Source organism: Phaseolus vulgaris, chromosome 4 (genome assembly GCF_000499845.2).
Source record: "Phaseolus vulgaris cultivar G19833 chromosome 4, P. vulgaris v2.0, whole genome shotgun sequence".
In the NCBI taxonomy this organism is placed as follows: Eukaryota; Viridiplantae; Streptophyta; class Magnoliopsida; order Fabales; family Fabaceae; genus Phaseolus; species Phaseolus vulgaris.
Window position 1 is genome coordinate 12,932,152 of NC_023756.2, and position 72,089 is coordinate 13,004,240.

The following is a 72,089-nucleotide window of genomic DNA, read 5'->3' on the forward strand; positions in this document are numbered from 1 at the left end:
TGTAAGTCAAATTATAAATTTTTTCATGAGGAAAGAACTCTATTAATGAAATAGGATGGAGCACCAAATGAAAGTTCACGAGTAACTTTTTTTTTTTAATGTTTTTGTACTTAAGTCAATAAAGAAAATATAATATAATATAATATAATATCTTATAAAATATACTATAAATATATCAGAAAACTTTTTAATATATCTGTAAGAAAATATGAAGTCATATAATTGGTAATCAAAGCCAAACCAAAAAAAATATTCAAAAATTCAAATACCATTAAAATCCAATCTTATGTAGATTGACTTTTTTTTTATTCAAACATATATTAAATGTAAAAATAATAATGGGGCATTCCGAGAATTGAACTCGGGACCTCTCGCACCCTAAGCGAGAATCATACCACTAGACCAAATGCCCACATTTGATATCTTATTTACCAAGTATTTTGTCGTTTAAATTAAACGACTATAAGAAACCCTAAAACCGTTAAGAGTTACACCTTATTGTTTAAAACTTTTTTAAAAACCTTGATATTCTATCAATTTAAAAACTTTTAATTAAACCTTGATATTCTAGTTACAAATAGGACTGATCTTATATATTTAGTTTAATAAAACTTTAATTGCAAGAATAAATTAAAAAAAATTATTTAATTTGATATTTTTTATTTTTTCAAAATATTTTACATATTACTATTTATCTTTTTCATAATTATGCTTTACACAATTTATAAATTTAAATATTTCTATTTAAAAAATCGTTCTATTTAATTTTTTTATTTTGTTCTAACTACTTTATTATTTAATTTTGTAGTTAATAAATTAAAATTGTTTTATTTTTATTTTCTCATTTTGAATTTATCAAGTAAATTATTTTTCTTCTTCTTTAGTCTCTAATAATCTATTAATCAACTTAGAATAAAGAAGTAGACTAAAGAATTGAAGATATAAAAATAAAAAATAATGACTATAGCATTTTATTCATGCAAACCATAGGATATTTAAAAAACATTTAATAAAACAAAAACTTTTAACAAGCCTCATTTAAAACTTAATAATGTCATTTCTGAAATAACCTGATTGAATGACTAACTTAGCGGACCTTAACCCGGTCTTAATCGGTTCGGATCTTAACCCGCTCTTAATCGGTTCGGATCTTTACCCGCTCTTAATCGGTTCGGATCTTAACCCGCTCTTGATCGGTTCGGATCTTAACCCGGTTTAAACGGGTCGGACCTAAACTTATAGTGTGTGTGTGAGAGAGAGAGAGAGACTGTAATTCGGAAGCGCAGCAATGGCAAGAACCGCTCTCCTTCACTTGCTGCGATCACAGAGCTCCCGCCACGTGTGCAGAACCACTCCTTCAGGTTCTCTTCCTTCGCTATCACTGTTTCTGCTCTCTCTTTCACCACTCTTTTGCATTCTCAACGTTACCTTGCACACCAACCCCAAAAGTTTTTAACTTTTCACGATCTCTGTGTGGGTTCTTCATTTTTTTGTGGTATCCCTTGAACCGGGTTACATGGGCACCCTAAAGATCTTACTGTCAATCTAAAGATTCTATTTTTTTCTACCTTTTTTCGAATGAAAGAGAAACGTTGCTTCAAATTTTGTTATGTAAGATTTGTGAAACGTGCTGAATATCAATTTTTAGTTTACTTGTCCCGTTTACGGATCTGGAATTGTTTAGCACCTTAGTTGCTTGATTTGAGGCTTAAATTTAATGAAACTGGAACGAAACTTATCTCTAGTGGTTCTCAATTTTGGAAAGCAAAGTGATTCGGTGTGATAAGTACTGGTTCAGGGTGAAAATAGATGAAGAAAAATGAAGAATTGTGAATTAGGGTTTGTTTGGATGAACTTCTTCCTAACTAATTTCAGCAAAAGTTTAAAATCATAGTTTTGAAAGACTAATTAATTTGGGATAGCTTCTAGAAAGTAGTTTTTAGATAAGTGATTTTTAATTTTTGGAAAATTAATTTCATCTCTTTTCATTTTCTGCCAACAGAAAAGTTTGTGTATAAAAATTCCTATTCTCTATATTACAATTCTCTGGGATTAGAATGAAAGATAAATTTAGGTATTTGAACCTGCCTTCAATCTACTCTTACACAGGCCATCTTTTTCAAATGAGACGATGATCATCCTCTTCTTATGAATGACTATTTTATTTTCTACATTTGATATCCTGCTTGAGGCCGACCTACTGACGAATTGTTACTAACTAACATGGTTGTAAGGTTATTTGACACCTAGGATTTTATGAAACTGACTCAATTGAATCATTTGTTCTGGTTTGATTTATTTCCAAGCCATGGTTGATCACGGTTTCAGTTCTTGCCAAATGCTAATACTCTGTTAGTAATGACAAAACCCATCAAACGACACAAAAGTAGGAGCCAGTGGCAGAAAAAAACTGCTTCATACATTAGTTCAAATCAGGACCCAGTAAATATCTTTAAACACCCAACCCATGTGGTTCCTTTCATGTAGTGCTGTCTTGAGAAAACATCCCTTATATAATTTTTAATATGATCTGAAATCCGTTGTTAATTTTTCATTTTAGTCTTGTAATGTGTGTCGCACCTCCCTCTTAAAATGATTCTCATATAGCAAAACTAAATTGGTTATGTTCTATAATTATAAGTAGCTCTTTGATGTTTCTGATTGCATCTAGTTAGAATCCCATGCCTATTAGAGTGTTTTCTTATTTATTGTTGTTGTAAAAGAAGATACCTATTAATATTTTTATTTGTGTATTCATTTGCTTCCATGGTTCAGTATACCAATGTTTTAGGTCCTCAACCTGTGGACGGCCCTTTAGACCCAATCCATCTTTTAAAACTTCCTCCCATCTTACTGCTTTCCAAAGAAGATGGGCATCACCAGCTCCAGCTACAGAGGAAGATGACAAGATTAGCATTGGACCTCATGGTGGAGGACAATCAGTGGAAGATGACAAGGAAACTGGAGTTGTTTACCATGGCCCCATCTCAAACACCATAAAGAAAGTGAAACTTTTGTCTCTCTCAACTTGCTGCCTCTCGGTGTCTCTCGGTCCGGTCATAACCTTCATGACATCCCCCGACATGAATGTCATCCTGAAAGGTGCCCTGGCGTCAACTGTAATATTCCTGAGTGCCTCTACAACTGGTGCCCTTCATTGGTTCGTTAGCCCATACATTCACAAACTCAGGTGGCAGCCAGGTTCCGACAGCTTCGAGGTGGAAATGCTGTCCTGGCTGGCATCTTCAATTCCCAGGACTATCAAGTTTTCCGATATTCGACCACCGGAAACCCAGAGGCCTTTTGTGACCTTTAAGGCCAATGGGAGCTTTTACTTTGTGGACGCAGAGCACTGTCACAATAAGGCGCTTCTGGCTAGACTCACCCCACAGAAAGGGACTCGTGATTCAGCTTTCAAAAACCTGTGATCTGAAACACACTGTTTTGAGCTTTCAGGTATTTTACTGATAGCATTAGAAGAGTAAGGTATGGCCCTGCATTAATTTCAGTCTGCATGGAATTTTGTTCTACACTCGAGATTCGATCTCTTGTTCAGATACCACAAACTGTTAAGTCTGCTGAATAAATTAGTAGCAGTAGTATTTTATGCAAATTCTGTAATTTTTGCAAGCTTTTGTCACAATTATTAATGACTTTCCTCTCTTTTTTCCTTTGATTCTACGTATGTGTACATGAATGGTCTTGTCTTGTTTTTTTCTCCATGAACACGGTCCACACAGAATCTCAAAGCTGGCATTCAAGGACTAATCTGCAGCTCATTGCTGACCAAACATCATTTTAAGCCACTAAACTGTCCTGTTTAATTCTATCTAATTTTGTCTCTACTTTTTTATATATATTCTGGATTAGATTTTGTTACCCATCTCTCTTATTTGGATGTGTTTTCGTAGTTAATTGATATTTATAGTGTTTGATAATTTGGAAGTAGAGAAGGGGTGGAAGAGACGAGTTGTTCCAATGGAAAAAAAAACGAAAAATTTAAAAAAATATTGGTGCCCATGGATTAAAGATACTTCTAAGGTTGATGGAAATGTCATTTGTAAGAAATTTCTCAGGCTTTTTCAGCGCATTAGAAATAAAAATATATACGACGATTATGTTTTAGTTTTATTAATACTGACTTCTTACGTACTTTTTGTTTATTTGGGCATCTATATAATACGATACGGATACGTGATACATAAAATATCTAAAATATAAGATATGAGAATACAAATTTATATATTATATAATTATAAATTATATAATTATAAATTATATAAATTGATAATAAATATTTATGTGGATAAGTATCTTTCAGAACAATGTTTTTTTATAATTGATTCACAAAAATTTGTTTCTTATTTTTATAATCATTATAATTTATACAATAAAGTTTGAATTTTTAGAAAATTAACGTATTTTTTTTAATTATTTTTTTAATTATGTTACAATTGTCAGAAATCTAACAAATATTTTTTGAATTGAACATTTCATAATATGTTTTACAAATATCATACTAGTTTCGGTATCCGATACTAGTATCAAATACCGACACGACATTTAAGAGGAGTGTCCGAATTTTATAGTTTATAACACTCTAAAAATATGGTTATTTTTAGCAAATAATTTTAGCAGAATTAAAATTTGTGTTAGCTCGAGAGGTTCGAATGAATTTTAAAAATACTTTTTAAAAAAAACCCAAACTAATTTAGCGTGGCATTGATAAAGATGATTATAAATTAGGTTCAAAAAAAATTGTAAAGCTATAAGGCGAGAACAATAGAAACGATAGTAAAACATTTAATTTTATACTATTGTAGCTTAATCTTCGCTATATTTGATTCTGCTTTATACTTCTCAATGGGTTCTACCAATTATAAATTATTACAAGTAGTCTTGTGTTTCTCAAATTCAACGTATTGAATCCTTCACTAAGTAACTGTCTTTATTTTTTAATGTCTTTGTCTAATCCTCAAAAATCTTCGCCTAATTTTTATAATTATCACACTAGATTAAACTTTTTCTAATACTTTTTTTCCTACTCTATTAAATTCTTACACGCACTCAAATATATTAATGTTTATAGTTTTAGCACTTATAATAATCCCATTTTAAATATATTTAGTATTCAAGATTGACGTAATAGTATTTGGTTGTTTACATAATATGTATTTTTTTCTATTTTTATTTGGTGTCTTAATTTTTATAAGGTAGAACTATTCTTTCTTATATTTTTATAAAAGTATACTTGCATATATTATTTAATATTAAAATGTTATAATAAAAATGTCAAAACCAAACATAATTTTGAAAAGGTATACTTTGTTAAATAAAATAAAATGTTATTAAATTTATAATTTTGCGTATCATCTTCAATAAGATATAACTAAAATACGTCAAGTTATTTTAATTTTTATTTGATAATTATTTTAGAAAATCTAGAAGATATAAGTGCATTTTTTTTCTTACTTTATAACAAATGTAGACATAAATAAAATAAAATGTGTAAAGTTCATGACATGTAAGATGAAATACTTGAAAGTTAATTTTTTTAATTATAAGGAATCAATTTGATTCACAAATCAATCAGATTTAAACATTAATCTTATCACAATAAATTCAATTTAAAAAAGATACTATTATTTGGAACAGATTCAACAAAAATAAGATTCTTTAGTCTTTTTCAGTGAAAATATTAAAATTATTGTTAAATATTAAATATTAGTTAAATGACTATCATTTTTTTTGAAAGAAAAAATGATAAAAAATATTTTGTTGACAGATCGTTTCAAATAACCCAAGTTTATTTTTGAAAAAGAAAACCAGGATCCAATGGCCAAAATCTGAAATCCTGATCTCAGAATTTTAATGTTGTTCTCCTTTTGTTATGAAAATAAATACTTTTATTATTGCTCTTCATTGGTAGTAGATACTAAAAGTAGATACAATTTATTTCCATATTATGGAAATAAATTAATTGACAATTATAATAGTGTAATTTTGTATGAAAAAATACAAGCATTTAAGGGATAAAGATCTAGATACAATTGATAATCAAAACACCTTTCCAACCTTTAATGTAAAAATATATTCCTAGAAAAAGTACACCCAAATTTCATTATTTTTCGTACGTCAAAAATATTAACTACCACAGCACACCTCAATAAAAACAATTATTTTTTAAAAAAAGCATCCTTAAAACAAATCCTTCTAAATTTGAAAAAAATGAAAGTTTAATTTGGTTATCCGTTGTTGAATATTTGCATGTAAAAGGAAAAGCAGACGATAAATAATAATGCAAGGCAGATAATATTTAAAACGACAGAAATGACAGATAACATTTAAAATGCTGAAAATAATTAGGAAACACGATTTAAAACACAAATATAAAAGTCCGATATTTAAAATGCAAACAAACCACGCAGCAAAGCCGTAAAACTTGCTGCGCTTACAAAAATGTAATCAGGGGTTCTCACAAAAACACAAAAAGACATAAAAAGACATAATAATAGTAAAAGAGCCGCCACCGTCGATCAAGAACCCAATTCTGGGAACAAAAGTTCGGAGATGATGGCGGAAACTTCAAACTAAGTACGAAAAACAATCTACCTAGCGATGACACAAGAGTACAAGCAAGAAACCAGCATTTATTATAACCATCCCCTGTTGAACCGCCCAGCACGATTCACTTCTTCTTCTGTGCGGCCTTGGTAACCTTGGCTCCAGTGGGATCCTTCTTCTCCACGCTCTTGATGACTCCCACAGCAACAGTTTGACGCATGTCCCTCACAGCAAAACGACCAAGAGGGGGATACTCAGAGAAAGTCTCCACCACCATGGGTTTGGTTGGAATCATCTTAACAAATCCAGCATCACCATTCTTCAAGAACTTAGGCTCCTTCTCGAGCTCTTTGCCAGATCGCCTGTCAATCTTGGTCATAAGTTCAGCAAACTTGACAGCAATGTGGGAGGTGTGGCAATCCAGAACAGGGGCATAGCCATTTCCAATCTGACCAGGGTGGTTCATGATGATAACCTGGGAGGTGAAGTTAGCAGCCTCCTTGGCAGGATCATCCTTGGAGTTTGAAGCAACATAACCACGCTTGAGATCCTTAACAGCAACATTCTTCACATTGAACCCCACGTTGTCACCGGGGAGAGCCTCTGTGAGAGCTTCATGATGCATCTCCACAGACTTAACTTCAGTTGTCAGTCCAGATGGTGCAAAAGTCACCACCATACCAGGCTTGATGACACCAGTCTCAACACGTCCCACAGGCACAGTTCCAATTCCTCCAATCTTGTAAACATCCTGAAGAGGAAGCCTGAGAGGCTTGTCAGATGGCCTCTTGGGCTCAGAGATCTGGTCAAGTGCATCAAGCAAGGTAGGTCCCTTGTACCAGTCGAGGTTTGTGGACCTCTCAATCATGTTGTCTCCCTCAAAACCAGAAATTGGTACGAAAGGAATTTTGTCAGGGTTGTATCCCACCTTCTTCAAGTAGGAAGAGACTTCCTTCACAATTTCATCATACCTAGCCTTGGAGTACTTGGGTGTAGTAGCATCCATCTGATACAGAGAAAGACAATTAAGATTTTTTAAAATAAATTAAACTTTAAAGAAATTGACCGAGGAGTAATTACTGAAAGGCTTAACATCCAAAACATAAATTACCTTGTTACAGCAACAAATCATCTGCTTCACACCAAGAGTGAAAGACAGAAGAGCATGTTCACGAGTCTGTCCATCCTTAGAAATACCAGCTTCAAAACCACCAGTGGTAGAATCAATGATGAGAACAGCACAGTCAGCTTGAGATGTTCCGGTAATCATATTCTTAATGAAATCCCTGTGTCCGGGAGCATCAATGACTGTGCAGTAGTACTTAGTGGTTTCAAACTTCCACAAGGCAATATCAATTGTAATTCCTCTTTCACGTTCAGCCTTGAGCTTGTCAAGCACCCAGGCATACTTGAATGACCTCTTGTTCATCTCAGCAGCTTCCTTTTCGAACCTCTCAATCACACGCTTGTCAATGCCTCCAAGCTTGTAGATCAGATGGCCAGTGGTGGTGGACTTCCCAGAGTCGACATGACCAATGACCACAATACTGATGTGAACCTTTTCCTTACCCATAACTGCGTTTGAGTATCTGCAAAAAGCAACAACTAAATGCATACATTAGCATCATCTTAAACCAAAAAATAGCCACATCACACAAAGGAGATGGGTTCGCATATACAACAAACCATGGATAATCATAAATAATATATTGGGTAATATCTAAAAACAAAGTTTACATTATGCATACCAATTAAAAGTAACGGCAATATATAAGAAGAAATCACACAACAAGCTTTATATTACAAGACATGTATAACCATTAAAACATTAAAATATCGGGTAATCTCCAAATTCCTTGCACACAAACTTCATATAAAGCAGGCATACAACTATAAGCAACGCAGACAACAAGCTATTAGTAGGTATAATTCATTAGAGCAAAGGGAACACAAAACAGATTACATACAGAAATAAAAATATTGACGCATTGACACGTCAAAATTAAGTTACTACGCCACATGCAAACAATGTATTCAAGACACCCACACATAAGTTACTACACCACAAAAACAAGGTATTCAAGACACCCACATGCAAACAAGGTATTCAAGTCACCCACACATATGTTACTACACCACATCCGAAAAAGGTATTCAAGACACCCACGCATTTATATGTCTATCTCGTAAAGTCAGCAACTTGAATCGATTAAAACCAAAAGGTTAAACCACACATTTATCATGTCATCTCGTAAAATCAGCGACTTGAATCGATTAAAATAAAAGGTTAAACCAAACAATTATCATGTCATCCCGTAAAATCCGCAACTTGAACCAATTAAAACCAGTGGGTTAAACCACACATTTATCATGCCATCTCAAAAAAAAAATGCGACTTGAATCGATTAAAACCAAAAGGTTATAGATCCATCCATCAGAATTGAGAAAAATCTTAAACAAAAAGCAAAAGTTTAACCAGATCTGGATCCATGGATTTGAATATAAAAAACACACAAATCCACAAAAATCAAATCAAATCTGAGTATTTCAAAGGTACAAAACCAAACGAAAAAAAAAATCATTTTTTGAAGACATCTTACCGATTATAACCAATAACTCAGACAAAAATTCGAAAAAAACATGAAATTCATGTGAAACAATTAAAATTCATCAACAAAACAGAGATATATTGAAGACATAAACAACATATAGAAAACCATATTCAGCAGGCAACACAATCCAATAGGATAAGCATGAATAGAAGAATTAAAACTAATGAAACGGCATAAGAAAACGTACCTAGAAGAAGCTGCGCTAAAACCCTAGCCGCAAGAGAAGAAAGGAGAATGATAGAGTGAAGAGAAGTGAGGAAACGAGGGTTAGAGGGTTTATTTATAGGCTACAAGTTTTTTCCTCTGTTGACGAAAATACCCTTATTATTTTAAGTAGTTCCATTTGGATCCTTTTTGCTTTCGCTTGCTGTGCGGGAGGCCCCGAGAGTGTCGTGATGAAGCCCTGGTTAGGGTTTAATTATGCGCCCACCAAAACGACGTAGTTTAGTGCAGTTTCCAAAACAAATCTTTTAAGTATGGTATAATAGATTAGTTTTACATCATATCATTTTTATATTTATGTATTATCTTTATTTTAATGTATTTTTCTTTAATTAATTAATTTTGCAAAAAAATAAATTTGCATCAAATATTAAAAATAATTTTGTCAAATATAATAATTTCATCGAGTTGGTAAAAGAACTTTAAAAAGTAATGTAATTTAATTTTTATTTTTTCTATTTAATTATAATAAAAAAAGTATTAAACAAATTTAAATTTATAACATAATAAATATAATTATATTAAAACAACTTTTTTATTCTCAATAATGATAAATCACTAATTTTGATTTGTTATTATTAATATAAAACTAAAAAAAGAAAAATATAATTTTGAATAAAAAAAATGTGTTTTTTCAATAAATTTGGTAACTATTTTACTTTTGTAAACTAATATATTCTCATTTTGTAGAAAGCAATTATTAATTTTAAATTTTAAATGTGTAGTCGTTGAAACTTTTTAATTTTTTTTCCTATCATTGTCTATCTTAAAAATTATAGTATTTCTTTTTTTATAAAAGTTTCCATGTCATAATTTTTTATTATTTAGTTTACTATTACTAAATATCATGCAATATATTATATTTTTATTTGTTTACAGTTATTAAATATCATGTAATATTTATATTTTTTTTTACAGTTACTAAATATCATGCAATATATTATATTTTTATTATTTTATGTAGTAGAGATTTAAGTAAAATTCTATAAATATCTCATTAATATAATTTATTTTTTTATAAAATTTGGTTTTTTTAATATGAATAGTTAAATTGCATGATTTTTAATTATAAATTTATAAAATTTAGATCTTATATAAGACTTGTGATTTGTCAATAATCTAAATAAACAACAAATTGTAGAAAAATTAATATTTAAAATTAAATAAAATATTATTATTCATATATATTATATTAAGAGTGTATATTTATAATTTATTTTAATAAATACAAATATATTATACTCATCTATCAATATGATTCCTTTTTATAAATAAATTTTAAGAATGATATTATAGTTTCCTTTTTATAAATAAATTTTAAGAATGATATTATAGTTTAGTTTCGTTTTGAAAACTATTTTTCCAAAACAATTACCAAACAACTTTCTGTTTTTTCTTCTTCCATTTTCATTGTGATTTTTTTAACTTTTTATTTATTTCACGTTGTAATTCAATTTTTATTTTTCTTAAGAAAATCAAATAAATCATAATACTTAACAATCTATTTTTTTTTTAATCTTGATAAGAATAAGAAAATAATAAATATTTTTTTAAAATTAAAAGAATTATAAATGATATATTTTATATAAATTGATTATTATTATTATTATAACTGAATTAATAAAGATATTCATTAACAATAATTTTATTTCCTTTGAATAATATGTTGAAAAATATCATAAATATCAATCTTTATTTTTATTTGGACTTCACTTTAAAAATAATTTAATGTTTTTTTCTTTAAAATATATATATATATATATATATATATAATTTATATTTAAAAGATACAAAAAAAAAAATATATATATATATATATCATTTAGATAAATATAAATACACATAATAATAGTAAAAATAAAAAATGCAGTTAAAAGACGCAAGAGTTTGTCCGTAATTTTTATTAGCAATCGTTAAGTGACAATAAATAAAATAAAATTTTAAAACTAAAAAAATACTTTGTTAATTGCTGAAATTACAAAATGACAAAATAAATTAATAAAATAAAATATTAATAAATATAAAATAGGAAATTCATATTTGTATAATAACAATTGAAAAAAAAAATAGTTTAAAAAAAGCAGTACCAATTTCTCCGCTCTCTCCAAATAACATGGTCCACATCTAATAAATTTTTAAAACTAAAGGTTCATACATATCAACATATTCAGAAAAAATGTTTGCATATATGTTTTATGTGTACTCTTTGTGAAAAGCATGAGAAATTTATTCAACATTTATTTTTTTGAATGTTCTAATGTTTTGCATATTTGGAGTTGGGTTTGAAAAAAATTTCTTACTCCTCATTTCTCCTAAAATCTAGGATCTTCTTTTTTTTATTAAGAGTGATGGTAGTCATTTGCTTAAATTGATTAAGCTTGTTGTGATAATTTTTTTATTTGGATAATATGGCGTATGCGGAATTATACTATAGATTTTAGGATAAGATTGATGTTTCTAAGGCTATTATAGTAATTAAAGATTTAGCTTGTCTAGTGAAAAATTTGTCTAAAGCTTCCATGAAAAATGATATGTTGTATTTCAACATGATTAAGTTTTTTGGTATTAATACTCGTACTGGTAAAGTTTTTCCTCCTCCTCCGGTTATATGGGAATTTTCTTCACTGGACTGGATTAAAATTAACACTTATTGGTGTTTTCCATGTGTTTCTTGAAGTTCATACTACTATGATTGTTGAGTTTTATGGAGTTATACATGTTATAGATGAAGCTCAAAAGATGAAACCATGATGATTCTGGCTTAATGTGATTATGTTTTTGTTTGTGCTGTGTTTTACTGCTAGGATCGTGACGATGAAATATTTGTCTTAATTACGATGAAAAAAATAGGTTTATTATTACTCATATTTTTCGTAAAGGGAATGTATGCTGATAAGTTGACTAATTTAAGATTTATTCATGAAGAATCCTTTTATTGATATACTAGACTTTCATCTGGTTTATTCTTATAATTCTTTATAATATGTATAATCTACTTATATTTTGGTTTAGAGTCTTCTATATTTTTGTATTTTTGTATTTTTTAATAATAATACTTTTTTCATGTGATGGCAGATGATTGTTGATGTCAAGTTGCATAACGAGATGAAAACTTTTATATAAAAAAATAAACAATTCTAATAAAAAATATTTTTTTATATATAGAAATAGATTATTATTATTATGACAAATAATTTTAATTAATCATCCTACATGTGGTTACTGAATATAATAAGATAAAATATTGGCTCAACATGGTTGCCACAAGGTAGCATATTTTTACGTGTAATACCTAAATGTGTTCTTTATTTATAATTAGCGAAAATATATGTGTCCGTAATTTTTATATAATATTATTAAATTGTACGTTTATAAACATTATATATTTTCCAATTAATATACTTATAAGATATTTAAAAATATTACCTATAGGATTTGGATATCGGTTTATTATCAACAGAAAATATTTTGTTTAATAAATCTTAATCATATATTAAGTAAATTACTTAATACTAAAAAAACATAGACGCTTTTTTTCATTGTTATTCATATTTTTTATTTTTTATTATTATATGTATATTTATGTTTATTTACATTAAATATAGATATATGTATTATATAAATATATGTATTCGTATCTTTTAAATATCAAATTATTTATATATATATATATTTTAAAGAAAATTATTAAATTATTTTTAAAGGAAAGATCAAATAAAAACAAAGATTGATATTTGAAATATCATTTGTTTTTGTATTATTCAAAGAAAATAAGATTCTTTATTAATTAAATTATAACAATAATCAAATTATATAAAACATATCATTCCCAATTCTTTTAATTTTAAAAATTTTATTTATTATTTCTTTATTTGCATATTCTTATTATTGCTAAGGATTATGATTTATTTGATTTTTATAAAAAAAATAAAAATTGAATTGCAACGTGAAATAAATAAAAAGTAACAAAAAGACATGAGGAAAGTGAAAAGACAAAACAAAAAGTTGTTTGGTGAACCCCAAATTTTCAGTACGATAAACAAGAAAAACTAAATAATTTATATATATTTATATAATTTTGTTTTGGAAAAACAATTTTCAAAACCAAACCAAACTATAATATCATTATTAAAATTTATTTATAAAAAGGAATCATTTTTATATGTGGATTAAAATAAATTATAAATTTATACTCTTAATATAAATATGTGAATAATAATATTTTATTTGATTTTAAATATTAGTTTACTTATAATTTGTCGTTTATTCAGATTATTGAGATCTAAATACCATATAGAATCAAAATTTTCTAAATTTTAAGTAAAAATAATGCAATTTAACTTTTCATATTAATAAAATCAAATTTTAAATTTACTAATTTTATAAAAAAAATTACATTAGTGAGATATTTATGAAATTTTACTGAAATCTCTACTATATACAAATAATAAAAATATAATATATTGTATGACATTTGTAACTGTAAACTAAATAATAAGAAATGAAAATTATAATTTTTTAAGAGAGATGAAAATATAAAAAAATTTTAAGAACAACGTCTACACATTTAAAATTTTAAATTGGCAAGTGCTTTCTACCAAATAGCAGTATTAGTTTAAAAAAAATAGTTACCAAAATTATTGAAAAAAACACAATTTTTTTTCCTATTCAAAATTCATTATTTATATTCTTTTTTTTAGTTTTAGTTTTATATTCCGTCTAGACTAGAGTATTCAGAAGAGCATACCTTTACTCTCAAACCTTTTTTTATAAACATTTCTTCAACAATCATCATAGATGAAAATATAATCTCAACATCCAGAATAATATCATTCAACAATAATCTCTTTTATCATCTACATGTTAGTACCAACATTCTTAACCGCTTTTACTTGCATTTAATAATATACTATAGCTAATTCGATTATTATTGCATTTAATTAATTATATTTTTCCTATAAACTTACCAAAAAATTTGGGTTGACCTTGTAGCGAACTTTTGGACCTATGTCTGCCCCAGATCGAGCTAGACATAACTGAGTCAACCGAACTGACCATACCTGAACATTGGACCAATACAACAATAAACCAAAATTAATGACTTAGTAGTTTTGAGAATGAAAAATTATTTTAATATAATTATGTTTATTTTGTCATTGAACTTATTTAATATATTTTTTATTGTAATTAAATAAAAGAGAATGAAAATTGTATTGCATGATATTTTTAAAATTTTTTATATTACATGACATTTGTAAATTTAACTATTAAGTTGGTTATGTTTTTTACAATATATCAATAATTTATAAATTACAAGTGTTAATAAAAGTAAGATGAGTAATTAATTGTATCAACAAACAATAATTTATTTTTCAAACTTAATATTAATTATATTAATAAGAGTATAATTGGTAACAAAATGTGTAGAACAGAAATAGATATATAATTGTATAAAATTATAAATATATAGTGATTCAATATAAAACTATATAATTACTTATATAATAAATTTTAAAACTGCAAACTATTACGAAATGGACTTTAAGCCTAACTCAACCCCATAAAACCGGTTCATAGGGTTGAGGTTTGCCCTCACGCTGAGAGTGATAGATAGAAGCTCCTCGTGCGTGGGACTATATATTATGGGTGGGTGACACGATAGGCCCAACACAAACACTCGCTAGGATAGGTTCGAAATGACTCTGATACCATATTAAGAAGTGGACTTTAAGCCTAACTCAACCCCATAAAACCGGCTCAATGAGGTGAGGTTTGCACCCACTTATATACTATGAAAAGCTCTAATCTCTAGTCGATGTGGGATCTCCAACACAAACTTTTACAAATTTTAAATATTTGTTTGTATTATAAAACTATAATAAATTTAAAAAATTCATAAATCTATAATAAATAATTTATATGATAAATTTAAAACTATATAAATTATACAAATATAAAATTATAAAACTAAATTACATAATAAAACCTATGAAATTATGTAATAATAGTTATAAAATAATATAAGAATGTAAAATTATGTAAAGTTCTATACAATTATAATTGATTATATAAGGTATCATAAAATTATATAAACCATTTAAAAGTGTGTAAGTTATGTAAATTATAGAACTATGTAAAATTATACTATTGATATAATAAAATTATAAATTATACAACTTGTATGATTAATTTAAATAACAAATTTAAAAGTATTATAAATTTGTAAAATTTATAAAATCTGACTTTAAATTATCTAATAAATTTTATTTCAAGAAAGTATTTCAGTTTTAGATTTTTTTTTTAAATAGTAAACTTGCAACACAAAAATAAAAAGATTGGGTGGGTAAAGCTTCGATAAACCTTAGGGTATTATCCCATTCTTGTTGGTCGTCAACTTTAAAAGATAATTAATTTAAGTATTTTCAATACTTTTGCATCCTTTTGAACTTCTACCAATCCTTTTGCTTGAAGTATTTGCAACCTTCTTGTTAATTTTTTTTGGGCAACTATTTTCTAAAAGAGGTTAATACTTTAACAAAGAGGGTAATAGTTTTATTAAAATTTTACATTCATTTTTTATATTTTAATTTTATTGTTTTTTAATATTAAATTTTGATTTGGCTTGAATGGAATGTTGAACTTTGTAAGATTATCAAGATTAAGATCAAGGTTTAAAAAAATTGTAGCAGCAAACAATGTAAAAACATAATGCATATGGTAATGTTCTTCGAGATCTTTCCATTTCAAGTTTAGAATAACTTTTATGTTCATCAAACGCCTTATGCAAGGGTTGTATATTGGAAGTTGTAGAATCTATCACCATATGAATTGAATCTGTGTCTTCCATGACAAATAAGTTGAAAAAAATAATACAAATTACCAAACTTCCAACTTATATAATATCTAATAGATCAAATCAACAGTGGGCATAAAAGTCATAAAAGCTTTGCCCACAAATTGGGTTTAGGATTCACTAAATTTAACATCTTATTTAAAAAGTATTATTCACCAAATTATTCATTATTAATTTTTTGACAATATCTTTGGCGGCTTGATTCACACTAAGATTTCCAAAAACACTACTAAATACATAAATTTGACATGAAAACATAATAACTTGCCAAAAATAATTCAGGATCCAAAAATTTCATATAAAAGAAAAAAAAAACTAAAAAATCTTTCATTGCTTTGTTAGGTGTGTACTTTTGGAGTGGAATGTCAAGGAAATCGCTCAAATTAAACCAAAATTGAGAGAGAATTGAATGGTAAATAAAAACTCAAATCTGCCTTGAATAAACATTTTCATACAAAAATATATAAAAAAAAAAGAAAGCAATAGAAACAAAGATGTTCAAATCCTATAATCGTGAATGAAATGAAACTTTGAAGCTTCTTTTATAAAACTCTGAATTTGTATTAATTATCCCGTTCATTTACATCTCAAACCTCAAGAGCCATTAAAACATTTCACCGATTTTATTCCCAAACGTTGGCTTCCACATCATAATCTCCACTTAAGCGACGTGGCTTCGACGACTACTGCCAGTGAAGAACCTTCCAAAACTTCAAAACGACACCGAGAACCATTGAAACATTTCACCGATTTTATCCCCAAACGGTTGACTTTTGCATCGTAATCTCCACCTAAGCAATGGGGCTTCGACGTCTATTGCCAATGAAGAACCTTCTAGAACTTCTAAACGACATAGTATTTGAAACAACCTTTTATTAAATAGTATTACTTTTAAATAATAAAAATTAAAAAGTAACTAAATATGAACAAAAACGGACATAACTTGCTCATATCCCTTTTCTCATATCCTTTTTCTTTCTTTCGTACTTGCAACCATTTGTTTTGGTAGTTCCTCTCTCTTTGGGTATTGTTGATTCTCTTTAACTTTAGGTGTTCTCTAACTAGGGATACTTTTGAACTCTTTGGTGAGTGATACGACCCAAATCCATAAAGAGATGACCATGAATGTCAACCTTGAAGGGTCATCTCAACAAGCAAAAGAAGAGGTCGTCAATAAGAGGAATGGTCAAGGACCACAACACTTGAAGTTCTTCTTAATAGTGTTCTTAATATTAAGGCCCAAGCCCAACACATGTTTTCATCATCCATCATGCCTCAGAAGATTACTTAGAGCAAGGGCACAAGCATTAATAGATGAGCTTCAATTGATATATATTTTTGTAATTTATTTAGAATAGATTTAAATAGAACATAAAATGGAGGTGTGGATAGGAGTTTAGGGCTTATGAGAAGAAGTAGCAAAGTTACCGTTTCCATGTGAAATCACACCTTCCATGTGACTAGTTTTGGGCAGCATTTTCAAATGGTTTCCATTTGAATTTCCCACATATTTCCTTCATGAAAATCGAACCTATATCACTATAAATAGGGATGCTTGGTTCATGTAAAGACACATTGAAATTGAAGTAAAGTTACTATACTCAAATTGAGTGAGAATTTGTGAGACTTGTTTCTCCTTTCCTAGTCTTATCTTGTGAGTCTTTGGGAGCTCTCAAGTGGTGGCAACCTTCACTCATCTTGGAATCTATTCACCTTCCAAGTGGCGTGTTCCTCTTCCCTTGCTTCAACCACATAAGTTTCCCTATCATTCATCTTATAATTCCATTTCCATTCCATATCAAATTCAAAACATGTCTTGCTCATTTGTTATTGTTTTCAATCAGTATAATAATATTAGTTTTTGAATCTAATCGGTTGATTTGTGTTGTATTTTGAATTCAATCGGTTCAATCTCTTTGTTTGATGTTTTTAATCGATTAAATTGTTCTTGTTCTTGTGTTCATGTTTCCGCACAATGTTTAGCATTCACTCATCACCTATACTTGTGTTCTTCCTTTGATATTTGGAAATTAACCTCCACATCTACTTAACACTTGTTAAGTTAATGTCTAGTGGGAATTTTCCTTAGATTTCTCACCTTAATTGCTTAAGAATTCATATCCTAATTCTAAAAAGTGTCACCTAATGAATCAACCTAAAATCAACTCACATTAGTGAGTATTTGTGGTTTCAATTTGATTGCTTTCATGTCGAACTCACGGTGCCTCCTTGCGTCCTGAATCTATCATTGACTTTCTCTCCTCTTAGTTGCCTTATAAAATGAGACACGTTTATGCTTCAAACGCTTTGGGAAGTGCGAGGAGGATGAAGCAATGTAGTTGTTGTTGTACAATGGTGATTGAAGAGGGACCGAGACAGGTGAGAATATGAGAAGAACATGGAGCGTGAAGGTAAAAGGTTCAAGATGTGTCAAAATTTATGAGCATTTTTTTATTTGGAGTTGAAATATAAAAAGGAAAAGGAAGTGGGTGTAAGATACCCTCCTTTCATTATGCAATTATTTTTTCAAAATAAATTATCTCTTTCAATTCAAAACGATTGCTCCATTTTTATTTTATTTTTATAAAAGTTTTCATGTTAGACATCACTATGCAACTTGACATCTCAGCTAGGCTGACACCTCAGGTAACAACAATCATCTACCATCACATGAAAAAAGTATTATCAAAAAAAGAAAAAGAAATAAAATACAAAAATATGGGGGATTAGACCAAAACCAACATGTTAACAAAAACGGTACATAGATAGACTATACCTATTCATAAAGAATTATAAGAACAGACTAGATGGAAGTCTATTATACCAATGAAATGATTCTCTATGAATGAACCCTAAATTAGCCAACTTATCAGCACATGCATTCCCCTCACGAAAAATATGAGTAACCCTAAATCTGATTGTCCCACAGTAATTAAGACAAGTATTCCATCGACTACGAAACATCCACGAAACATTAGTCCTAACAGTAAACGTAACACAAACCATTATGTAATTTTAAATTTATTTATCTCTCGTAAAACAGACCCTCCCTCTCATTATGCAATTAATTTTTAAAATAAATTATCTATTTCAATTCAAAACGTTTGTTCCATTTATTTTAAATATTTTTAAAAAAATAAGAAATAACACAATGCCCAAAATACTAAAATAAAATCAAGTATTAATCTAAATATAAAATAGAAAAAAAAATTAAAAACAATTAAGTGGAGAATCCATAAAAAAAAATGGATGGCCATTGTACAATGTTTTTCATGCTGTTGCATAATATTAGGCATTCATTGATTGATAAGTCCTTAACATATGGTTACTGAATATAATAAGGTAAAATATTAGCTCAACATACAAAGTAACATATTTTTACGTATAATACCTAAATATATGTGTTCTTTATTTATAATTAGCGGAAATATATGTGTCCATAATTTTTATATAATATTATTAAATTGTACGTTTATAAACATTATATATTTTCAATTAATATATTTATAAGATATTTTAAAATATTACCTATTGGATTTGGATAATATTTTGTTTAATAAATCTTAATCATATATTAAGTTCGTTACTTAGTAGCAGAAATACAGACACTCTCATGTTTGTATATTCATATTTTTTATTTTTGTTATTATTATATGTATATTTATATTTATTTAAATGAAATATAAATATAAATATAAATATACGTGTATTAGTATCTTTTAAATATTAAATTATTTATATATATATTTTAAAAAATATTAAATTATTTTTTAAAGAAAAGAACAAATAAAAATAAAGATTGATATTTGTAATGTTTTTCTGCGTATTATTCAAAGGAAATAAAATTATTGTTAATAAATATCTTGATTAATTAAATTATAACAATAATTCAATTATATAAAACATATAATTCGTAATTCTTTTAATTTTAAAAAATTACAAAATTTTATTTATTATTCTTTTATTTGCATATTATTATTAGATTGCTAAGGATTAATATTTATTTGATTTTTATAAGAAAAACAAAAATTGAATTATAACGTGAAATAAATAAAAAGTAAAAAAAAAGATATAATGAAAGTAAAATAAGAAAAAACAGAAAGTTATTTGGTGAGTCACAATTCAGTAGGAAAAACAAAAAAGCTATATAATTTATATATATAATTTTGTTTTGAAAAAACAGTTTCCAAAACCAAATTAAATATAATATCATTCTTAAAATTTATTTATAAACAATAATCATTTTTATATGTGGATATAATATATTTGTATTTTTTTAAAATAAATTATAAATCTATAGTCTTAATATAAATATGTGAATAGTAATATTTTATGTGATTTTAAATATTAGTTTACCTACCATTTGTCATTTATTCAGATTATTGACAGATGCTAAGTACAATGTAGGATCCAAATTTTATAAGTTTTAAGTAAAAAACTTGCAATTCAACTATTTATATTAATAAAATCAAATTTTAAATTTACTAATTTTATAAAAAAATAAATTACATTGATGAGATATTTATGAAATTTTACTTAAATCTCTATTATATACAAATAATCAAAATATAATATATTTAATGACATTTAGTAACTTTAAACCAAATAATAGGAAATGCTTAATATGAAATTTTTTATAAAATATAAAATAATAAGAAGAGATAAAAACTATAATTTTTAAGAAAGATGAAGATATTTTTCTGGTTAATAAACATACTCCATATTTAAAATTTAAAATTGAAAAGTGTTTTCCACCAAATAATATTATATTAATTTACAAAAAAAAAACCAAAATTATTGAAAAAAACACAATTATTTTTTCCTATTCAAAATTCATTATTTATATTTTTCTTTTTTATTTTAGTTTTATATTCAATCTGGAATATTAAAAAAACCGTACATTTACTCGGGTCTCAAACCTTTTTTGTAAACAACAATTTTTATCAATGAGAATATAATCTCAACAACATCCATAATATAATCTTCAACAACAATAATATCATTCAAGAATAATCTGTTTTACCATGTACCTGTTACTTTCGGATACCAACATTTTTAACCGCTTTTACTTAATTAAATAATATACTATAACTAATTCAATTATTTTTCCATTTAATTAATTATAATTTTCACCTAAACTTACCAAAACAACCTTGACTTACCTTGTAACGAACTTTTAGACCTATGTCCGGTCTCGAGCTAGACATAACCGAACTGACCATACCTAAACGCTTGGACCGAGGTCCCGAACACTCTTGACCAGTACAACAACAAATCAAAATTAGTGATTTAATAGTCTTAAGAATGAAAAAATTGTTTTAATATAATTATGTTTATTTTGTTATAAACTTGAATTTATTTAATACATCTTTTATTGTAATTAAATAAAAGAGATAAAAACTATATTGCATGACATTTTTAAAATTCTTTTTACCATATTGCATGACATTTGTAAATTGCAAGACATTTATAAATTTAACTATTATGTTAACTATGCTTTTCACAATATATCATGCACTTAGATAATTTATAAATTACATTTCTATTAATAAAAGTATAATGAGTAATTATAAAATAACAAAATAATAAAATAAAATAGGAAAAAATTTGTGTAGACCAAATAACAGAATTTCCCTTTCAATCTTTTTTAAATTAATAAAAAATATCTTTTAGTAAATATTTATTTATGTAGGTTGATTATAAATATTTAAATGTAACTACTACATTATAAAATAATTTAAAATAAAATAGAAATATAATTTCTTATAAAAAAATATTCTTAAAAATATTTATAAAATAATTTAATATTTTTTTATAGATAATTTTTTTACTGTAAATAGTTAATTGAATTTTTAAAAATAGTTACGAAATACAAAGGGTAAAATAATAAAATAAATTATATCAATAAGAGTATAATTAGTAACAAAATATGTAGAACAGAAATAGATATATAATTTGTTTGTATTATAAAACTATAATAAAATTTAAAAAATTACATAAATCTATAATAAATAATTTATATGATAAATTTAAAACTATATAAATTATACAAATATAAAATCATAAAACTAATAAAACCTATGAAATTATATAATAATAGTTATAAAATAATATAAGAATGTAAAATTATGTAAAGTTTTATACAATTATAAATTGATTATATAAAGTATCATAAAATTATATAAACCATTTAAAAAGTAGGTAAGTTATGTAAATTATAGAATTATGTAAAATTATACTATTGATGTAATAAAATTATAAATTATACAACTTGTATGATTAATTTAAATAACAAATTTAAAAGTATTATAAATTTGTAAAATTTATAAAATCTGATTTTAAATTATCTAATAAATTTGATTTCAAACTAAAGTATTTCAGTTTTAGTTTTTTTTTTTTTAAATAGTAAACTTGCAACAGAGAAATAAAAAGATTTGGGTAAAGGATGATAAACCTTAAACCCTAAATTAGCTTACTGTCCCATTCTTTTTGGTCGTCGTCTTGGTGCTCACTGCTAAGACTGCAGCCTCCGCGGTATGAGTTCTCTCATTCTCCCCTCTTTGCAGTTTCCATTCCTAACAAAATTATCTTGTTGAATCCCTAACCAAGTGTATACTTGAGTTTCATTGATACTTTTCTCTTGGTCAACTTTAAAAGAGAATTAATTTCAGTCTTTTCAATACTTTTGCATCCTTTTGAACTTCTGATAATCCTTTTGCTTGAAGTATTTGCAAGCAACCTTCTGCTAATTTTTTGTGGGCAACTATTTTCTAAAAGAGGTTAATACTTTAACAAAAAAATATCATTGAAGAGTTACATTGAATCCTTTAACCTGGACAAGTGGTTCTCCTTTGTGGTGATTACTGAAATATTTTCCTTATCTGTTTTATGAAGTGTTTTCCAATCACCTTTAGACATTTAAATATATAATTTTTAGTCCAAATAGATGTTTGATATGAAAATACTTGGCATGACTATAACAAATCTATCTTCTGTCTTTTTTTATATAGATAAAGTCTTTTTGTGCTTTGAGACTGATTTGCATCTCTTATTGAAATTTTGTAAAACTTTGTGTGTCTAGAATCTCTGTTGATATTGCTACTGAATGGGAAAGTTGGGTAAGAAAGCCAGGAAGTTTGCAAAAAAGAATTTGCAGTCAGTTTTGAGGAACAAAAGGAAGTTAAATTCTAAGTTCAAAAGGAAAGCTTCAAAAAGTAAGGATTGTCTATCCTTACAAATATAATAATCTGTTTATTCTATGTCTATCCCTACATGTTGATTATTGATTAGCATTTTGATTTTTTATTATAATTTATTTAGTGTTTATATTGTCTGAGAATGCAATTTGCTTGTAAATCAAATTGATATTCATGCGTGAGTGTACTAATTTATGGGCAAGATGTCTCATCAGTTTGCATTTTTGTTGTTTTCTGCAAAATTTGACTGCCACAGGAGATAGTCATGATATTGAAGAAAACATAGAGAATGACGCAATAAATCCATCAAATGAAAGGTAAATAGTAACCTAGATATAATTATAGGTTGATTCTATTGACATATTCACTTTGTTTCTGTTTCTATTATACTTGTTTTTATATATTTTTTCTTTTATTTGGTAAATTTTGAACTATGTGGGTGTTTCCCACCAAAACATTATTTTTAAAGTAATTAAAAATTCTACGAGACACTGGGAGTTCTAATAAATGCAAATGATTGATGATGTGGTAATTTGATAACGAAATTACAATAATTAAGAACAAATAGGAAAATGCAGAAAAAAGAAAATGCTTGCACCAATTGAAATTCCTATGACTCCAAGAAAAGTGAAGTTGAAAAACACACATCTTTCCCTTCTCTCCCCCTGAATTACCTATATAACAGAATTGCTCTTTTTCTTTTAAGGAACTTTCTTTCTTATTTCTTATTTACGAATAAGCCTTTTTCCTAAGTGGAGAATCTAGCCATATAAGATCACTTGGTTTTATTGGGCCCTATTCGTAACTACCTGAATCGGGCACCTATCATAATTCATGGGGTTTTAATATGATCAAATTGTTTGGCTGGCTCTAACTATTCATAACTAACTAACTATTCATTTGTTGTTAACAGAAACGTAGTTGAAGAATTTCAAGACACTTCTCTTGATGCTATATTCAGTGAAGATGACAGTGAGGTTCTCGGAGATGATTCAGACAGTGATGGATTTCTTTCAGAGGTTTAGATTATAATTTATTGTTAAAACACTTCTCAGTCTTAATTTTGCATTTGCCTTAACTATTGTATATTTCATGTATTGATTTCTTGAGTTTGTGACCAGGACTCAAGCTTTTCATATGATAATGGAAGTGACAGTGAAAGTGAATGCTATATTGGGAGTTAGGATATTTCTACCTTTCAGTTCAAACCAAGTGCAATTTTCCCTTTTTATATGTTTTGATTAAACCTAACAAAGTTTTTTTTGTTGTCCAGACAACAAATCTGCTAGTTCCTTATCAGAGCAAAACAAAGATTTTTGTGCTGAACTTCTAAAGAAAACAAAAAAGTTGAACAAATTGAGAGAAAAGGTGATTTTCTTGTGTCTGATGGTTTTATAGTGGAATTTTCCATTTAAAATTTATTCTGTTAATTGGTGAATGGTTAATTGTTCCATAATTTCATATGGACGTACACCATTTTATTTGATTTGTACTTCTTTTGAACAATTATGTTATGCTAGCATCATTTTTCCTTTAGCAAAAAAATTATTGGATACAGGAGAGTACAAATAAAACTAGGATAAGAATACACTGAGACAGAAAAAGGTTAAACAACACATAACACGTCTAACAATATTTCAAGCTGTCAATATAACATTCCATGAAATATCCTGTGTTTGAACCCTGAAAGATTTTCTGTTCTGTTCTACTTGAGACTTACCCAGTTTTATACAGTAGTTGAAACATTTGCTGATCGTTTTTCCCCCTTCACATAAAACTTGTTATTGGAAAAAAAGGACCACACCTTAGTGAAGACAGACAATATGCTAAACAATCAGTGAACAAGTCCAACAATATTACAAAGTGTTGTCAATATAACTGTAACATGAAGCATTTTGTGTTTTAAGTTGAATCTTGAAACACTTGCTGTTCTACCCGAGTCTTATCTAGTTTAGTAGGGTAGTTTATACAAGTCATACATTCTTCTTACAGTGGACTTGTTAGCTCTGAAAGAACTAAAACATTTGATAGTCAAAGGAAAGAGAGGGTTTAATTGATATTATTTTCCATGAACTGGGAGTTGTATGTCTGGTTGTTGAATTTCATGTATATTGTTATTTTTCGTTTTTTATCATTTTTGCTTCTAAATAATGAATTATTTGCTTCTGTTTTTTGCCATTCACGTTTCTTGTTTTAATAACTGATTTAGCTTTTTGAAATATACAGGACCCGGGGTTTTCAAAATTTCTAGAAAGTTATGATATGAAGATTGAACAAACCCAAGACGAGGAGATTGTGAGTAGATTTATGTCTTATTTTGTAGTGACAAGAAAGTTAGCTGGAATATGTTCTGAAAACTGAAATTCAATTTTGTGGTTGAATTTGCTTGTGTGACAATTGCGGTGTAGACTATTAGATTTGCCAAATAGTTAGTTTTTCCTTCTAGGCATAGTGAGGTCTTACAAAAACATGCACTTATTGATGGACCGTGTTACATTTGAATGTGATAGTGTTACCTGAGATTTCAGCCTCATTTCTATTTCATAGTCTTTGTGGAGATATTAGAAATCTTTATGGGAGTATGATAATAAACATGGTCTTAGGAGGAGGGATATGTGGTGTTTTAATTTGATTTTATTGTTATTTGAATTTCTTAGACATGATATTATTATTAGTTATTTATTGTCTTTTGTTATTTTTGAATTACAAATATATTTTTGGATTTAAAAAAAATTATATATATCTATATTGTATTTTTTTATTATGTGTATGTATTTATTTTATTTTTATCCGCAATGCTTCTGCCATAACCTGTCATGGCTTTTGATATTGTTTCATAAAAGATTTTTGGGTCTCCGATATTTTCTGTTATCTGATATCGATAACATTGCCATGAGAACATGAATGGTTCACCTTCTCTTGTGGTTTTCTATCTTCCATGTGACAATTTGGCCACTTAATTAAAAAAATAATACTAATTACAAAGAAAAGTGAAAATTATATTGACCCATTCTAGATCGTATCACTATCTATCACCTAGAGTCCTAGGGTAGACTTTTTATGTCTTCACTTTTATCCCTGAAGTAAGAACACACATTAATCTTTTGAGAGATCATCATTTCTCAAGCATCCTTACCCATATTTTCTTTCTCAAGAACAAAATAGTAGAGTGCTACTATTTCGCTGGATATATTGTTATTTCATGTTCTCTAACTTTGATCTTTTGACCCAATTAGCACTTCTATTAATGAAAAATTGATTGTTTTCCTATTTATGTGGTTTAGAGTTCGGATGATGGGAAAAGTTTAGATCTGGTGCAGCCACTGAATAACAATAATGCATTTTCTCACGTGGGTAAACTGTTGACAAGTGCATCTGTTGATTCATTGTGTAAACTGGTCAAAGAACAGTGTAGTGTTCCTGCCCTTACTTGTCTCATAAATGCTTATAGGGCAGCATGCCACAATGATTCTGAAGCAACCAGTGTCAGTGGTTGTGTTTTTTCTGATGGCATTCAGAAGAGCAAAACTTTCTGCAAGATATTAATGTTCATGCTACAAGAGGCTGATGCTACATTTAGGAAGTTATTGGGAATATCAAGCTCAAGTTCAAGGAAGGAAGCCGTGTTGGACCTAAAGAATACAAAAAAGTGGTTGTCCCTGAGGCCACTTATTAAGTCATACTTAAGAAGTACTGTGTTTCTCCTGAACCAGGTCACCGACTCTGAATTATTGGCCTTCTCAATCTGTCGGCTCAGAACTTCAATCATTTTTCTCTTTGCATTTCCATCTTTACTGCGCAATCTTCTTAAGGTATTCTTAAATTTAGTACCTTGTTTGAAGAGGAATCTAATGCTTCCCTTTTTATACAAACTGTCTTGACGTTACTTTCTAGTAGTAGCAATATGTTCCATCCAAATTAGTTGGTGACTGGATGATCATGATTTGATTATTTTTTGATATTATATTTGTGCTTTGTGTTTAACATAAGCTTTTATATATGTACTTTCTTGACCTTTTGGCCAATATGTGTATAATGTCATTCTCACGACATGTGAAATCTTCCTTACCTTGCGCTTGAATCTATTACAGATTTCTGTTCATCTCTGGGCAACAGGTGATGGGTCTCTATCGTCCCATTCCTTTCTCATTATACAAGATATAGCTTCTATGTCTAGCTCTAACTGGTTTGACTTCTGCTTCGTCAAAACATACAAGGCTTTCATTAGTAACTCTCAATCTGTTGAGCGAAAGTTTGAACATATACGTTTTCTAAGGAATTCCTTCGTGGAGCTATGTTGTTTAGATATGCAAAAGTCATCAAACAAGGCAATGACTTGTATATTGCATCTGGGTAAGATATTGCAGAAAGGGTGGCAAACCAAAAAGAAGGTAAGCTTCTAAATTTTTTAATATTGATGGCCTCCTTTTATTAATATTAAGTTTAATGGACAGTCAATTGAAGAATTAGATTTATATGGAAGTATTATGTTACCACCACGCTGAGGTAAATTTTCTGACAATTATTTGGTATACAGGAGGTGGTTAAAACAATTTGCAGTTGGCAGTACATCAATTGCATTGATATGTGGGTTACTTTTATATCAGCTTGCGTGCAGGACTATGATCTTCAGCCATTGCTGTACATGATTGTACAGATTATAAATGGAGTTGCTCTCCTGTTTCCTGGGCCTAGATATTTACCACTGAGACTCAGATGTATCCAATGGCTTAATAATCTTTCTGGTTCTAGTGGGGTTTTCATCCCTGTTACATCATTGGTGCTGGATGTTTTAGAGTACAAAATTGCCAAGGATAGTGGGAAACCTGGCAAAGTGTTGCAACCTATGTCTACCGTAAAGGTCAGATGAATTTGACAGCACCCTCGCCCCCAACACAATAATTTATTTGGTTTAAAAAATTATACATATCTAATGGCCTCTTTTGTAGCACATATTTGGACCATCTACTTGATCATTGTAGTTGACAGTTTAAAATTACTGCAGCTTCCAAAGCATTGGTTAAAATCACGTGGCTTCCAAGAAGAGTGTATCTTATCCGCCAGTGAACTCCTTTCAGAGCACTTTGCACAATGGAGCTATCATATATCTTTTCCCGAGCTAGCGACAGCTCCACTTATACACCTAAAGAAGGTCTTTGAGAAAACTTCTATTGAGAGTTTCAGACGTGTTATCAAGCGTTTCATTGATCAGGTGAGTAAAGTTTTAGAATATTACATGCCATCTTGAATTTTGACATTTAATTGAATGTCTGTAAGACTAGTTGAATCTTGAACTCACTATCACATAGCAAACTGGCTATCATTGCTGTAAGTTCTGTTAAGAGTGTAGATCAACTTGTATGCTATGAAACTCGGCATGTCTCTTAAATGATGTGTCCCTGTGTTTGACATGTAAAGAATACTAGGTGGTTAATTATCCAATTCAAAAAACATTTTTTTGGGTCTCTGACAAAAAACATTTAATAAGGACAAATACAGTGATCTTCTACAAACTCAAACTTATTGTGTAAGTTTCTATTATGATTATAGAAATATGAAACCATTCTTATACAATCAGGAATATTTGGATTATATATGTATTATGGGGAATGTTTTTATTTATTCTCCTATCATATCTTCATATAATGTGGAAGTTTTTGAAGTTGCTAATTTGTCTTTAAGTGAATTTCGGCTAAAGTGTCTTTTTCAATGATGATAATCAAGAAGGGGATGAAATGTATTAAATGAATTATATCTTCTTTTTGCATTTTGGATTTTAGATAGATGGAATAAATTCATTTTTTGTATTTGGTGATAATATGTTTAGATTGTTATATTTGACTAACCTTGTTTATAGATGATTTTGAATATATAAATCTTGATTGTCAATTTAAATAATTCATAATGATATAATATATATATGCATGTGTGTGTTTTTGGAGATATGTGTCGTGATGTCTACATATTGTATGTCATTTCTTGGGAGCCTTTCCTTGCTTGATGTTTAAGCATTTTTGCCCTTCTCTTTGTCCTTTATTAAAACAGAATATCAATATAGCCGTCTCATCTCATCCATCTCTTTTTGCCTTTTCTGTTTCGGGTGGGTAAATTTAGGTGGAGATGAATATTGACTTTGTGCAAAAGAAAAGAGAAGAGGTGCCTTTCTCACCAAAAGATCATCAGTCCGTCGAATCATTCCTTCAGGTTATCTCACTTAAATTCATCTTTGAATTTTTCTTCCAGTTATATTTGTGTTACTAGATTAATCAAACATCTGATTTGGCAGGTTGAGAAACGAAATGGTAACACTCCATTTACACAATACTATAAAATCATCATGAGCAAGGCTGCTTCTAGGAATTCAATTTCAGATAGAAAGGTATGATTTACTTGAGCACATGCCTCTTCCAAGTTTCTTTTTATATGGTCTCCGTCTCTAATTTGAGTCCTTACACTCTTGGGATGCCTCATCCTTTATTATTGCTGTATGAGGGATATGCCACTCTTCTTTCTTGAGGGATACCTCATCCTCTTGCAAGTTTTATCATCATCCCTAGCAGTATATATCTCTTTTCTTAAGGGATATATATCGCATACGTCGTTCTTTGTAGTGTTGCAATCAATTATGATATTTGATCTACGCTTAAACCTTGGTCAGTTACTCGCTTAAATTGTGAATTTGCTTATTAGTCGCTTGGTAATTAACTTGGTTGAAATTGTTGGAAAAATTAATCTAAATTTCCAAATATTAATGCAAATGCTTTCCTAGAGGTTGTGAATGTATTTTGATTTTGGGAGATCTCAACTACAATAATGAGAGGGCAAGTGGAGAAGGGGCAAGCCACAGTCCTTGCGATTGCCAGGGAGAATCTGGACACCCTATTTTGGGAAATGGCAAAAACTGTGAATGTGTGCTGGAAAAAGAGGTATCTGAGCGTAAAGATTGTTGGATGGTGGCTATATAGGTGGAGCAGGACCAACACACTCGGATTCAAAGTTGAATATTTCGGCTAAGGAAACTGTGAAATGCTTTAATGAGACCTCATACACAAACATGCAGTCAGATAATTACTCTTCTGAATTATTTACATATTATATTTACGAGATAAATATAAGTTCTACTACCTAAGCACACGAGTTTAAACACTGTACGTAAACCCAACAAAAGTAGTACATGGACTTGAGCTAAAACGCAGCTATTCCAAATTTCTTGTAGTTTTCGACAATGTTATGTCTTTGATTACTTTGTCATTGTCAAAGTCACCATAAAATAAGCTTACATGAGTAATGTTACATTTATCAATGATACGAATCCAATTCTAAATTCCCTACGAAGAGAAGATACATTTGAATCTTTTAAATTTCAATCATCTAAGTGTTGTGTTTCTAACATTAACCATGGTTTGTGTGGCAGTCTCCAGGCAAGGGAAAGAAGAAAATGCTACATCCAAAAGGCAGCATTGACCCTGTGTCTACTGACTCTTGAAAGCATCTTCATGAGGTTGAAGTAACCAGATTTCACTTCCCTGTTGTCTGATACATGTACTTCAAGTACATAATTAGAGATTATGCTGTCAAATGTAATTTCATTCATTGGACCCAACCAGTGTTATTTCTTAAATTTTGGTTCTAGATTTTGGGGTGTTGAGTTCCGAAGCTTCAAAGAATGTAATACAAAAATGAGGTTAAAAGATGACATAGTTGTATGCTACTGTGAGCATAATAAGCTCACAGTTTACTGACAAAATTAGCAAGGGATGAGTCTATGTCTCAATTCTCAGGAATTTTTGGTTGGTAATGTAACTTTTCGAATTTGGTAATTGGTTATATTATAAAAGTGTTTATGAATCTAACATTCATGAGTCAATTTTTAGTTATGTTTATAACAACCTGCGAAAGAAGCAACACACTCTGATTTTGGGGTGTTCGTTTTAACAGTTTTTTTTAAAAACATTTTTATAGGCAAATAAATATATAAGACTAAAATGAGTTTTTTCATATTATAATTGCACACTACCTTACAATCTCCCATTGAAATTATTGACAATTTAATTCAGAGTCAATTTGAAGTTCAGTTGTTGGTTTAAGTGGAAGTAGAAATGTAATCAATTCACAAATCTAGTCATGATTGACAAAAGAAAAATTATAATTGCTGGACATAAATATTACAGTTCATAATTAGGATCAAATGCAAGTAAAAGGGAGAATGAAAATGAAAAGGATGGTGGATCCAATTAAAATATTAAACTATTTTTTCGAAATATATAGGAAACATAAATTACACCCTTTTTCTTTAACTACTTTTGAACTGGGTGTAACTGAAATTTAAGATATTAGGTAATGTAAGAGCAACTTAAAAAAGGAGTGGAATTTTCTTAAAAAGTAATGTCCAGAATAATTTGAGAAATTGATTGGATGATCAAACTTTTTGGAAGACTAAAAAATGTAACTTTGGATGACTAAATGAAGTTTTCAAATTTCAATTTCAAATTTTGTTATAAATGTTAGTACCCAATTTTGTTTGGTAAAAAAAATCCAAGTATTTTGACATATTGATTTCTTTTGATATATAGGTAATATTTGTGTGGTATTTACCTTCTTTTAGTTTATAACATACGAGGGTGATTAAAAAATAACAATAAAAGGTATAATTTATTGATCCATCAGTTCTCTAGCTTTATTCAAAATGTTTCTCTCTGTTTTTAAAATAAAAAATATGATAATGGTACCTAATGAATTTTGCATTGTTTTTAAGCCCTTAACTGATTCTCTCAATTCAAAAGAAAAGAGAAGGGTTCGAATTGATGCAAGAAAGTCACATGAACTTTCATAAAACAATAATGTTATTGTTTTTCACGATTTTCTCATATGAAGATAAATTGATTGTTTTTTATAATAATTATTTAAAATTTCGAAAAAACATTACTAATTAATTAAAAACGTAAAACTTTTGCTTTATAATTTATGTTTTTTTTTATCACTCATCTTATTATATACCTTCCTCTTTTTCTCCATACTGTAAGAAGTTCCGTGAAGAAAAGACCAAAAAAAAACGTTTACAACATTAGGACATTATTTAGGGTGTTTCTTCCTGCACTCTATCATTTTTCTTCCTGCACCCATTCTGGAATGAGTTCTCTGACTTACAAATTTGTGATTGTGAAATTCTTTTTTCTCTTTCATATTACTATTGATAGTTTCTTCCTGCACCCCCATAATTTTGTAAATTCCGAAACTGACCCCCACAATTTCGGGATCTGGGAGTGTGCTACGGATTTATCAATCCAGAAGTGAATCATGTTGCATTCTGGATGAGGGAGTGTTCCGGAAGCAAAGTTTGCATAAATTATTGATTTTTGAATTGCTGAATTTGGAAGCCTAATTTCTATTACGGATTGGTGGATCTGGAATCATTTTTTTCAATTATGGATTTCTGAATCTGGAATGCATATTTTGAATTACGGATTGACGAATCCAGAATGATTTTTTCAATTATGGATGTTTTGCATTTTTTTATTTTAGATTAACACTATCATTCATGTATTGTCTGAAGCATCAATCCAGGAGATTACCGGATGCGCCAATCCGAAAATTTACCGGATTTCATAATCCGGAATAAAAAAAAAATAAATGTACAATTTATATAGGGACACTTTTGTGTTTGCACAACCTTGTGGGGGTGCAGGAAGAAAAATGTATGGGTGCAGGAAGAAACTGCCATTACTATTTTAGAATTCATTTTTGGAACCCAATTTTCAGAAGCCTACACAACCCATAAGCATCTAAAATAGTTTAACACAACCTATTTCTTACCTCCAACCACCACCAACTAAGCTTCGAAAACACACGAGCACCTCCACCGTAGCTTTGCCAAGCTCAACGTTTGGTGCACTGACCGGAACGATTCCACCGGCAAGCCAACCTCTGCCATGTTTTCAAAAATAATACTTCCAAGGGTAATTTGGACATTTTAAAAAATGATGGGGTGCAGGAAGAAAAATAATGAGTTGCAGGAAGAAACACCCCATTATTTTTTAAGTTGCAAAAGTTTATTTTTGCATTTGAGGTATTTATAAGATACAAACATAAATGTTTTTATTTTTTTTGTCTTTCTAAAATTTAAATGTATTTTTTAGATTCATCCCTTTTTTTATTTTTATGATAAAAACGTAATTTTTACGTTTAGAAAAAGTGATTTTGATTATGTATATAATTAATGTTATCTTATCACAATTATACATAAATTTTCATCTGTTATTATTACTATTATTAACAAAAATCTAAAAATATATTAACAAAAGAAAATTAGAAAACAAAATTAATGTATTCAAATTTTTTTGTGATGCAAAATATATTTTAGTCTATTTTTAAAGAAAAAACTAATATTTCATTTAGGATGAGAGTCCGATGGAGTGCATGGATGTTTGACTATCTTATTCTTATCTTTAAAATAAAAATAAGATACATGAAATTTTTGTTTCATTCTCATTCCACGGACAACCGATATACCTGTATTAGCATCTTCTTAATGTTTTAAATATTAACTGAATATTTTTTTTATAAAAAATAAAAATTACAACAGAAAAATATGATATTATTAATAATTCAATGTCAAGAAGACTTATACCAAAAGAGTTTATTCGATTTAATACTTAAGATTAAGATGAGATATTCTCATATGAAAAGAAAATATTAAAAAGAAGTAGAAATAATCAAATATGTGTGTCCTAAAAACTATTTGATTTAATGAAATTAATGTTTGTATTTCTTCAAATACAATATATCATTAAATAAAATAACATAAATAAATATGTGTAATCAAAGTTGTAATAAAAAAAAATCCTAATAAACTTTATAAATATTAAACAAGTTAACAAAAAAAAGAATGAAATGTTGTATGAGAAAGGAAAGAATATTTTTTCAAATAAAATAAAACTAAAGACGAGAAAGAACTATTAAAATAAGTTGTTAACTTATCTAATAAATTATAAATAGTTTAAAACTGGAACAGACATGGAAAAAGAACAAATACAGGAGTAGACATAGAGAAATAGTACGAAAATTAAAATATATTCTTATATAAGAAAAATATATTTATGCCATAATAATGTAATAGTTTTTTAAAAGTAAATTATGACGGTATATTCTAAGATTTTTTTAACCTGCACTCGTATCTTCTGTTCTTTTTATAATAGTCTTCATTACAAGACAAGTAATTGTAATATTTTTTAAATTTAAGGTGTATATATATAGTCTAAAAATGGTGTTAATTTAATGATTTTAAAGTAAAAGATAAATTTGTATATAGCTTTTAAATAACTGATATCTTAAATAATTTCAATTTTTTTAAGGAGTCTAATATTATTTATTTTATTTTTTTATATTTGATAAAAAAAAGGATTTAATGGCCTTTTTTTCCTTTTATTGTGATAGGCTTGTTTTTAATTTGGTTTTAGTATTTTGATTGTTTTTTTTATTTGGTCTTATTTAAAAAAAACAATTAATATGAATTTTTTTATCAAATCTACGACAAAAATGTTATTATAATAATACATGATGTTTATTGTTATAACTTTTTATTAATAAATTAATTTTAACTGATGACATATTATTAATTTATGTTCCGTATCATTACAGTAACGTGGTTCATTGAAAATGAATTGTTTAAAAATTAATTATATTGACTTTTCCTTAAATAAAAATATTGAAATGAGATTGAAAACTTCTTAGGCTTGGCCATTTTGGTGTAACGGTAATTGTTGAACCCTCTGTGCATGGCGTGAAAGTCGAGGAATAAGCACATGATAAGCACGTGAAGTTGCCTCAAATTAACTTTTTCCCAGTGTTGTTTTTTCCTCAGATCACGTGATGCCATCAACATGTAAAAAAAAAAAAGTTTATGGTTGCAGAACAATAGTTTGGTCAAGATCAGAAAAAAAAAAAACACCTCAATTACGCTGTCAAGGAATTCTTTTTCCCTTTCTCGTGAAATAATTATCAAATGGTTAATTTGGTTGGAGATTTTTTTATTAGAAAGGTTTAGGTAAATTGGATTTTGAGAGTTCATCATTTCAAGTTCAAATAATATTTAAAGAGATAGTTTTGTCTTTTTACAAGGTCGGAATCAACGAGCAAGACCAATTGCGCTACTTGTTTCGTGTCTTAGAATCTTCTGTTTCTGTATGAACTTGGTTTTAGTTTTGGTCTGTACGTTTTCAGTTCCGGTCTTGTATGTTCTCGGTCTTGGTCGGTGTGCTCTTAATCTCGGAGTAAGGACCTATGATGATGTTCTAACATTAAGTCAGTGTCTTATCAAGATGTAATGACTTGTATTTATATTAGAAGTACTCAAACTTTACTTTATTTATCTATTTATATTAATATTTAAGAATTTATGAAAGGTGTAAGTATCCTTTAGTTATGTTTTCAAAATTATTTAAGCAAAATGTCATTACTAATTATGTTTGATTAATTATTTGAAATGATTTGTTAGGATGTTTTCGAAGTATATAACTATTTCGTCTCGTTTAATTAAATTGGATAAGTATCGATAACTTTAATCAGATTAAGTATAATATATTTTTATAAATGTATTTTTGGTTGGTCTCTACATAGAGCAATATGTAGAATGTTTACTTGAAAAAGACTTTTTAATGCTTAAATTAGTAAGAACACAAAAAATTGATAATATGTACGTCAAATATTAGTGTATGAGTGTATTGAATAAGATAAAAATTTAGGATTTGTTAGAGAGTTTGCATTTATAAGCCCTTTGAATAATGATTCTCAGGTTGGCCTTATGATGATCTTTATGCCTCATAAGTAGTTGCTTAATCATTATAGCTCATTAAATTGACCGTTCAATTCATGATTGACATTTATGGTAATTAGAACTCGGTTATAGAATACTGATAATCACTTCGAGTTAACTACATTCTCGACTTTATGACGAGTAGGTACACAAGCCTCCTAACTTAAAAGTTGAGGTGATACCTTGGTGGATTGATACCGATGTACGAACAAGCTACAAGCTGTTGAACTCGAAGTTAATACTCATGAGTCTAGTGATTACCGAGAGAGATGTTCCTCTTGACAAGTCGGTTAGGCTGTTCCCCTTATTTCGCTTTGAAATAACAGGGAAAAATAAAGGTAATTTTTATTGTGACAACGCATCATTACACTGGAGTTATTGTCACCTATCTTCAGTTTCCCCTTAATTACTTCCTTCCCAAATCATGCTCACGATTTTTACCTTTTACCTTTTGTCTTTCATATTCTCCTTCATGTTTCCTTTTTCCCTCACCACCATTTTCTTCTACGAAGGGTTTCATTCTTTTGTCTTGATTTTCTCCAGCTTCTTGCTTTTCCACATTAGGTCACAACCTCTTCACCTACGCCTTCTAATTCCCTTGTTCCTAATAACCTTGTTATTCCCCCTCAAGATATTGTTCCCATTGATAGTGAGTCCTCCTCAAGTCAAACTGTATCTAACCGTTCATTAGAGGGAGTTTCTTAACCCACCTTCGTCAGCCATTGTTATAAGAGAATCTGAGGGAAGAAAGTTAAAGCAAAAAAAGGCTCATAGTGAGACCTCTAGGAAACGTAAGTATAGGTTTTCCCCCATCTCAAACTGTAACTATGTTTGGGTTTTCGGTAAAGTGCATGCATACTCTTCCAATTTTACCTCCCTTCGCCTTGTTGAAGAGTTAGTCAATATTTATGACTTTTGCATTGATAAGATGAAAAAATATGCTAAGGTGGAGGCGTGTGATTAAGAAGATAGGGTTTATATGAGTCCTTCTTGTGATGGTTTGAGCTTCACATATGTGTAAGAGTATTTTTTCAAGGAACTGAGAGTCATATTCCCCCTAACCCCCTTTTTCTACTCCTCATTGTTCCTTACATTTTAAGGTATGATATGTTTAAGCTTATGGTATGAGTTAAGCATTATGAAACGTTTTAAGTTCTGACAATAGAAGAAATTTGACTTACCTGGTCAAAATTTTCTTTGGTTATTATCTTGTAGTTTAAATGTATGAATGAAGTAAAAGATGCTTGAAATGTAGTAGAGTGAAAGAAATAAAATTTATGAAAGAAGAAAGATTTAGGCTAAACCTTAAAAGAGAGGAGGACTGAAAACAAATAAAATTAAGTATTTTATAAAATACTCGAATGCTGCTCTAAGCGCATATCACTCCACGAATTCATTTAAATTTTAAACATAACAACTACTTTTCAAATTTCGCTAAACATATTCTTACTGGATCCTATTAGCATGAATGCCTCTACTAAGTATTCATATTAATATCACATGGTTAACTAATAGTATCCCAACATTGGTAATTACATGGAGACACTTTCTATTGGACGGAGAAGTGTTTGGCCATATATACAGTACAATACAATTAAAAAAATGAAATTAAAAATATTGTTTTATAGCAAGCAATTGCATAATGCACCTGAAATCAGAAGAGACCCTAAAATCCTACCAATAAGCATAAACTTATGAATCATGACATTAGTGACGAAGAAATTGTATATGATTGTGTTTTTTTATTAAGTTGTTTTTATCTCTTTAATGATAAATTTTTGTTTTGAATATTTAATAATATATTTAAATTAGATAATAATAAATTAAATATTACAGTTTAAGTTTTATTTATCTACACTAATTATATAATTAAATTGAAACCCATATTACCCTATCTAAAATATTGAAAAATATACTGAAAAACATATTGGTTATTAGATAAAAAAAATATAATAATAATATTAAAATCGAAATACACACAAATTTTTGTTTTCATCTCCTTAAATTAAAACTTGATAATTTATTAAATATTTAGTTTGCAAAAATGACTTATATCTGAAACAAAAATGATTGATATATGGAACAAATGAGATTTATTTAAGCTTTTTCTTAATGTAATGTAATGCAACATTGCGGGTTAAACACGCAACTAGATTAGCTTGGTGGTGATGCTTTAATAATTTCGACACTAACGAAATAATGATATGATTTGAGTTGAGTTTGGAGGGTCCATTTATTTTAATTTAATGATGAAGGAAACGACCAAACATACTAAAAACAATGGCTAAGAATAAAGAGAAAGTTTGAAGTGTGAAGAAGATTCTTTGAAGTAATTGGCTTAAATGTCTAAGGCACAAAGGATAAGGATTGATAAGGAAAGTAAGTAGTTGACTGCAAATGATGAGACTTTTTTGTTCCCAAAATAAAGCCATTCCTCAAATAAACTAATTCAAAATTCAGTGTTCAGAAGTAGAATCTCAAATTATTTTATAGGGTTGACGTTAAAAAACTAGCTGGAATTCGGTTTCCTACAAATTAAATTCCATCCTGTTTTCTAACTTTTTTTTTTGCAATTTTTTAAAATGAGAAGGAAAAAATAAAAAATAAAATTGATAATAGATAGTAATTTTAAAAAATAATTAAATTTTTTAAATTTATTTACTTTAATTTGACTTAAAAGAAGGAAAAAATAATTTAAATATATTTTTTGAAAAATATTAGTATAATTTTGATTTTTTGTTTTATAATGTAATTGGGAACAAATTTTTTATTATTATAATATTTTTTTTATAAAAACTGAATGATAGGTAGAAGAAAATATAAAATTTGGTAACATTATTTATAATTATTATTTAGCATATAAATTTGAAAAAAAGTTTTGAAAATGCAATATAAAATGTAAAATGAGTTAAAATATAAAGTAGAAATTATAAATTTATATTTTGGATTAAACTTTTAATAATGAAAGATTTAAAAAAAATATTTATAGATATAAAATATTATAGAAAGGATATTTATGTACATTCATTCAATGCATGCCTACTGTTTATATATAATAAAAAATCAAATTTGAGAGATATGCTGATTTAGTGGAGTTCTCCTTACTCGGCTAAACCGAAGGTTTCAAGAAGGTGATGCGTCAGACTTTGCATTTCAGTCTATTGATAGGTGTAAATAACTGTGATTTAAACAAAGATGTGGTGGATGGTCATCTAGTTGATGAATAGTTTTTATACCAAAATCAATTTCCTATTTTGTAGTTGCATCTTCACTTGTTGTGAATATGTTTTATCCTTGTTAGATCTTAGTTTTGTATACTTGGTTACATACCTGCATTGCTCGTGTTTGAACTTATATATTTTCTCGTATTTTCTGTTCTTGTTCGAACTTATTTGTATCCTTGGTCGCATTTTGTTCATGGCTGAACTTGTTTTGGTCGTTCTCATTCGTGTTTGAACTTATTCTTTTTGGGCTGTGCCCTAATCGTTTTGGGCTGTGCCCTAATCGTTTTGTGCATGCTAAGTTATACGAACCAAATTATAGTTTGTAATGAATTACTTTATTTTAGAACGTGCCTCGTCAAAACCTTACTCGGTAAATGTTCCTTAGGAAAATACCCGAGTTTGAGGAAAAAAAGTACATCATTCTTGCTCAAATGTAATAAATTTTTAAGTAGGTTACATTCCATATTATGAAGTGGACTTTAAGACTAACTCAACCCCATAAAACCGGCTCATAGGGTTGAGGTTTGCACCCACTTATACACAATGAAAGGCTCTAATCTCTAATCGATGTGGGATCTCCAACACCCCCCCTCACGCCGAGACTGCCAACTCGTGCGTGGGACTATATATTATGGGTGGTCCGATAGCGGCCCGATAGCGGGTGGCACGATAGGCCCAACACAAACACTCGCTAGGATAGGCTCGAAATGGCTTTGATACCATATTCTCAGAATCAACTTCCACTTAGCTCTTCGAACTTGTATGCCCCATTTTGTAGGGCATCTGTTATCCTGTAAGGGCCTTCCCAATTGGGTACAAGTTTTCCCTTCATTTTTTCCCTTCTTGCCTCGCTGACCTTCCTCCAAATAAGGTCTACCTTGCAGAATGATCGAGCTCTTACCCGTGTGTTATATCAGTGGGTTGTCTATTTTTTGTTGCTTCTTCCTTAACCTGGGCTTCTTCCTTTATCTCATTTATGAGGTCTAGGTCGACCTTCAAGTTATCAGAATTGTGCTCATCTTGAAAACTTTGCCTTCGCCACGAGATCTCGCCGAGCTCCACATGTATCATGGCATTTGCTCCGTATGTTAGGTGGAAAGATGTTTCACTCGTGGACGATTGCTGGGTATAGTGATATCCCCACAATATGCTGGGTATATCATCGGCCTACAAACCTTTAACCAAGCCAAAATTCTTTCTTAGCTTGTGCAAAATTACTTTATTGTCTCCGCCTGACCATTTGATGTGAGTTGATTTTAGGATTGCATATTTTAATTGGTTGCTCTTGTTTATGATTTGAGATTAGCAATTTAAGGTGAGAATCCTAAGAAGATTCCCACTGGACATGAACTTAACCAAGTGGTTAAGTAAGTGTGAAAGTTCACTTCCGAATGGCAAAAAGAAAAGACAATTATAAGGTGAAAAATGATGCAACGAAATTAGAGATATGGAACAACTAAAGAGAACCAACAATTTAAAGACAACATAAAGGAACATATAGGAAGGGGAATGGAAGGCGCAAAAAGGAATTGAAAAGGGGAAGAGATGAAAAGAACTTATGGGGAGAAAGGAACTCACGCCACTTGGAGTAGAGGGTCTCCAAGATGAGTGATGCAAGAGTCGCCACTTGAGATATTACCCACCCAAGATAAGATCCAGAGCCGTCACTTAAGATATTCATCAACTAGATGACCATCCACCACATCTTTGTTTAAATCACAGTTATTTACACCTATCAATGGACTGAAATGCAAAGCCTGACGCATCACCTTCTTGAAACCTTCGGTATAGCCGAGTAGGGAGGACTCAACCAAATCAACATTCATAGTCTTGGAGTCTTCCACCACTCCAAGTAGCATGACCACCATTTCCTCCACAAGCTTTCTTCATCCCTTCATCTAGTTCTCTTTTTCCTTATTTTTGCACCATTTTCATTCCACCTATGATCTCGTGTTCTTCTTTTATTTTTGGCTACCATATTGTCCATTCTTCTATTATGTTGTTCTAATTTCGCCCCTTATCATCATATTCACCATAAATTGTGTTTTTTCTCTTTGTCCTCTAGAAGAGAACCTTCAAACTTAACCGCTTGGTTAAGTTCATGTCCAATATCAATCTTCTTTGGGTTTCTCATCATATTATGCTTAAAACAAAAAGTCATAAACAAAGTGCAACCCATAAAATGTTCAATCCTAAAATCAACTCACATAAAAAAACCCCTCTTTAACCAGCCTGGCGAGCTGATACTTCAGAGTCAAGCACCTCTCGGTGTCATGGCCGTGAGCTTGATGAACCCACACCAAATGTCCTTTCTTGCCCCCAATGTGTGACCAGTCTTCTTTAGGAATTGTAGCTTGTTTGCAACATCTTCCTTGGTTAATAAGGACTTGAATGTTGTGTTGAACTAAGGTGGGGGCAAGTCATACTTAGGTCGTTTGTTCTCACTTCACTCCTTTTGGCGACATAAGGAACATAATTTCGTTTTGCTCGCCCTCCAAAGGATGTGCCAACAGTTTTCGAATGATGACTGCATATGCTATCCTTATGCTTATATCTTCCTTGTTTTTGTATCTTGTTGACCCTCTTCCTCCTGATCGCTTCCTCTGCCTCAATGTGAACCGTCACCCGTTCACGCACTTCTGCCATTGACTCAGCTCAGTTTCAGAGCAAGGAGTCGTTAAAGGGACTAGAACGAAGTTCTTTCACGAATGAATCCACCACCATCTCTTTGTTCGGATTGTGTAAGCGTACCAAGTCGCACAAAAATGGTTAAGGTACTCTTTGCAAGAATCTCCATCTCGCTAGCTCACGTCAAAAAGATCCACCAGCCTGGGGGGCTCAACCTTCTTGGCCGAGAATTGCTTCTTGAATACCCTGGAAAACTCTTGAAATGACGTAACACTCTTATCTGGAACTCCACTGAACCATTGGAGGGTCGTTCCTATGAGTGTTCCCACAAACATTTTGTAGCGCACCCGAGATAATCATATGGGTTTGGAAGGCTTTGAGGTGTCCCTCCGAGTCCTCCACTTCTAAGACAGGTGTGATTTTTGGTGTCATGAAATGGGGCGGAATTGGTTCCTTCATAATTGCTTGTGAAAACGGTTGAGGGTTATCTCTTGCTGACATGTCGGGAGAACGAGTCCGCGTGTTGCTTCTCACTTGCCTATGCATGGTGCTTCGTAACTCCTCATTTGCTTTATGTAGCTTTTCATTCATCCGAACTTTGTCCTCCATCATCCTTCTAGAGTGATCTACCTCTCCCTAAAGCCAATCTTGATTAGCTCAGGATTCATCAACGAGTGCCTTTCGTGTAGACAATCCCTCTCTAACGAAATTCTCGAGCTTGTCGTTTCAATTCCTTGTTGATACGTTGGAGGGCCTCCATAGTTTCTATGATTTGCTAGAGGGTGGACGCTCCATCCTCTTCCTGCGTCAGTGCGTCAGTTGGCGAACGTCACCCATGTTATAAGTGTTTATGTGGTTGACATGATTAAATTTACCTTTGATCGTCAAATATTTTCGCCAAACCTTTGATCGAATGCTTAAAAAATTTCTCTTTATACATTATAGCGATAAAGTTGACGAAATCATTAAAGTGTTTAGATTTTTTTTCTCTCCTTTGCGTTCTAAAAATTCCCCATTCATCGTGAAGGTCTGTTTTTTTTACAATGATAACCCCTTCGTGAGGTTACCCTATCCCTATTTTTGTGAAATCGTCGCAGATTCGTTCTGCTACTTCCCTAAAGGATAGCTACTTAGTCGTCTCTTTCTTCACACACCTAAATATTTAGAATAATAATTGTCTATAAAAAAACTCTAAAATGTAAACATTTTTTAGAAAGCGATTATACCTCATATCATATGTATTTCGGTATATTTACCGAAGTGATACATTTATATTATAGTATAATAATAAATCGGTTACAAAACCTAATTGACCGAACACTACAGAAAATATAACAATTCCAATAATAGATATATAATAATAGATATATGAACATAAAAAAATATCATGAATTAAAAACATTTTATTAACACATTATTAATATTTCTTAAATTATTTAACATTTTTATTATAATGATATGAAAAAATTAAAGTTAGAAAATGGTATAAAATAAGTAATGTAAATGACAGTTAAGATTAAGGATTAATTTAAAATTTGAAACGTTAATGTTAATTTAAAGAAGCGTGAATAAAATATTTGAATGTTTAAAACTTTGAATTTCATTTGAAAAGAAATTTTAAAAATTAAAATATTAGAATGAAAACTTCATCATTAATAAGTTAGAAATTTATGTACAAAATAATTTAACTACAATAATAATCTTACCTTCTTAAGAAATTTTCTAATTTTAAAGACATTCAGATGTATTGAAATTGATATAATATTAAATGATTTCATTTTTAAATATTTTCTTGGATAAGTAAATTTAAATTATTGAATTTAACTTTATAATGTATTTCAGTTATTATCAAATTGAATTATCAATATATAAAATTATTTAAATGTTAAACAAGTCATAGTTGATGATGATGGAAATCTTTTTCAATCAATATTTAAAAAAGTCAAAAGAAACTATTAACAAATATTAATTTGTGTTAATAATTAAAAGACAATCACTATAGACACCGAAACAAAAATCATGCATGAAATAATGAAATAATAGTACAACAAAAAAAAAACAACAAAAGCAATAAAAATGATTATAATAATTAAATAAAAATAAATGTTAATATCAATTAAAAAAAATCTTAGTCAACATCAATCGAAAAGTAATAATCTCAATAATGTTTTAGTCCTACTCACGACGACGACTCCCAACAAAAATTGAGTTGAGAAAAATATGAAAACATGAGTTTGAAAGTATGAAGAATTTCAAATTCTTACTTTTTGGGTAAAATTTGGAATTTTTTATTTGTTTTAAAGTATTTCAAATTTGTTGTAAAGTATTTCAAATTCAACATACAAATGAATTACTCTCTTAAAATTTTTCATCTAAACACACTATAATAAGTCTTCATAATGGTAACCAATTCCATAGTAATGACGATGTTTAATATGTGAAGGGTTGCATCATGATGATTGTGATTATGGTCAATCTCTAGTTTCAAAGTGTTGTGATTGTGGAGTGATTTGGAACATAGCATAAGAATTACTGACTTTATTATCAAAGTGTCAGACTTATAGATTACTTACAATTGCTTGTAAGTGTTGGCTAAAAATAGTGTTATAAGATTCGTTGCGACCAAATTATAGAAGAAATTAGTTAAACTGGATGCAAATGTGTGTCTTCTATCGTCCATAGTAGGTTGTGGTGTAAATGTCATGAATTGTTCAGTTGCGAATGAATGTCAGTAATGGTTCTCATATGACAAATTAAAATTGTTTGTAGTTGAGAATGTTGACTCTGGTGATGGATTTTGTTGTGTGCCTAGATCTTATAGTAATTGCTACAATGATAAAAGAATATATGGAACTGGGCATGTACCTTTCCATGTACTTACATGTAGAACAAAGGTGTTTGTAGAAGATGACCAAACAACATTAGTTTGTGATGGTTGTTTCATATGTTGATAAATGATAAAAGAATATATGGAACTGGGCATGTACCTTCGCATGCTTTGTTAGCCAATTTTCGTTTGGTCATCCCTACTTGTCAATTTTGTGGAGCTTACACAAGTTCTTTGCTAGGTTAAAGACCTCTTGAAACAAACCAAATTATAACTTCATTCTATCATATTAATGCCATTCAACTACTACAAAGTAAATTATGGCATTGCATGTAGTCCAAAGTTCGGTATCCTTGTATGCTTTGACCAGGGTGAATGTCTCTAAGTCTCTATATGGATTCCATATAAACTACAATAAATTGATATATGTTACATAATTTGATATTTTGTATAAAACCTAAAGACTTTGTGGAATTGAAATTAGTGATATTTTTTTTATATTACCTTATCACCTTGAATGTGATTAATCATAGACTTGTACCATTGTGAGAGACGCTTTTAAGTTTAAAACTCTCTCATTGCTCCATCTATACACTAAGGGTTAGAAAGTAGGTGCGTGACACCATGCCTATAATTGCAATAGTGATACACACCTACCCAATTTTTTTGCTTTAACATTTATAGCCTTGCAAATTTCCCTATACACCACATCTAAAAAATCATAACCTTAAACCTCAATTGCTACACAACAAGTTTGACATAAATTGGTAAAAAAAGGTAAATACATAAGATGAACTTTTTTTGCCTATTTTTTCAAGCATCAAAACTCCTCTAATCAAACATGCCCTACAATCAGGTGTAGTTGTTCTTTAGTGGGTTTGTCATTGAGTGGAAACATTTTCTCTAAACTACATTAGTTTCACTTGTGAGTCAATTAGTGAATGACCTTTAACTAGTGTGACATCCACATAAGTGTCGCATATTCCTTCCCAATCAAATATTGTGGGTCCAACTACTATTATTTCATCAACTCCTATACCTAGTTGAAGTGCAATGTTTTGTAGCGTAATGATACATTGCTAATTGGAAGGTGAAATGTAAGTTTCAGATCTCCACCTCTCAACGAAAACTACGATTAAGCCATGATCCAATTTTAAATACCTTAATTTTACATTTTGAGTAAATCCTGCTTAGTGCAATATTGAAATTATTAAAGTGTGTGGTTTTAACATTAAATAATAAATCTCCACGGCATAATGTTTAGGGTCCTCCAACAATGAACAAGTGATTTAACATTAAAAATTTCATTGTAAAAAAAGGCTATGACTAAAAGTAATGTCATCAACTTAGCATAATAACAACATAAATAACTTTTGTGTAAGTCAAAATAAGTTCGTAAGGGAGAAATAAGTACGAAAGTAGTTTTTCAATGAAGAATAATTTTGTTGATAATTTCATGAAGGATAGAATTTCTTGAAGTCATATTTATTGAGGGTGGAGGATGCATCTTGTGCGTGCCACTCTACCGAGGGCTCTAAGTTAATGTTTAGGAAATAATGGTGATGAGGTGGATGCATCTTGTGTGTTGATGGGGTAGATTCAATGTTGGTCATTGGTATATATTTCGTGAATTAAATAGGTCATTTAGTTCAGAGCAACCAAAAGTTAATTTAGTTTCTTTCTTTGTGCTTCATATGTGTAACTTGTTTTTGTTTTGTTTGGTTTCGTTTAGTTTGTCTGCTGTTTAACGTTAAAATCAGCAAACGCAACAGAATTGGGACCCAGTGAGCATGTGGATACTGTTATGTTCCGTTCCCGGTAGTTGAAGTTTCCTTCAACCCAAGATCTGGTCCCTCTTTCTTCTTCTCTTGTGGGCCTCATCGACTTCTTCTATTATTCTGCCACACCAAGTACCCTTGAGTTTTATTTGCAGGATTCTGGGATTCTCATGCAAAGGTCTTGGAATGTTTTTCACTTCATTGCCTCCTCTTTCTCTTGCATTTGTCCATTTTTGCTCCCTTTTTCTTGTCAAGTTTTTTGCCCTTCAAAACTGGTAGCTTTCTACTGGCCTTCTTACTTTCTTCTTTTGCTCTCTTTTACTTGTATTGGTTTATACTGTATATGGCTTTTTCATTCTCCATCTCTCCATTGCATACTAAATTTCCCTTCTTTTGGAGTTTTTCTCCTTCAAAATTGAAAATCGTGACATTTTCATGGTTTTTTCAAATTATCACATCTGGGTGTTTCTTCATTTTTCCACTGCAAAACAAAGTTGCATTTTTTGTTGTTTTTCATGAGAACAGAGCCTTTTCTATGATGGAGATTTAGAACCGTGTTCTTATCCATTCGTTCTCATCACATTAACAAATAAAAACTTGCTGAAATTTTCTATTTTTCTTTGTTGGATGGCGTTTTTGCTATTCAGTTTCAGTTTATGGTTCTTCTCAGTAATAACTGATTATTTTTGGTCAAACACGTTTGTCATAGATCTGTTTACAGCGTTTCTCTGTTAAAGTTTCCTTTTCCAAGTCTATGCATGAGTTATGTTTTCTTCAACGGTTTTCTTCAGAGTGCATTAATTGGAATATGTGGTTTGAGTGTTGACTTTAATTACTTTTAATAGAAGTTTGGTCATCTTTTTCTTCCCTTCTATGGATGATGTTTGTGTTGATACTGAGATCTAATTTGCCTTTCCTTTTCCGTCGAAGTAACAGGAATTGCAAATGGGGAAAAAAGGAAGTTGGTTTTCTGCAGTGAAGAAAGTTTTCAGTCCAGATTCCAAAAAAGATAAGGTTTACTTTAATTATTACGTTCATTGAACAAGGAAAAAGAACGACTATTACAAGCAACACCTTTTTTGACACATTTCTTAGATGCTCTCTATGCTATTCAACTGTTCATAGAAATTTAAATCTTTTGGTACAATTGCTTTTAAGGTTGAGCCAATAGTTGAATGAGTTTTGAGCACACAAAAAGTGGGAAATGGAGAGTTTCAGAAGACAAGTACAAAAATCTTTAAATTTCCAAGAATACTAGAGATTTCTCTAATTGGAAATTATGAAATCATGTAAAAGTTATCACATAAGAAGCGAGAGACTGTATATTTAAAAGTTTGTTTTGCTAGTATTCTCGAAGAGAATTTGATTTTCTTACAATATGTGTCTATCTCAAACTACCCTTTTACTTTTTTTGTGTATTGAAAGAAAAAACAGAAAAGCCACAAGTCAAAGAACACAAGCAGTGACAAGGAGGGGGAAGTAGCAGAAGCAGTTGCTCTTCCACCAATAGAAGATGTTAAATTAATAGAGGCTGAGAAGGAACAAAGCAAGCATGCTGCTTCTTTGGCTTTTGCCACTGCTGTTGCAGCAGAGGCTGCTGTTGCTGCTGCTCAGGCTGCTGCAGAAGTTGTTCGTCTCACAAGTATGCCACATTACACTGGAAAGACCATGGAAGAGATTGCAGTTATCAAGATTCAGACTGCATTTCGTGGATATATGGTATTTAATTACTTCTTTTCCTTTTTTACTTGGACTTCACAAATTTGGAAAATGGATGTCCTTTCTTTTAAAGAGGTTAAATAAGAGAAATTTGATAAAAATGTTGAAGGGTATAACTTGATTTTAACATATGGAAGAAACTTAATTCATTTACCTTATTTTCTTTTCTTAAAAGTATTTGTTTTACTGAGAAGTTTATCCAAACATGGTACTACATTACAAAGGTTGTACCTACTAATAGTACTGTTAACAATAGAACTGAGCATAAAAGGAGATAGAAGAGTGGAGCATACTTGATGTTATAAATTTGCACTCTTTGCGATTAGAAAAATTATGAAACTCCTAGTTGGGCACAACAAACAGCAAATTATGGCTAAGCTAAATGTAGACATCACGAGCCCACATCTACAACTAGCTTTTTCTTCACAAAAAACAAGCTTTAACAAAACTCAAAATAAAAAACTGTAGAAACATTAAGTGACAGTTTAAAAATCTCAATTGCCAACAAATACAGAAAAGTGGTAATTATGCATTCAATGGTAAATACAGAAAATAGGGAAAAGAAGTTCCAATAAATAACAACTTTGCCAAATAATACAGTAACCTCGTTATTATGCCAAAAGTTCTAATTGTAACTGGGTTTGCAGGATTTTGCATGAAAGCTCAAATGACTTGGAGAAATTTCAAATTTATATTCATTTCCAGAAGAAGTTTCATTTTCCTTTTATACCACTTAATTTATTTTCATGGTTATGAACAGAATTTTTTGGTTTATAGGCTGTGATGGTGCAATCTGTAATTATATTCAAAGGTGTAAAACTTTTGGAGAAACAGCTTCTTGAATATGAATAGAATTTGTGCCTAAAATATAGTTAGTTGCTTTGTGTTGCATATATAATGAGTGGCTTTTGGTTTGGAAATTATAGGCAAGAAGAGCATTGCGTGCCCTGAGAGGTTTGGTGAGGCTGAAAACCGTAGTGCAAGGGCAATGTGTTAAAAGACAAGCTACTAGCACCCTACGAAGCATGCAAACTCTAGCAAGATTACAGTCTCAGATTCGTGAAAGGAGAATTAGAATGTCTGAAGAGAACCAAGCTCTTCAGCGCCAACTGCAGCAGAAACATGAAAAAGAACTTCAGAAGCTGCGTGCTGCTGTAAGCATTATGTGCATATTTTCCTCTTCTATTAGAAGGCCTTTTGTTTTATTACTTGAGATTCGTTACTTTTCATCTGAAAACAATAAGCCTGAAAGGAATGATATCTGATGATGAGTGCTGGCTTTTGAATATGTATTGAAGTGCAAATGCTTTTACAGCAGGTTGGAGAAGAATGGGATGACAGTTTGCAGTCAAAGGAGCAAATTGAAGCCAAATTGTTGCACAAGCAAGAAGCAGCTTTCAGAAGAGAGAGAACTTTGGCCTATTCATTCTCACATCAGGTGACCAGACTACCTTATTTGTGGGTACTATGGGTATTAATTAATGCATTCTGAAGGTACTATGTGCAAACCTATTAAAGAAATCCAATTAATCAAACCAATTCACACAAAGAATGGTATTGCACATTACATTCTCTGGCATAGGATTCAAAGTCGTTTACTTGATGACTTCTAATAATAGTTACATCGTTTTTTATGCACTCTTTAGATCAGCATAATGCACTTGTACAAGCTCAAAAATCTGTTTGCCCCTTGGATCCTGCTCATTGATTTACAGATATTTATCAACAAAAGTACTGTTTTTTTGTATTATGATGTATAAATTATAACTAAATTACTTTGTTAAACAGCAAACATGGAAGGGGTCTTCAAAATCATTAAATCCCACATTCATGGATCCAAACAATCCCCAATGGGGGTGGAGTTGGCTGGAGAGGTGGATGGCTACTCGGCCATGGGATGGCCACAGCACTGTGAATCACAATGATCACGCATCTGTGAAGAGTGCAGGAAGCAAAGCCATGTCAGTAGGAGAAATCGTCAAAGTTTATTCTCTCCAAGACCACCACAACCATGACAAAAGACCTTCCCCTTTTGGCCAAAAGGCAAGAAGACCATCCCCTCACATTTCACCTTCAAAGGCACTATCTGCTAATGGCAAGGCAAGGCCATCAAGCTCAAAGGGTAGTAGTGTCTGGGGTGGAGATGAGGACTCAAGAAGCATGTTCAGCATTCAATCAGAGCGATATCGCCGTCACAGCATTGCAGGATCCTCAGTTAGAGATGATGAGAGCCTTGCAAGCTCCCCTGCCATTCCAAGTTACATGGCACCTACAAGCTCAGCCAAGGCCAGGCTCAAAATCCAAAGGCCTTCACCTGAAAAAGGAGGTGCTGCTGTAAGGAAACGTCTTTCTTTCTCTCCTTCAGCTGCTCCAAGAAGGCATTCTGATCCTCCTAAGGTGGAAATTGTTTCCAGTAATGGAAGGGGAAGGTAGTGCTGTGTGTGGATATCATTGCCACTTCAGTAATTCTTGTAGGAGAACAATATCTATGCTTCTGTTTGGATAAATTTCTTCATAATCACTTATAAGAAAAGATAAAATGAATCCAACTTTTCTTGTAACTTAAAATCAACTTATATATGCCTATAAAATCTCATATAACTACTTCTTTACAAGTATAGGTGCATAAGTTGATTTTAACGTACCGGAGTTTGATTCATTTATTTCCTCTCCAAACAAGTATTTATAGAGAAAATTTATTCAAACAAGTCTTATAAACACAACTGATTAAAAGACTAAAGATAACCTGAGCACAAATTATATTTCAATGTATCTTAAGCCTTTGAATAGTTGTGTTTATATTATAGAGACTGTTTCCTGCGCCAATTGCTCTTGGCACCAAGTCTCTTAGAACCATGAATGAAGATTTTGATAGTTGCTTTGGTCCTCTTCTTCAGTCCCCTCTTGATGGTGCTTTCAGGAGTAAGATTCAATATTTGCTTATCAGTTTTGTTCATATGGTCAAACATATTTTACATTTCTTCTTAACAAACAACTCTATTTAGGTGGATTTGTTTTAGGAGTGACTCTAGCTTTTTGACAAGGTATGTTTTTGGTTTAACTTACTCTAACCCTTGTTGGGGTAGTGAGCTATTTGTATTATTTTATTGTAAATCAATGTTTGGTTTTGATTGTGATTATATTAAACACCAATTTTTATCTTACATCAAGGAGTAATCCTCACTTGTGTCTACAAAATTGTAAGACATTTTAGTTTAATTCTTGAAATTTATAAGTAAGAATTTCCCAAAGAAAAAAAAAAAAATCAAAGATGCATCCAGGAAGTGATAAGAGCAGTATAGGAAATTTATTTTCTTAAAATTTATAAAATAGATGTAGATTGTTGGAACATAAAAGTTTCCTTAAAAGAGTGAAGGGGTTATGTTTTTTAATTTTAATTAATATCTTGAAGGAATTTCCCTACAAATCAAAGAAACATAAGAGATTTAATCAAACAAACATGCATTAAGGGTTCTTTTTCAACAATCCAACTAATGATTAAAATGAGTTTGATCCACTTAATTAACCCAAACAGTTTACAAAGCGAGTAAAATCAAGTAAAAAGATTATAACTTAAATTGAATTAATCATTTTTACTTCAATTCATTTTAACCTGTAATTTAAATGGCTTAGATTGGACTGATTTATTTTATAGAATAATAATTATATTTTAAAAAATAAAATATTAGAAAAAGTATTTTATTAAAACATACATATCGAATCATTATATTTAAACTATGAACTGCATTGGAGCAACACAAACTATGTGGCCCATCAAATAGCCGTCCTAACGCCTTTATAATTAACTTTTTTTAGTTTTTATTTTTACAATTATGATATATATATATATATATATTTATTTATTTAAATATAAATTTATGTGTGTTTGTATGTATGAGAGATTGAGTTTTATGAGGATTGAGGAACGAGAGAGATAAAATAAGAGAGAAAAAATTAAAAAACTGCTCTACATTTAAAACTGTTTCTAATAACGGTTTTAAAGAGGATAATCAATCTCTTCACCCTCCTGCCACTTAAGTGACCACAAATAAAATAAAATTAACGTACCAATCTCTCTACTTTCCTGTCAGTTAAGTGAGAATAAAATTAAAAAAAATACTTATTTAATAAAGAAGAATATGGTTTAAAACAGAAAAATAATCAATTTCTCCACTCTCCTGCTAGTTAAGTGACAACAAAATAAAATTAACTTACCAATCTCTCCACTTTCCATTAAGTGAGAACAAATAAAATAAAATTTTAAAATTAAAAAACTGTTTTATTAACTTCTAAAATTATAAAATGTCCAAATAATCAAAATAAATTAATAAAAAAAAATATTAAACAAGGATAAAATAAAATAGAAAAACAATTTAGAAAAGTTAAAGTAGAGTATCTCTTTTATTTTTAGGTATAGATGAAGAATCAACACATCATATTTTTTATATTTTATGAAATCAAGTTTGCAATAAAATAATGTGTTAATTTCAAATATCCAATAAAAAAATAAGATTTTATTCTAAATGTCAAGTCAAATGGTATTGAAGCTACTGTCATCCCCTGAGAGTAAATTGACTAACGCATACATTTTCTTAGTTTCATCTCAACACAAAGGAATGAAAATGAAGCAGAGATGAATTTAAAAAGCTTAAAACCTAAGAGAGAAGGCATTAATAACCCATACTTTATGATACTTGAAGAGTATTTTTGATGAATCTTGGAATCGCTATTTCTATCAATTGGTTGAATAATTGTTTGATGAATTCTTGTACTCATATGGTTAAAAAAAGGAGAATTTTTTCTTTGTCATGGTGGTGAAGTTTGTAATTTTTTTATTTTTATTAATGTCTTTTTACGGACATCTATATTCAGTTTTCTCTTGATGAATTTTAAATGGGTGTTTTTCGAATTCTTAATGTTGTCCCTACTCAACTACATGCTAATAGTTGGGCTTCTATGCAAGTCTTTCGTGTTATATGTAAATTTCTTTCTTTATCTCCTAGTTAGAAAGTTTTTCTTCATTTCTATAGTTCTCCTTCTGGTAAACGTTTCGGTTGGTTGTCTTTAATTAGTTGATCTAAAGCTTGTTTGCTTTCTCCTTTCACTTCTTACAAAATTTTTAAAGGAGGTTTTTTCCAAAATTCCTATTGAAAAAATCTGAAAGAAATATTTTTATGATGGTCATGTCCCAAAATTTCCTTTCTACTGAACTAGTGGTCCTTTAAAGTTTAATTATTGGTCACGCCATTCAATGAATCTGGAAGACCTTCAAGTCCTCTCGATTCTCGATCACTTGTCCTAGAAGCTTCCCACTCGTGTTCTACTGTGAATCTATTCTCGCCTAAACCGGAAAGGGATTTTATCGGTATGTTTTTTTTTTCAAATTTTTCTTTCTTAATAAGAGAATTTTAACTTTGCTAAATTTTCTCTTGGATTTCAGGTTTAATGGTTGCCACCAATTAGAAAGGTCGAGTATACTTTTAAAAGTTACTCAGGAAACCTGGTAGCTCGACGCCTAGCCGAGAAGGGAAGTCGAGGTTGTGGAACCAATCTCTCGGGTTGAATCCATTCTCGACACTACCAATGTTGTTGTTGAACCTCCTAAGAAAAGCAGGAAAAGAAACAAGGGTAATAGGCGGTCTCATTCATCACTAAGACGTCATCGTCATGGCGTCGAAAACTCTTCTTAACCACTTTCGAAAAGACTATTTGGTGCTTCCACACGCTTTTCCAATTTTGTTCACACTAATTTGGATGGACCAACAAGACATGTTTCAGTCAACGAACGTATCATCTTTGGCAGATGCAGCAATCGAGCTTTCTCGGTGTTTATTGGTTTCAGAAAGACTTAAAAAGGAGGCCGTTAATAGTGTTTCTACCACCGAACATGAAAATATAAAGAGGGAGCTCGCCGAATCCGATAAAAGCCTTGAATCCGTTCTTGAAACTAACGTTGTTTTCAGATGTTCACTCACATTGTGATACCGAGAAAAAATCTCTAAAGGATGAAATTGTTGGTTTAGGGTTTACCGTTGCAGGCTGAAATCCAAAAATTGAAAGGAGGCTTAATTGATTTATCCACTGCTAAACAAGCTGATGCCGAGAGGATAAATCAGTTAGAGAAAGGCTTAAATGAAGCCCAAAACTTTGTAGTTGAACAACATAAATTGGGTTTTTCTAAGGCTCTTCAACAAAGGAAATATCAACACGAGTAATAGTGAAATAGTTCAATTTTCGAACTAATCTTCTGTAGTTCTCAAGATCTGAAAAAGACTACCCCTGATTGGGTAGAAGTTTGACATTGGGATCCATGGGAGTGTCAATAGATTTTGAATTCATCAACCCAATTTCTTCCAAAATATCCAATGAATATTTTCTTTGAGAGATAACAACACCAGTATTGGATTGTGCTACATCAATCCTTAAGAAATATTTGAGTTTGCCAAGATCTTTGGTATGAAAGTGTTGACAAAGGTGTTGTTTTACTTGTGAGATGTCATGGTGATCACTGATAGTAAAAACAATGTCATCAACATATACTACAAGATAGATACACTCACCACTCGAGTGACGATAAAAATCGGAATGATCTGCTTCACTGCAAGTCATACCAAACTGTTGAACAACATTGCTAAATGTTCGAAACCAAGCCCTAAGAGACTGCTTGAGGCCATATAAGGATTTGCGAAGACGACATACCAATCCAAAAGACTCCCTTTGAGCAACAAAATCGGGAGGTTACTCCATATAAATTTCTTCCTACAAATCCCATTAAGAAATGCATTTTTGACATCCAGTTGATAAAGAGGTCATTGTTGAAGAGCAACCATGACTATGAATAAGTGAACAAAAGCCATCTTTGCCACTGAAGAAAAAGTATCACCATAGTCTAAACAAAAAATTTGGGTATAACCCTTAGCCACAAGATGAGCTTTAAGACAATCAATAGTACCATTAGGACCAACTTTGATAGCAAAAATCCACCTGCAACCAACAATAAATTACCTAGATGGTAAAGGAACAAGTTCCCAAGTTCTATTATTCTAAAGCGCATTCATTTCATCAAGTATGGCCTGGCGCCAACCAGGATGAGCTAAGGCATTACCTATAGATTTTGGAATGGATACAGAAGTAATAGACGAAAGGTAGGTATAAAAGGGTTGAGATAGTCAATGGTAACTCAAAGCAGTATAATGTGGTGAGGGATTACGAGTAGAATGTATACCTTTACGGATAGCAATAGGAATATTAAGTTCAACTATCAGAGCCGGAGGGGGATGAGGTGTTGGCACTAGAAGAAATTCATTTGATTGATGATGAGACGTTTGACGATGACTATATACCTGAAGAGTTGGAGGCGATGGTGAATCTTTAGATGCATTAGGCTTAATAATAGGAATATTAACTTGATTAGATGAAGATAGAGAAGGAAAATGACAAGACTTAAAGTACATGGAAGATTCATTGAAGGTGACATCTACTGAAATAAAATAACGATTTACAGAAGGTGAGAAACATTTATATCCATTTTGTGATCTAGTGAACCCTAAAAAGACACATTTGTGTGACTTATAGGAGATAATTTATCAAAACCAGGACTAAAAAATTATGAACAAAACATGTGGACCAAAAAACTTTGGGAGGTAAAGAGTGGAGAGGGTCATGTGGAAATAAAATAAAATGAAGAATTTTTTCATCTAAAACTAAAGATGACATGCGATTAATGAGATAACATGCACTAAGAACAACATCACCCCAAAAACGCCGAGGAACATCACTATGGATTAAAATAGTATGAGTTGTTTCAACAAGATGTCTATTCATGCGATCAGTTACCCCATTTTGTTGAGGTGTGTAAGCACATGAAGTTTGATGAAGAATACCATCAGAAGCCATAAATTTTTTAAATGAATGAGAAAGATACTCATGCCATTATCACTGTGCAAAATTCAAATGGAAATTCCAAATTGATTTTTAATTTCATTGTAAAACATTTGAAATATGGAAAACAACTCAAAAAGGTTTTTCATTAAAAACACCCAAGTACATCTTGAATAATCATCAATAAAAGTAACAAAATACTGAAATCCTAAATTAGACTTAATATGACTTGGTCCCCAAATGTCAGAGTGAACTAAAGCAAAAGGAGATGAAGTACGCTGGGGACACTACTAGGAAAAGAACTACGAATGTGCTTCCTTAACTGACAAAACTCAGATGATAAACTAGATACATTAGACAAACTTGGAACAAGTTGTTGCATCTTGGCAAGACTAAGATGACCCAACCGAGCATGAATGAGAGTTGGAGAATCCACAATCGTGCCAACATGTACATGAGCATTTATAACTGATGGGCCCACGTCTTGTCATGAAACGCTTTTGGACATGTACGAAAATTGTCTTTTGTACATAAAGGTCTTTTCGTGTCAGTGCAAGTAAGCCTCATCACCTCGCTCAGCTCGGCTCGAGGCTTATGAGTTGTGTACTATTCAGATGTGATCGGTTAAAAGACCAATATGATTGGTTCATATGTGTAACCAATCTAATGAGATTTAGCTCGACATTATTAGGATGAGGAAGCATGTTTTTACTCTTTGGTTATTTTCTACATTTAAGCAAGTATTTCAGGGATTCTTGTTTTTTCGTTATATGAAATATTACCTAGGAAATATACTTGAAAAATGATGTCGTGAGTATTTTTAAATAGTTTTTATTGAATGAGTGATTTTGATTTTAGTTGTTATATATATCTGTTGTTATATGATTCCTCAAAGAGAGGGATTAGCGGAAGACGCTATAAAAAGGGGATGACCTTCAACGAGTGATGCAATTATTATTTTATGCATTACATACTACACTGATACATTTATGCTCTTACCGACTTTCATTGGAGTATTGTTAACAGGTGGAGTCCCCCTCATCTTATTGTGACCCTCAGACATTAAAAAACTGCAGTTGTGAAGAGATAATCTTGAAGACCACCTCCAAATTTTCGACCTTCAACCCAACGAGTTGTTACTCAATATTGGGTTGAGAAGTTTCTTACCAAATATTTCGATAATTTATGTAGTAAGGTGATTTCAAATTATTCAAATTTACAAATGATTCAAACCCAACAATATAAAACAAGTATTATATTATTAATTGTTTCAATAATAAATAATACATATAATAGATTATGAATATTTCAATAATTTAAAGTAGGATAATATAAATAAGACAAAAATATACATATATCTCCTATTCTTGTGACAAATTTAAAAACTTGGATATTATCTATATATGTATAATAATGTAAAAATTACATATTAAAATTAAATCAGATTAGAATATATATCTCCATGATGAGTTTATTTATCATCTTAATTGATGTGATTCCACTAGCCATATAGAGAATGATTCTTGACATTCTTAGGAATCATCTTGAGTTGGTTAAGAGCTAGACACTTTATCATAGAAATGGATCAAGGTTCTATGAACAAGAACTCACCAAAACTAGTGCCAAAACACAAACTCATATAGAAGATCCAATTATTGTCAAATTGAACCAACAAAAAGAGGTAAAACTTAAATCCACCGAATAGAATTGGAAGGAAAGCAAACTGAACCGAACAAAATGTAAAAGAAAGGCATAGAACTGAAAATACTTGTTGGAAAAAGAAAAGTACCGAACCAAACACAAAGAGAAATAAGAACAGCTGCTGGAAAACTTAAAAACCGAACCAAAAACAACAAGGAAACAAGCTAAGACAAGGAATTAATAAAGAAGAAAGGAAGGAGAAGAGGATTGCTCATGAAGATGGATGAATGATGAATGATCACGCCACTAGAAGTGTGGTTGCTCCTAGATGAGTGTGCTGCTGCCACTTGAGGACACCATGGATCCTTCAAGATAAGACTAGAGAAGAAGGCTCAAAAGCTCTCCAATGCTCACTCCAATTTTGAGTATAGTTTCTTTAGATAAATTCCAATCTGAAAAATACAAAGGGAGCACCTATATTTATACTCCTAAGGTGCTGAAATGCAAGCTACACAATTTCAAAATTCCCCCGTAAATTCAAAAGCAAGTGGCGCCTAAACCAAGACATGAGGAAGGTGTGATCCCTTCTCTCACTTTGGCACCTCCTTATTTACTCCTACACCTATCTACTAACACCCCCCCCCCTAAGACTCCTAACTAAAGACTAAAAGATGCTTTAACAATAGAGGTTTCTAATGTTTCCCTCTAAGCACCTTTCTACGCAATATTTATTTAATACTTGGCCTTGCCCTTCATGGGATGAACTTTTGGCTTTTGGGCTTTGGCCTTCTTGGGCTTGGGCTTGGGCTTTATCTTTTGCAAAGATTAACAAGAAAAACTTTAAATGTAAAGGCGAATGATCTTGTTCTTCATTATAAAAAGCCACCTTTAGTTGATTCTCATCATACTCCCCGAGTTGGAGAGAATTCGCCCACGAATTCTGAATCCCTGCATATAACAAAGTCAGTTCTCTTTTACAATCAAAAGTGTAAGAAAAAGGAATACATGACTTAGCAGATGGAGCCAAAGGGATTGCAGAAAAGGAGGTCCTATAAATCGACCAAGTTGGAAAAATTTGTTTGGGAATGATGATGTTTGTTGGAAAAAGACCTCTTAAATGGTGAAACCCATTAGGAGGTATGAAAAAATCATCCCTAACATATTTTAACCAAGTTGGTGTTGAAATAGGAACCTTGGGTAATGAAAAAGATAAAGAAGAAGAAGACCTTGGAGGGTCCATTTGAGGCATAGCACGAGTCAACATGATGGATTTAGAGGAGAAATTGGTGTGACTCGGTGTAGTACTTACTTCTTTTTCTTTCTCATTTTCTCTTTTAGTTTTCATTTTTATTTGGTCCTCATGAACCTCTTTGGGAGAGAGGGGTTTTAATATAACCTTGCGCCCTAGGAAGGAAAAAGACATTGTATTGGATAGGCCATCATGTAAAACATGTCTATCATATTGCCAAGGCCTTCCTAAAAGAAGATGAGATGCTTCCATGGGCACAACATCACATAAAACCTCATCTTTATACTTTCCTATTGCAAAGTTAATGAGGACTTGTTTATTTACCATGATTTCACCTACTTCACTAAGCCATTGTAATTTGTAGGGCTTGGTATGAGAGATAGTGGGTAAGGCTAACTTCTCCACAACTCTTGTACTAGCCACATTAGTGCAACTTCCCCCATCAATAATCAAGGAACATAACTTGTTGTTGATAAGACATCGGGTGTGAAAAATATTTTCTCTTTGAGTATCATTCAAAGATTTTGGAATTGTGCCCAACATACGTCTTACCATCAATAAGTCACCTTCACAAGGACTTTCACTCTCATTTTCACTTTATGGTCTAGAAGGTGAAGAATGCCTAGGTGAATTGGAGTCATGTTCACTAACTACAATGCCTTCATGCATGTACATACTTCGTTTAGACGGGCAATTAGCAGCAATGTGACCATATCCCAAACATTTAAAACACTTTTGACTAGACGATTTAATTGGGGATTTAGGCCTAGAAGTAGATGGCGTAGGATCCTTGGGTTTGAAAGAAGAATCTTTGGAAGGAAATTTTGAAAAAGACTTTTTGTTCTTCCAAGAATTGTTGTAGTAATCATCTTTGGGAATATTTTTAAAATATTTTTCTTTGCAAGTTGGGCTTCCACCTTCATTGCAAGATGAACTAAAAAGCCCAATGATGAATACTCTTGTAACTCAACAATGTCTTGAATATCCTTCCTAAGACCACTCACAAACCTAGCAATCATAGCTTCCTCACTTTCCTCTAATTCAATTTTAAGCACAAGCGTTTCTAGCTCCTTATAATATTCATCCACATTTAGCGTGCCTTGTTGAAACCGTTGGAGTCTCAACATGAGGTCTTTCCTAAAATGTGGGGGCACAAATCTAGCGCGCATTTGATCCTTTAAAGAGTTCCAAGAGTCCACGGGAGGACCCTTGTGATAGATAATGTCCTTTACAATTCCATGCCACCATTTCATGGCATAATCACTAAACTCTAGGGTGGCTAGCTTAAGCTTATGCTCATCTTGGATCTCATGGATCTCAAATATTTGTTCACACTTAGCCTCCCAATCTAAATATACATTAGGATCACTAGAGCCATTAAAACAAGGAAGCTTGACCGAAGGTAGTGATGTGATTCCACTAGCTTAGAAGAGAAAGGTTCTTGACCTTCTTAGGAATCACCTTGAGTTGGACATTATAGAGGCACTTTTCTTAGAGTTGGATCATTGTTCTAAGACAAGAACTCACCAAAAACTAGTACCAAATCCCAAACTCATTTGGATGAACCAATTTTAGTCAAATTGAACCGAACAAAAGAGTAAGAAAAGCAAAGGAACAAGATGAAAGGACTGAAATATAAAACTGCCGAACCAAAACTCATAAAAAAACAGCAAGAACACCAAACCAAAACTCAAGAACACAAGCTAACAAAAACAATAGAAAGAGAAGAAAGGAAGGAGAAGAGAGTGCTCATGAAGATGGAAGAATGTTGGATGATCTCGCCACTAGAAGTGTGGAATGCTCCTAGATGAGAGTGATGCCGCCACTTGAGGACTCCAATGATCCATCAAGATAAGACTAGAGAAGAAGGCTCCAAAAGCTCTCCAAAGTTCACTCAAAATTTGAGTAGAGTTTTCTTAGATTAATTCCAATCTGAATTTTACAAAGAGAGCACCTCTATTTATAGCCTAAGGTGCTGAAAAGTAAGCTACACAAATTCAAAAACTCCCTCCTAAAAAGCTTCTAGAATTTGCGCCTAAAACAAAGCATGAGGAAGGTGTGATCCCTTCTCTCACTTTGGCACCTCCTTATTTACTCCTACACCTATCTACTAATACACCCCCCCTCCTAAAGCTCCTAACTAAAGCCTAAAAGATGCTAAAACAAAAGAGGTTTCTAATGTTTCCCTCTAAGCACCTTCAACTAAAGAAATTACAAAAAGAGAAAATAAATGTCCTCTAGCTCCCAAAGCTTTGAACATGCTTCTTGTAATCCTTTGAGGTGGACTTTGACCTCCATGGGCGTCCTCCATTTGTGCCTCCACCTCTTCTTGATCTTGTTGATTGGCCTCCATGTCCTCTTGAGCTTGATCTCCATCAGGTAGCCTAGCCTTTGCATCTTGGTAGTAACCATTGCCGTAGTGATGTCTTTCTCCTTGATGATGAGGTCTTTGTCCATGAAATTGTGGTGGATTTCTCCTTCTCCTATGCTCTTCTTCACGGCCAAAATCATTTGAAGAGGCTCTTGAAGATGGTCTATGAGAATGATGCCCATCATGGATAGAAGGAGATGGTCTAGCTTGTTGGACCTCCATCTTTTGCATTTTCTCTTCCAAGCGTCTAATAGTTCTTTGCGCTTCATGTAATTCACCAAGGATTGAAGCTTTGGAAGGAGAATTCTGCTTGTAGGATGCATCACTTGAAAATCCAGCCATTTGAAATTAAAAACAGCAAACACACAAAACAACAAACAAGTCAAGAAACAAAATTAGCAAAAACAGTGAGTGTTTTAAGCAAAAATGCCGAAGTGAATTGAGGTAGAAAAAATAGGTCACTCTCAAAGAAATAATGTCCTTGCACCAATCTGATCTTGAGGCCTTGGAATCCTCAAATGAAAGATGTCAAAGCAAGCACACCAATCTCAAAAGCAACCACCACAAAACCAATGAAACAATAAAGACAAACAAGAAAAGGTATAAGCAAGGAAAGGTAATTGCAAAAGGAAAAACTATATGTAAGACAAACTCAAAGAGTAAGAATGAAAGACAATCAAGAAAATAAAGAACTCAATGAGAAAAGTAGGCACACAAAAGAATACTTAAGGAAAAGCACTAGAGTAGATGAAGAAAACAAAAATTTAACTACTGGATTTTTTTTTTTAAAAGCAAACTGTGCTTGATATTCACTGATTTAACTGGAATGATGTAGAGCGAACTGGATTATGAAAATTAAACCACAGAAACTTCAAGATGTTAACTCAATAATGGCACTAGAATCAATTAAAAACAGTAAGTCAATTAATTGAGATAAATTTTTTAAAATCGCTGCCAGATTACCGTATTCTTTTCGGCAGAATTGTACACTTTTTTTTATTTTATTTATCATTTTTTGTGTACTTTGAATTTTTGAATGATTCTTTTTTCTACTATTTTCTAACACTTTGAATATCACAAATCCAGAATTTCAGAATTTTCCAGTGAGTAAATCAATTGCAATAAGGAAAAACAGTAAACATTTTTTTCAGAAACAGAGGAATCCTAATAGGAATGAAAAACAGAATTATGAACTAGCAAAGACATAATGGAAAATGATGTATAGGAACTTGTATAGGTCTAGAATACAAGTATGAACTCAATTCTAAATCAGAAAAGGCACAAAGGATCAATATCAAATTCAGAAAAATTATATGACACTAAAGCAAGAAACAATAAAATCAACAAAAGTACTACTAGAAGTGATGACAATTATGGAAAAACAAGACTAAGACAAAACTTGTATGGATTCGAAAAGGAAAATACTCAAACATATGATAGGCAAAAGAATTAATACAACAAGCAAACTCAAATAAGCCTAAAAACAGAACCATAAATTGCAAGAAATTAAAAGAGCTCTTGAAATAAAGTGCTACACAACTCAACAATTAAACAAGAACACACCTAAACTCATGATACCACATGATGTGATTCCACTAGCCATATAGAGAATGATTCTTGACATTCTTAGGAATCATCTTGAGTTGGTTAAGAGCTAGACACTTTATCATAGAAATGGATCAAGGTTCTATGAACAAGAACTCACCAAAACTAGTGCCAAAACACAAACTCATATAGAAGATCCAATTATTGTCAAATTGAACCAACAAAAAGAGGTAAAACTTAAATCCACCGAATAGAATTGGAAGGAAAGCAAACTGAACCGAACAAAATGTAAAAGAAAGGCATAGAACTGAAAATACTTGTTGGAAAAAGAAAAGTACCGAACCAAACACAAAGAGAAATAAGAACAGCTGCTGGAAAACTTAAAAACCGAACCAAAAACAACAAGGAAACAAGCTAAGACAAGGAATTAATAAAGAAGAAAGGAAGGAGAAGAGAATTGCTCATGAAGATGGATGAATGATGAATGATCACGCCACTAAAAGTGTGGTTGCTCCTAGATGAGTGTGCTGCCGCCACTTGAGGACACCATGGATCCTTCAAGATAAGACTAGAGAAGAAGGCTCAAAAGCTTTCCAATGCTCACTCCAATTTTGAGTATAGTTTCTTTAGATAAATTCCAATCTGAAAAATACAAAGGGAGCACCTATATTTATAGTCCTAAGGTGCTGAAATGCAAGCTACACAATTTCAAAATTCCCCCCTAAATTCAAAAGCAAGTGGCGCCTAAACCAAGACATGAGGAAGATGTAATCCCTTCTCTCACTTTGGCACCTCCTTATTTACTCCTACACCTATCTACTAACACCCCCCCTAAGACTCCTAACTAAAGACTAAAAGATGTTTTAACAATAGAGGTTTCTAATGTTTCCCTCTAAGCACCTTTCTACGCAATATTTATTTAATACTTGACCTTGCCCTTCATGGGATGAACTTTTGGCTTTTGATTGATTCTCATCATTAATCCTTAATTATGACCAATTTTACCATTTATAAAAAAGATGACGAAACCTTCTATTGGAAAATCTATTTTGTATTAAAATATTAATATTAATTTTTTATTAGAATTATGTTAACTCTGTGACTAAATATAGTATAAAATCGAATCTACTCGAATCTACCCAAATCCTAAAGCCAATTCTGTAGTCGTGTCTTCAGCCACCGTCTTCTTCCCATAGCAGAGAGAGTTAGAGGCATTCAGAACCTGTGAATGAAAAGCGCAAAAATTTCTCTTCAATCCTTCAACTTCTCCAGAAATGGTGAGCAGATCCTCTTTCTTGTTCAACATTGTCTTCTTCAATTTTTTCTTTCTTGCCACACTCCTTACTGATTTGACCCATGTAATTTTGAAACAAATTAGTAACTTTGCTACTTCTATTTTCCCTTTTTTTATTCATATTAGCCTCATGATTATCTGTTTTAGGTCGTAATTTTGTATTTGTTTGGGAAAATGCATGTAAGAAGAAAATGGGTAGAAAGGACTGTAATTAAAATGATCCTAATTACATTGTTGCCTTAATAACAAATTTGTGTTTTATAAAGTATTTTTCCCACGCTCTTTTGCTCTCTTATGAAATGTTGTTATACAGAGGGGAAAGTTTAATTTCTAGGCATTGCCGGTGTGAAGAGTTCTGGTCAGGTTACTCTATCAGTTGTAGGTGTAACTTTAAAATAGTTATTACAAAGTCAACAAATTTACCATACATATCTATTTGTAATTAGATGATAGTGTAAAAATTCTTTACACGGTTACTCTGTTGCTTATGTCTATGTATTTGAAACAACTGTATTAGGTTTAGGGTTTGTTTGGACGACTTTCCCATAAGAACTTGTAGGAGAGAAAAAAATCTGTAAGTTAAAATTAGTTTATACACAGGTTAAAAATACAAATTTGGAAAAGAGCTTCTCCAAGTTAGCTTATGCATAAGTGAATTTTAACTTATTTCAGAAATATTTATGGAGAAGCTTGTCAAAGTCACAATTATGTATCATTCTTCCAAAATGAACTTGGCATAGACAACCCCACGTGCATAGTTTGCTCACTCTTCTATGCTACAATAAGAATTAATCATATATGTGATGGCAGATTATATGATTAATTCGTAGCATAAAAGATTGAGCAAGTAGGCACGTGAGGTTGTTTATGCCAAGTTCATTTTGAAAGAAAGATACATAATTATGATTTTGCCTCATTTATCTATTATGACTTTCACAAGCAGGCTATTCCTATTTTCCAACCTCTTATAGCCTTGTCAAATGTGGAAAAGGTTTCATTTATCTAATGGTTTTAGTTGTGCTGGACTCTGAATAAACTTGGATAGTTTTTAGTTATTCGTGTTGGACTAAAAATCATAATTAGTATAAAGAATATCAATTACTATTTCATTTTCTCATTTAGTTTTCTTTAGCATCAAACTTGTCTTTTAACAAACTGCTTTGTACATTAGGCTGCACCATTTCTTGCTGGTCTTGCTGTAGCTGCAGCAGCACTTGCAGGCAGGTATGGCATCCAAGCATGGCAAGCATTTAAGGCACGACCCCCAAAACCCAGAGTGCGCAGATTCTACAATGGTGGTTTCCAACCTACAATGACAAGGAGAGAAGCAGCTCTAATATTAGGCATCAGGTAAGCTTGATATTTGATTGCTCATCAGGCATCAAATTGCATTTGTTATTTCTGGTGGAGAGTGACTCTCGAAGTTAAATGATTAAGTATATGGTGTTAATGTTCATGTATTGTGAGATGTAGTTATGTTATTTGATAAGTGATGTCTTTAAACATAATTACTACTTTATCCCTTAACGTTTGCTGATTGATCAAATACTCTTACACTAAGTTAGAGTAATCTTACATACACTGTCGTTGGTTCTGGTGATTGAACAAATAACGATAGCTTTAGGTTTTAATCATCCATAAGCTGGAGTTTGATGAATTCCTAGGTGATGAATCCCTTATGCATTTAGTGTAAACCAAGGAATTATGGGAATTCCTTCATGAGGATTAGCCTATTTAAGTGTCTCATGAGCAGCAGTCTATATGATTGATATAAGGAAACAAAATTAATTTTATAGAAACCATAGAACAGTGACCAGAGAGTTCAGATGTAAATCCTGAAAACATATGCATCCTCCAACTGTATAGGATTATCCCTTCTTTGACCACTCATAAAAGGTGTTCTATCCCTGCAAGAAAATTCAGCAAGATGATTCAAGTTATTCTTTCTCTACTTATATAAGTTAATTTATGTAACATTCAATTACTCTTGATGTTGATATCCTTCTCTGTGGCCAAAACTAAGCCTGCCGCCACTCTCGTCCTAGGAATTCATTACTAGGCCTTATACTTTTGTTCCTCCAAGACAAGAATGTTGATCTTGTCTTTGACATGATGTTTTTTTAACTTATACTGTTCCATGATTCATCAGGGAAAATGCAACTGCAGACAAGGTGAAAGAAGCACATAGAAGAGTAATGGTTGCAAACCATCCTGATGCGGGTGGAAGTCACTACCTTGCTTCCAAAATAAATGAAGCAAAAGATGTCATGCTAGGGAAGGCAAAGGGAAGTGCATCTGCATTTTAACACATCTGCATATATATAAATTCTCTTGAAACACAGAGAGTTATTCTGTTTTGAGGAATTCATTTAGTTTGTAAACATTGTACTCTTGTCGTGATTTTTGATTCCTTGTAGATAATGGAAAGCCAAAGTTTCCTTTCCCTTGTACATTGCTGATGCTGACTTCTCAAAGCTCATAGATATGTAGTTCCTGTCAAATATTGCAATAATGAGTGGTAATGAAACAGTGTGTATGGTACAGTTTTTGGAAGAAGTGTATTGTACAGTTTTTCTTCTTTGTCGTTAACTTTGTTTGCCTATTGTTAGGATGAAATGCACAAAATCAAGAAGATATGCAAGACCACATTCATCTTGAGAAAAAAAGAGTCAAACTGAAACTTCTGACAAGTGAATTTAAGAAGTTAATCTCGAACCGAATTCGAGAAAGATTGACCTTTTCAAGAAAGCCTTCGCCCAAGAAGAATTTAAAGAAAGATTGACGAAGTGCTTATTGGATATAGGGTTCAAGAAGCAGTTATAACGAACTTATTGATTAAAAGGAAAATATGACACATGTTGGTAGTAGATGAACAATGAGTTTTGTATTTTTGAAGTATTAACTGTTATTTTAATATTATAAATAAGATATTGTAGGCACTTTGTAAATGTAACAATAAATTTGTAATGTAGGCACGTTGTAAATGTAAGAATAAATTTGTAAAACATATAACTTATGTGAAAATTCTACTAAGAAAATGACTTTTGTTAAAATATATCCCTTTCACCTTTTGTTCTTTCTCTCTTTTTTACTTCATATTTTTTTTCTTAATCTTTTCTTTTCTTCAATTATTTCATATCTATCACGTATTGTTTTTTATTAATTATTTTACGGGAAATGTTTATCAAAAAGTTTTTGTTTATTTTGTAAAGTGTAAGTTTTTTGGTTTTATATATAGTTAAACAAAATAAAATAAATTTGTATTTATCTGTTTGGTTGAAGATTAAATTGTTTATGTTAATATAAATATAATAACCATTTGTTTTAATTCCAATATTTACATCATTTTATCATTTTATAAATATTTGTTTAAGAATAAGTAAAAGTTGAAATCATAAAATGAAAGCATTTAAAATGCTAGTCATAGTAGATAATCTATTTTTAATCTAAAACAAACTACACGTTCGATTAGATAATACTTATTGTTCTTATTGAAAAGGAGTTGGAATCTTCGAAGATGGATATTCGAGTTGTACGAGCGGATTGAATTTCTGTATTTAAAGGGTTGTCTAGCTTTGATGATGAAGACCGAGTGGTAGTTCACTTGCAAAAGATTATCTGACACTCAAGCTAGCGGGAACTTAGAGAGATACAATAATATTTAAGTGAGAATATGAGAGTGAGTTGAGATGGTTACTCCCTTAAATGATATTTATAGATTTTGGGTCCACTATAATGTTTTATTTAATTGATATTCATTATCAGATATTTGTTGTAAGATATCAAGATGACTTCAATGACAACTAAAGTTAATTTTTTTTTGAGTATTCAATTTGTGCATATTTACATGTGGTTAATGCCCACTATCGCAAGTGAATATATTGAATGGTACAATTATATATGTGATACAATTAATATATGGTACAATTATTGAATATATATATATATTTAATTTTTTTTTATAATGAGTGGTACAATTATATATGTTGAATAATGATGTTAGTAGTAGGTGAGCTATATATAAACCATTATAGGATAAACAACATAATTGAACAATTTCAAATTGAATTAAAATATATAAATCAGTCCTACTTTGTTTTTACATTTTTAGTGTAACATTCTAAAAATGTTACATATTATTACTTTTTCAAATACTATGATTAAAATTATTATTAAATGATTTTAATAATTTTATACATTTTATGATTAATTAAATCAATATTATGTCATATACATGAAGGATTCATCTAAAGTATTGTATTTATTTCAACAATTAAGGTTTTATCTCTAACGTCTTTCAAATGATATGATTAGATATTGAACCTTTGCATGATGAAGTCGAAGAATAGATGAACATGAAATGTTTCTCTCTCTCTTTTTTTTTTTTTTTCATGAAATGCTATCAAAGTTCACAAACCTTAAGACCTCGTTTGACACTCTTGGTCTAACAAATTTTGGAAAGTTTCGTCTACCACATTTTGAAGAGACTTTAGAGGGAAAGTAAACTTAACATAAGGAAATAACTCTTGCATGACAAATTGATGACAAGACAAATGATCTATGTCAAAGAAAAGGAAACTTACATGAAAAGCATGTAAAAAATAATTTCCTGAACCAAGTAAGTTTTTTCATATAAGACTATCAAGGGTCTTAACTAATCATTTGACAATATATAAATATCATAAGACGAATCGAAATATGTTACTTACCATAATAAGAATAAGAGATTTTTAATTACTTATTTGACATGATGGATTTAATGCAAGGGATAATCTCAATAATATTCTTTTCTTCTACTCCAATAAAAACTTTTTAGGTGTAATTTACTGAATTATGTTTTTACCAATTACCTAAAATATTTATTTCTTACAAACTAACTATTGAAATCTTAATTTAATTGAAATCAAAATACCGAACTAAAATTCAAATTGAGAGAAATGTAATTATTACAAGTTATATTATAAATAATAAATTGCCATAAGATGGATACACACACTCTTGAAAGAGAAATAAAAAAAATCGGAAGAAAGAAAATATCATAGGATCACACATTAATTTTAAAAAATATTCAAGAGAAGGAGACAATTGTCATTTTATATATATATATATATATATATATATTATTCTATCTATATTCATGTAAAGTGAGGTGTCCCTAACCTCATTACTATATACTATTTGATATTGATTAAATTGTTCTTGATTTCACTTTATCTTTGTCTCTATTTTAAGAAAGTGCAAATTTCAATTATATGTAGCTGGAGGTTTTTCCTTGAGAATATAAATGAAAATATCAAATTTGAATTGAATTTATTTACATTGAAGTTCATTTATTTTGACTAGTCATTGCAAATATAATTTTGAATTGATACACTTGAATCATGGAGTCCGACTATATAGGTATAATTGATACCTGAACATGAATTAGTTAGGATTGTTATGTTGGATTAGAGTTCTTAAGAAGAAAGAAGTTAGTAAACCAACCTATAAGAGATATTTTTCAATTAGCAAACAAGGTTAGAACAATTGAACAAATTGCTTTTGAAAAAGAAAGATTTAAGAGGTTTGAGAAACATTAAAGAAAAGAAAAAGTTACTTTTATAGATTCTAAAAATAGGTTGAGTATGAAAATCGAGAAGGAAATATATTATATAATGAACAAGGATCAATATGGGTGATTAAAAAGATGGACATCCTTATGCTTGTAAACTATTATCCCCTTGAGAAACTAACGATGATTCAGCAAATCAAACATATAGTTTGATGTTACCAAAAGTGACAAAATTTTCGATATTCTTCTTAAAGATAAAAAAATATAATTAAGTAGTGATTTAAACTCCCTTTAGATTATCAAAAGAAGGGTAAAAAGTATTATAAATATCACAATGTTTTTTGGTAATTTTATAAATAATTGTAAATGTTTCAGGATGTGATTTAGGAAGTTATCGAGAAAAAAGGTTAGTTGAAAAATTGAAGAGAATCAATGAAGGTGGATATTGATCCATTCCAAGAGTAGGTTTTATTTGTTGAATTATTATGATGGTTGATATAGCAGATGATGTCAACCCTCAACGAATAAAGCTAGAGATTACTAAAGACATAATTGAGTGATTGCTATGAGGAACCATTCACTATGGGAATTGGAGTCATCTCAATCATACCAATTGAGTATCAAAGAAGCATTAAACAAAGAAATCACACACAAGATTTTTCTCAAGGAGATATTCTCGAAGATAATGAAAGTGAGTCTAAAAGAGTTTGAATCAATGAGGTTTCGTGTGTGAAACATAAGGAAACAAAATATATCGAATCCTCGAATGGTGAAATGAAGATACATCTCAAGCATTTGATTCTAAATATTGAAAACGAAGACAAATTTACTGAGAAAGTGGATGGTGGGGAAATAATTAATATCCTACCAAAAACACATGTGATGGTTCAGATCACAACAACACATGTGATGAATAGAAGAACTACTAGGCCAGCATAATGGACTCAGGTTTATTTTGTAAAAATGGTGCATATATTAAAAGTATAGTGCAAATGGTTGAAGCGTTGTGGTGAAAATATTTACAGAGAGTGTCGAACACTAAAATTGTTGGACTAACAAGATGGACTCAGGCTTCCCTAAAAGAATTTGTTTTTCTTTTCTGAAAAAAGGGTGCATATAGTGAAAGGGGATGTTGAAAGCAAAAGAAACTCAATAATCATAACGAAAATGTTTTATTAACACTCTCTGTCACTAACACAAAGTTGACACCGCTTGCGTGAAAGTAGTTGAGGATGTGGCACTGAGGTTTATGGTAATTGTTCTGGTAGTGATGTGGCAATAATAGTGATTCGCATGTACCATTTAAACGACAGCGTGGTCACTACCACCCGATGTAGTGAATGAACTATTAACCGTCTTTGTTCTGCGATGGTCGCACACTGGTTGTTCCTTTCGTTTGTGAAGCACTTAAACTATTTAGAAGGCGTTGGAATGCATGTTTTTGAAACTCAATGGCGATGGAATATAACATCGGTTGGAACTCAACTGATGGTTTGAAATGCATCTTTTTCAAATTCGATGGCGTTGGAATCTAACATCGGTACAAACTCATCACCGATGCTAAGAAATCCATGTTTTTGAAACTCGATGGCGTTGGAAAGTAACATCGATTGGAACTAATAACTGATGCTATGAAATCCATGTTTTTGAAACTCGATGGCGATGGAATATAACATCGGTTGGAACTCATAACCGATGGTTTGAAATGCATCTTTTTCAAATTTGATGGCATTGGAAAGTAACATCGGTTGAAACTAATAACCAATGCTAAGAAATCCATGTTTTTGAAACTCGATAGCGTTGGAAAGTAACATCGGTTGAAACTAATAACTGATGCTATGAAATGCATGTTTTTCAAACTCGTTGGCGTTGGAAAGTAACATCGGTTGAAACTAATAACCAATGCTAAGAAATCCATGTTTTTGAAACTTGATGGCGTTGGAAAGTAACATCGGTTGAAACTAATAACCAATGCTAAGAAATCCATGTTTTTAAACTCGATGGCGTTGGAAAGTAACATCGCTTGAAACTAATAACCGATGCTATGAAATGCATGTTTTTGAAACTCAATGGCGTTGGAAAGTAACATTGGTTGAAACTAATAACCGATGCTATGAAATGCA

The 72,089-nt window shown here is 30.8% G+C and overlaps 5 protein-coding genes and 1 non-coding gene across 9 annotated transcripts; 4 read left to right on the plus strand and 2 right to left on the minus strand.

Annotated features, from left to right (window-relative positions):
- Positions 1-340: 340 nt before the first annotated feature.
- Positions 341-412, minus strand: TRNAP-AGG (transfer RNA proline (anticodon AGG)). The gene has a single exon. It is a non-coding gene; the product is annotated as a tRNA-Pro (tRNA).
- Positions 413-1,193: 781 nt separating this feature from the next.
- LOC137837304 (uncharacterized) lies at positions 1,194-3,679 on the plus strand. The gene is made up of 2 exons (XM_068646271.1): positions 1,194-1,361; positions 2,776-3,679. The coding sequence occupies exons 1-2, from the start codon at positions 1,289-1,291 to the stop codon at positions 3,426-3,428; spliced, it is 726 nt and encodes a 241-aa protein (XP_068502372.1). The 5' UTR covers positions 1,194-1,288; the 3' UTR covers positions 3,429-3,679.
- A 2,696-nt stretch (positions 3,680-6,375) lies between these two features.
- Positions 6,376-9,568, minus strand: LOC137837309 (elongation factor 1-alpha). Its single transcript, XM_068646279.1, has 3 exons — positions 9,364-9,568; positions 7,676-8,153; positions 6,376-7,570 (listed from the first exon to the last, which is right to left on the minus strand). Exons 2-3 carry the CDS (start codon positions 8,135-8,137, stop codon positions 6,689-6,691), a joined length of 1,344 nt encoding a protein of 447 aa, XP_068502380.1. The 5' UTR covers positions 8,138-8,153; positions 9,364-9,568; the 3' UTR covers positions 6,376-6,688.
- Positions 9,569-22,669: 13,101 nt separating this feature from the next.
- Positions 22,670-31,300, plus strand: LOC137837305 (protein REBELOTE). Its single transcript, XM_068646272.1, has 14 exons — positions 22,670-22,785; positions 23,333-23,465; positions 23,704-23,764; positions 24,361-24,466; positions 24,569-24,626; positions 24,721-24,815; positions 25,674-25,742; positions 26,732-27,259; positions 27,539-27,838; positions 27,985-28,308; positions 28,453-28,659; positions 29,562-29,651; positions 29,734-29,826; positions 30,862-31,300. Exons 2-14 carry the CDS (start codon positions 23,357-23,359, stop codon positions 30,931-30,933), a joined length of 2,112 nt encoding a protein of 703 aa, XP_068502373.1. The 5' UTR covers positions 22,670-22,785; positions 23,333-23,356; the 3' UTR covers positions 30,934-31,300.
- A 15,283-nt stretch (positions 31,301-46,583) lies between these two features.
- LOC137837306 (protein IQ-DOMAIN 3-like) lies at positions 46,584-51,598 on the plus strand. 3 transcript variants are annotated; one of them, XM_068646274.1, is made up of 6 exons: positions 46,584-46,893; positions 47,652-47,729; positions 48,141-48,434; positions 49,361-49,588; positions 49,750-49,872; positions 50,223-51,598. In XM_068646274.1, the coding sequence occupies exons 2-6, from the start codon at positions 47,661-47,663 to the stop codon at positions 50,865-50,867; spliced, it is 1,359 nt and encodes a 452-aa protein (XP_068502375.1). In that variant the 5' UTR covers positions 46,584-46,893; positions 47,652-47,660; the 3' UTR covers positions 50,868-51,598. The 3 variants fall into 3 exon arrangements, with proteins under 3 accessions (XP_068502375.1, XP_068502374.1, XP_068502376.1); XM_068646273.1 differs by having other exon boundaries at positions 46,816-46,990; XM_068646275.1 differs by having other exon boundaries at positions 46,875-46,990; positions 47,646-47,729.
- A 12,615-nt stretch (positions 51,599-64,213) lies between these two features.
- Positions 64,214-67,468, plus strand: LOC137837308 (mitochondrial import inner membrane translocase subunit TIM14-1). Of its 2 annotated transcripts, XR_011085411.1 has the most exons (4): positions 64,214-64,398; positions 65,587-65,765; positions 66,565-66,933; positions 67,025-67,468. XR_011085411.1 is itself a non-coding variant. In XM_068646276.1 (3 exons), the coding sequence occupies exons 1-3, from the start codon at positions 64,396-64,398 to the stop codon at positions 66,719-66,721; spliced, it is 339 nt and encodes a 112-aa protein (XP_068502377.1). In that variant the 5' UTR covers positions 64,230-64,395; the 3' UTR covers positions 66,722-67,004. The 2 variants fall into 2 exon arrangements, 1 of the variants encoding a protein (XP_068502377.1); XM_068646276.1 differs by lacking the exon at positions 67,025-67,468 and having other exon boundaries at positions 64,230-64,398; positions 66,565-67,004.
- The last annotated feature ends 4,621 nt before the right edge of the window (positions 67,469-72,089 follow it).

Excerpts from the sequence above, each read along its gene's own strand:
- LOC137837304 (XM_068646271.1), top strand. The coding sequence starts at position 1,289 with ATGGCAAGAACCGCTCTCCTTCACTTGCTGCGATCACAGAGCTCCCGC. Across the intron at positions 1,362-2,775 it reads GTGCAGAACCACTCCTTCAG|TATACCAATGTTTTAGGTCC; the intron begins GTTCTCTTCCTT and ends TCCATGGTTCAG.
- LOC137837309 (XM_068646279.1), bottom strand. The coding sequence starts at position 8,137 with ATGGGTAAGGAAAAGGTTCACATCAGTATTGTGGTCATTGGTCATGTC. Across the intron at positions 7,571-7,675 it reads TGATTTGTTGCTGTAACAAG|ATGGATGCTACTACACCCAA; the intron begins GTAATTTATGTT and ends TCTCTGTATCAG.
- LOC137837305 (XM_068646272.1), top strand. The coding sequence starts at position 23,357 with ATGGGAAAGTTGGGTAAGAAAGCCAGGAAGTTTGCAAAAAAGAATTTG. Across the intron at positions 23,765-24,360 it reads ATAAATCCATCAAATGAAAG|AAACGTAGTTGAAGAATTTC; the intron begins GTAAATAGTAAC and ends TGTTGTTAACAG. Across the intron at positions 28,660-29,561 it reads TCAAGCGTTTCATTGATCAG|GTGGAGATGAATATTGACTT; the intron begins GTGAGTAAAGTT and ends GGGTAAATTTAG.
- LOC137837306 (XM_068646273.1), top strand. The coding sequence starts at position 46,886 with ATGCAAAGGTCTTGGAATGTTTTTCACTTCATTGCCTCCTCTTTCTCT. Across the intron at positions 46,991-47,651 it reads TTTTTTGCCCTTCAAAACTG|GAATTGCAAATGGGGAAAAA; the intron begins GTAGCTTTCTAC and ends TCGAAGTAACAG. Across the intron at positions 48,435-49,360 it reads CTGCATTTCGTGGATATATG|GCAAGAAGAGCATTGCGTGC; the intron begins GTATTTAATTAC and ends TGGAAATTATAG.
- LOC137837308 (XM_068646276.1), top strand. Across the intron at positions 65,766-66,564 it reads GCTCTAATATTAGGCATCAG|GGAAAATGCAACTGCAGACA; the intron begins GTAAGCTTGATA and ends ATGATTCATCAG.